The sequence below is a fragment of the Drosophila montana genome, unplaced genomic scaffold, assembly GCF_035044405.1.
Source record: "Drosophila montana isolate Dmon_TW-CO22-7 unplaced genomic scaffold, ASM3504440v1 contig_3257_1, whole genome shotgun sequence".
NCBI lineage: Eukaryota > Metazoa > Arthropoda > Insecta > Diptera > Drosophilidae > Drosophila > Drosophila montana.
This window is the reverse complement of record NW_026998140.1, coordinates 165,344-237,432: the sequence shown is the minus strand read 5'-3', so window position 1 is coordinate 237,432 and position 72,089 is coordinate 165,344. Positions and strand designations below refer to the sequence as shown.

The following is a 72,089-nucleotide window of genomic DNA, read 5'->3' as shown; positions in this document are numbered from 1 at the left end:
CCAGCCTCAATAATCATCCCACAAAGACGCCGCATGAGAATCTAACTGAGATAATACTTAATCCCACCTTCGACATACCCAAGCACTGTGAGTATAAACCAACTAATGCTCAGATTAAGCAAAAAATCTGCTAAAATCTCATCACAAAGTTCCTATTTGAAACACTTTCTAAAAGCTCAAAATTTCTATATTCTCAGAATTAAGATCTGATTTCAAATCTAAGAGTGTAGCTTAATCTATGAAATTTGGTTCTCCGATCAAGAAAGTTTTAGGTCATTCCAGTTTTTAAATTCTAGTTTTAAGAACTTTCTATTAAGTTCAAGTCGATTTTATACTCTGTTCACTCAGTGAAATAGAGTATATTTATGTTGTGGAATTCATGTCGTGTTTATCTGTTGGAACGCAATTTCTTTTTTACGCCTTTAAAGCTAGAGTACTTGAAACATTAAACGTATCCACATAAAAAACTGTATGCAGTTTTGTGCCACGGCCGTAACTAGGTCGAGGTTTAATTCCTAGGTCATAAGGTTTAATTCCTTGCTAAAGAATTGGCCTCTAACTCCATTTGGCATCTTATTGTGGCAACATTATTAGCTGTCAAAATTCATGTGTAAATGGTAGCATCAAATCTACGATATATTGGATTACCTCGGCCAAAAATTGTCAGATTTTGGAGTGGTATACCATAATCAAAAATCGATGGATTAAAACAACTTGTGGACCAAAAAACTATTCGTTGTGAATTTTATCCCATTTTGGACTCGTAAGGATCAGTATTGTCAAATGGCGGTTCGAAAATCAAAGGTTTTTTGAGGATTTTTATTGAATATCTCGGGTAAATACTGTCAGATTTTGAAATATTATACCTTTTTGAATTCGTAGGGATCCCTACTATCAATCTGCATTCAAACATTTTAAAAATCGATGGGTTAAAAAAAGTGGTTGACCAAAAACCGATTCGTTTGTAAAGTCAACCTTTTCTGATGATTTTTTGAAATATCTCAGCCAAATACTGTCCGATTTGGGAATTTTATACCATTTTGGACTCGTAAGGATTAGTATTATCGATTGGCATCAAAAAAAGAAAAATCTAAATTTTGGCCAAAATCAACAAAATGGCAAGGGGTTACATCACGTTTTTTCTCAAATTCGGGGTCGGTTCGAAAATCAGAAGTTTTTCGATGATTTTTATTGAATATCTCGGGTAAATACTGTCAGATTTTGAAATGTTATACCTTTTTGAATTCGTAGAGATCCCTACTAACAATCTGCATTCAAACATTTTAAAAATCGATGGGTTAAAAAAAGTGGTTGACCAAAAACCGATTCGTTTGTAAAGTCAACCTTTTCTGATGATTTTTTGAAATATCTCAGCCAAATACTGTCCGATTTGGGAATTTTATACCATTTTGGACTCGTAAGGATTAGTATTATCGATTGGCATCAAAAAAAGAAAAATCTAAATTTTGGCCAAAATCAACAAAATGGCAAGGGGTTACATCACGTTTTTTCTCAAATTCGGGGTCGGTTCGAAAATCAGAAGTTTTTCGATGATTTTTATTGAATATCTCGGGTAAATACTGTCAGATTTTGAAATGTTATACCTTTTTGAATTCGTAGGGATCCCTACTATCAATCTGCATTCAAACATTTTAAAAATCGATGGGTTAAAAAAAGTGGTTGACCAAAAACCGATTCGTTTTTAGAGTCAACCTTTTCTGATGATTTTTTGTAATATCTCGGCTAAATACTGTCCGATTTGGGAATTTTATACCATTTTGGACTCGTAAGGATCAGTATTATCGATTGGCATCAAAAAAAGAAAAATCTAAATTTTGGCCAAAATCAACAAAATGGCAAGGGGTTACATCACGTTTTTTCTCAAATTCGGGGTCGGTTCGAAAATCAGAAGTTTTTTGAGGATTTTTATTGAATATCTCGGGTAAATACTGTCAGATTTTGAAATGTTATACCTTTTTGAATTCGTAGAGATCCCTACTAACAATCTGCATTCAAACATTTTAAAAATCGATGGGTTAAAAAAAGTGGTTGACCAAAAACCGATTAGTTTGTAAAGTCAACCTTTTCTGATGATTTTTTGTAATATATCGGCCAAATACTGTCCGATTTGGGAATTTTATACCATTTTGGACTCGTAAGGATCAGTATTATCGATTGGCATCAAAAAAAGAAAAATCTAAATTTTGGCCAAAATCAACAAAATGGCAAGGGGTTACATCACGTTTTTTCTCAAATTCGGGGTCGGTTCGAAAATCAGAAGTTTTTTGAGGATTTTTATTGAATATCTCGGGTAAATACTGTCCGATTTGGGAATTTTATACCATTTTGGACTCGTAAGGATCAGTATTATCGATTGGCATCAAAAAAAGAAAAATCTAAATTTTGGCCAAAATCAACAAAATGGCAAGGGGTTACATCACGTTTTTTCTCAAATTCGGGGTCGGTTCGAAAATCAGAAGTTTTTGAGGATTTTTATTGAATATCTCGGGTAAATACTGTCAGATTTTGAAATATTATACCTTTTTGAGTTCGTAGAGATCCCTACTATCAATCTGCATTCAAACATTTTAAAAATCGATGGGTTAAAAAAAGTGGTTGACCAAAAACCGATTCGTTTGTAAAGTCAACCTTTTCTGATGATTTTTTCTAATATCTCGGCCAAATACTGTCGGATTTGGGAATTTTATACCATTTTGGACTCGTAAGGATCACTATTATCGATTGGCATCAAAAAAATTAAAATCTAAATTTTAGCCAAAATCAACAAAATGGCAAGGGGTTACATCACGTTTTTTCTCAAATTCGGGGTCGGTTCGAAAATCAGAAGTTTTTTGAGGATTTTTATTGAATATCTCGGGTAAATACTGTCAGATTTTGAAATGTTATACCTTTTTGAATTCGTAGGGATCCCTACTAACAATCTGCATTCAAACATTTCAAAAATCGATGGGTTAAAAAAAGTGGTTGACCAAAAACCGATTCGTTTGTAAAGTCAACCTTTTCTGATGATTTTTTGTAATATCTCGGCCAAATACTGTCCGATTTGGGAATTTTATACCATTTTGGGCTCGTAAGGATCAGTATTATCGATTGGCATCAAAAAAAGAAAAATCAAAATTTTGGCCAAAATCAACAAAATGGCAAGGGGTTACATCACGTTTTTTCTCAAATTCGGGGTCGGTTCGAAAATCAGAAGTTTTTGAGGATTTTTATTGAATATCTCGGGTAAATACTGTCAGATTTTGAAATGTTATACCTTTTTGAATTCGTAGGGATCCCTACTATCAATCTGCATTCAAACATTTTAAAAATCGATGGGTTAAAAAAAGTGGTTGACCAAAAACCGATTCGTTTGTAAAGTCAACCTTTTCTGATGATTTTTTCTAATATCTCGGCCAAATACTGTCCGATTTGGGAATTTTATACCATTTTGGACTCGTAAGGATCAGTATTATCGATTGGCATCAAAAAAAGAAAAATCTAAATTTTGGCCAAAATCAACAAAATGGCAAGGGGTTACATCACGTTTTTTCTCAAATTCGGGGTCGGTTCGAAAATCAGAAGTTTTTGAGGATTTTTATTGAATATCTCGGGTAAATACTGTCAGATTTTGAAATATTATACCTTTTTGAGTTCGTAGAGATCCCTACTATCAATCTGCATTCAAACATTTTAAAAATCGATGGGTTAAAAAAAGTGGTTGACCAAAAACCGATTCGTTTGTAAAGTCAACCTTTTCTGATGATTTTTATTGAATATCTCGGCCAAATACTGTCCGATTTGGGAATTTTATACCATTTTGGACTCGTAAGGATCAGTACTTTCGATTGGCATCAAAAAAAGAAAAATCTAAATTTTGACCAAAATCAACAAAATGGCAAGGGGTTACATCACGTTTTTTCTCAAATTCGGGGTCGGTTCGAAAATCAGAAGTTTTTTGAGGATTTTTATTGAATATCTCGGGTAAATACTGTCAGATTTTGAAATGTTATACCTTTTTGAATTCGTAGAGATCCCTACTAACAATCTGCATTCAAACATTTTAAAAATCGATGGGTTAAAAAAAGTGGTTGACCAAAAACCGATTCGTTTGTAAAGTCAACCTTTTCTGATGATTTTTATTGAATATCTCGGCCAAATACGGTCCGATTTGGGAATTTTATACCATTTTGGACTCGTAAGGATCAGTACTTTCGATTGGCATCAAAAAAAGAAAAATCTAAATTTTGACCAAAATCAACAAAATGGCAAGGGGTTACATCACGTTTTTTCTCAAATTCGGGGTCGGTTCGAAAATCAGAAGTTTTTTGAGGATTTTTATTGAATATCTCGGGTAAATACTGTCAGATTTTGAAATGTTATACCTTTTTGAATTCGTAGAGATCCCTACTAACAATCTGCATTCAAACATTTTAAAAATCGATGGGTTAAAAAAAGTGGTTGACCAAAAACCGATTCGTTTGTAAAGTCAACCTTTTCTGATGATTTTTATTGAATATCTCGGCCAAATACGGTCCGATTTGGGAATTTTATACCATTTTGGACTCGTAAGGATCAGTACTTTCGATTGGCATCAAAAAAAGAAAAATCTAAATTTTGACCAAAATCAACAAAATGGCAAGGGGTTACATCACGTTTTTTCTCAAATTCGGGGTCGGTTCGAAAATCAGAAGTTTTTTGAGGATTTTTATTGAATATCTCGGGTAAATACTGTCAGATTTTGAAATGTTATACCTTTTTGAATTCGTAGGGATCCCTACTATCAATCTGCATTCAAAAACATGAAAAATCTAAATTTTGGCCAAAATTAACAAAATGGCAATGGGTTACATCACGTTTTTTCTCAAATTTGGGGACATTTCGAAAATCAAAAGTTTTTTGATGATTGTTACTGAATATCTCGGGTAAATACTGTCAGATTTTGAAATGTTATACCTTTTTGAATTCGTAGGGATCCCTACTATCAATCTGCATTCAAACATTTCAAAAATCGATGCGTAAAAAAAAGTGGTTGACCAAAAACCGATTCGTTTGTAAAGTCAACCTTTTCTGATGATTTTTTGTAATATCTCGGCCAAATACTGTCCGATTTGGGAATTTTATACCATTTTGGACTCGTAAGGATCAGTATTATCGATTGGCATCAAAAGAGGAAAAATCTAAATTTTGGCCAAAATCAACAAAATGGCAAGGGGTTACATCACGTTTTTTCACAAATTCTGGGCCGGTTCGAAAATCAAAAGTTTTTTGATGATTGTTACTGAATATCTCGGGTAAATACTGTCAGATTTTGAAATGTTATACCTTTTTGAATTCGTAGGGATCCCTACTATCAATCTGCATTCAAACATTTCAAAAATCGATGGGTTAAAAAAAGTGGTTGACCAAAAACCGATTCGTTTGTAAAGTCAACCTTTTCTGATGATTTTTTGTAATATCTCGGCCAAATACTGTCCGATTTGGGAATTTTATACCATTTTGGACTCGTAAGGATCAGTATTATCGATTGGCATCAAAAAAAGAAAAATCTAAATTTTGGCCAAAATCAACAAAATGGCAAGGGGTTACATCACGTTTTTTCTCAAATTCGGGGTCGGTTCGAAAATCAGAAGTTTTTGAGGATTTTTATTGAATATCTCGGGTAAATACTGTCAGATTTTGAAATGTTATACCTTTTTGAATTCGTAGGGATCCCTACTATCAATCTGCATTCAAACATTTTAAAAATCGATGGGTTAAAAAAAGTGGTTGACCAAAAACCGATTCGTTTGTAAAGTCAACCTTTTCTGATGATTTTTTCTAATATCTCGGCCAAATACTGTCCGATTTGGGAATTTTATACCATTTTGGACTCGTAAGGATCAGTATTATCGATTGGCATCAAAAAAAGAAAAATCTAAATTTTGGCCAAAATCAACAAAATGGCAAGGGGTTACATCACGTTTTTTCTCAAATTCGGGGTCGGTTCGAAAATCAGAAGTTTTTTGAGGATTTTTATTGAATATCTCGGGTAAATACTGTCAGATTTTGAAATGTTATACCTTTTTGAATTCGTAGGGATCCCTACTATCAATCTGCATTCAAACATTTTAAAAATCGATGGGTTAAAAAAAGTGGTTGACCAAAAACCGATTCGTTTGTAAAGTCAACCTTTTCTGATGATTTTTTGAAATATCTCGGCCAATTACTGTCCGATTTGGGAATTTTATACCATTTTGGACTCGTAAGGATCAGTATTATCGATTGGCATCAAAAAAAGAAAAATCTAAATTTTGACCAAAATCAACAAAATGGCAAGGGGTTACATCACGTTTTTTCACAAATTCGGGGCCGGTACGAAAATCAAAAGTTGTTTGATGATTGTTACTGAATATCTCGGGTAAATACTGTCAGATTTTGAAATGTTATACCTTTTTGAATTCGTAGGGATCCCTACTATCAATCTGCATTCAAACATTTCAATAATCGATGGGTTAAAAAAAGTGGTTGACCAAAAACCGATTCGTTTGTAAAGTCAACCTTTTCTGATGATTTTTTGTAATATCTCGGCCAAATACTGTCCGATTAGGGAATTTTATACCATTTTGGACTCGTAAGGATCAGTACTTTCGATTGGCATCAAAAAAATAAAAATCTAAATTTTGGCCAAAATCAACAAAATGGCAAGGGGTTACATCACGTTTTTTCTCAAATTTGGGGACATTTCGAAAATAAAAAGCTTTTTGAAGGTTTTTTTTTGAATATCTCGGGTAAATACTGTCAGATTTTTAAATGTTATACCTTTTTGAATTCGTAGGGATCCCTACTATCAATCTGCATTCAAACATTTCAATAATCGATGGGTTAAAAAAAGTGGTTGACCAAAAACCGATTCGTTTGTAAAGTCAACCTTTTCTGATGATTTTTTGAAATATCTCGGCCAATTACTGTCCGATTTGGGAATTTTATACCATTTTGGACTCGTAAGGATCAGTATTATCGATTGGCATCAAAAGAGGAAAAATCTAAATTTTGGCCAAAATCAACAAAATGGCAAGGGGTTACATCACGTTTTTTCACAAATTCGGGGCCGGTTCGAAAATCAAAAGTTTTTTGATGATTGTTACTGAATATCTCGGGTAAATACTGTCAGATTTTGAAATGTTATACCTTTTTGAATTCGTAGGGATCCCTACTATCAATCTGCATTCAAACATTTCAATAATCGATGGGTTAAAAAAAGTGGTTGACCAAAAACCGATTCGTTTGTAAAGTCAACCTTTTCTGATGATTTTTTCTAATATCTCGGCCAAATACTGTCCGATTAGGGAATTTTATACCATTTTGGACTCGTAAGGATCAGTACTTTTGATTGGCATCAAAAAAATAAAAATCTAAATTTTGGCCAAAATCAACAAAATGGCAAGGGGTTACATCACGTTTTTTCACAAATTCGGGGCCGGTTCGAAAATCAAAAGTTTTTTGATGATTGTTACTGAATATTTCGGGTAAATACTGTCAGATTTTGAAATGTTATACCTTTTTGAATTCGTAGGGATCCCTACTATCAATCTGCATTCAAACATTTCAATAATCGATGGGTTAAAAAAAGTGGTTGACCAAAAACCGATTCGTTTGTAAAGTCAACCTTTTCTGATGATTTTTATTGAATATCTCGGCCAAATACTGTCCGATTTGGGAATTTTATACCATTTTGGACTCGTAAAGATCAGTATTATCGATTGGCATCAAAAAAAGAAAAATTTAAATTTTGACCAAAATCAACAAAATGGCAAGGGGTTACATCACGTTTTTTCTCAAATTTGGGGACATTTCGAAAATAAAAAGCTTTTTGATGATTTTTATTGAATATCTCGGGTAAATACTGTCAGATTTTTAAATGTTATACCTTTTTGAATTCGTAGGGATCCCTAATATCAATCTGCATTCAAACATTTCAAAAATCGATGGGTTAAAAAAAGTGGTTGACCAAAAACCGATTCGTTTGTAAAGTCAACCTTTTCTGATGATTTTTTCTAATATCTCGGCCAAATACTGTCCGATTTGGGAATTTTATACCATTTTGGACTCGTAAGGATCAGTATTATCGATTGGCATCAAAAGAGGAAAAATCTAAATTTTGGCCAAAATCAACAATATGGCAAGGGGTTACATCACGTTTTTTCACAAATTCGGGGCCGGTTCGAAAATCAAAAGTTTTTTGATGACTGTTACTGAATATCTCGGGTAAATACTGTCAGATTTTGAAATGTTATACCTTTTTGAATTCGTAGGGATCCCTACTATCAATCTGCATTCAAACATTTTAAAAATCGATGGGTTAAAAAAAGTGGTTGACCAAAAACCGATTCGTTTGTAAAGTCAACCTTTTCTGATGATTTTTTCTAATATCTCGGCCAAATACTGTCCGATTTGGGAATTTTATACCATTTTGGACTCGTAAGGATCAGTATTATCGATTGGCATCAAAAGAGGAAAAATCTAAATTTTGGCCAAAATCAACAAAATGGCAAGGGGTTACATCACGTTTTTTCACAAATTCGGGGCCGGTTCTAAAATCAGAAGTTTTTCGATGATTTTTATTGAATATCTCGGGTAAATACTGTTAGATTTTGAAATGTTATACCTTTTTGAATTCGTAGGGATCCCTACTATCAATCTGCATTCAAACATTTCAATAATCGATGGGTTAAAAAAAGTGGTTGACCAAAAACCGATTCGTTTGTAAAGTCAACCTTTTCTGATGATTTTTATTGAATATCTCGGCCAAATACTGTCCGATTTGGGAATTTTATACCATTTTGGACTCGTAAGGATCAGTATTATCGATTGGCATCAAAAAAAGAAAAATCTAAATTTTGGCCAAAATCAACAAAATGGCGTTTTTTCACAAATTCGGGGCCGGTTCGAAAATCAAAAGTTGTTTGATGATTGTTACTGAATATCTCGGGTAAATACTGTCAGATTTTGAAATGTTATACCTTTTTGAATTCGTAGGGATCCCTACTATCAATCTGCATTCAAACATTTCAATAATCGATGGGTTAAAAAAAGTGGTTGACCAAAAACCGATTCGTTTGTAAAGTCAACCTTTTCTGATGATTTTTTGTAATATCTCGGTCAAATACTGTCCGATTAGGGAATTTTATACCATTTTGGACTCGTAAGGATCAGTATTATCGATTGGCATCAAAAAAAGAAAAATCTAAATTTTGGCCAAAATCAACAAAATGGCAAGGGGTTACATCACGTTTTTTCACAAATTCGGGGCCGGTTCGAAAATCAAAAGTTGTTTGATGATTGTTACTGAATATCTCGGGTAAATACTGTCAGATTTTGAAATGTTATACCTTTTTGAATTCGTAGGGATCCCTACTATCAATCTGCATTCAAACATTTTAAAAATCGATGGGTTAAAAAAAGTGGTTGACCAAAAACCGATTCGTTTGTAAAGTCAACCTTTTCTGATGATTTTTATTGAATATCTCGGCCAAATACTGTCCGATTTGGGAATTTTATACCATTTTGGACTCGTAAAGATCAGTATTATCGATTGGCATCAAAAAAAGAAAAATCTAAATTTTGACCAAAATCAACAAAATGGCAAGGGGTTACATCACGTTTTTTCACAAATTCGGGGCCGGTTCGAAAATCAAAAGTTTTTTGATGATTGTTACTGAATATCTCGGGTAAATACTGTCAGATTTTGAAATGTTATACCTTTTTGAATTCGTAGGGATCCCTACTATCAATCTGCATTCAAACATTTCAAAAATCGATGGGTTAAAAAAAGTGGTTGACCAAAAACCGATTCGTTTGTAAAGTCAACTTTTTCTGATGATTTTTTCTAATATCTCGGCCAAATACTGTCCGATTTGGGAATTTTATACCATTTTGGACTCGTAAGGATCAGTATTATCGATTGGCATCAAAAGAGGAAAAATCTAAATTTTGACCAAAATCAACAAAATGGCAAGGGGTTACATCACGTTTTTTCACAAATTCGGGGCCGGTTCGAAAATCAAAAGTTTTTTGATGATTGTTACTGAATATCTCGGGTAAATACTGTCAGATTTTGAAATGTTATACCTTTTTGAATTCGTAGGGATCCCTACTATCAATCTGCATTCAAACATTTTAAAAATCGATGGGTTAAAAAAAGTGGTTGACCAAAAACCGATTCGTTTGTAAAGTCAACCTTTTCTGATGATTTTTTCTAATATCTCGGCCAAATACTGTCCGATTTGGGAATTTTATACCATTTTGGACTCGTAAGGATCAGTATTATCGATTGGCATCAAAAGAGGAAAAATCTAAATTTTGGCCAAAATCAACAAAATGGCAAGGGGTTACATCACGTTTTTTCACAAATTCGGGGCCGGTTCGAAAATCAAAAGTTTTTTGATGATTGTTACTGAATATCTCGGGTAAATACTGTCAGATTTTGAAATGTTATACCTTTTTGAATTCGTAGGGATCCCTACTATCAATCTGCATTCAAACATTTCAATAATCGATGGGTTAAAAAAAGTGGTTGACCAAAAACCGATTCGTTTGTAAAGTCAACCTTTTCTGATGATTTTTATTGAATATCTCGGCCAAATACTGTCCGATTTGGGAATTTTATACCATTTTGGACTCGTAAGGATCAGTATTATGGATTGGCATCAAAAAAAGAAAAATCTAAATTTTGGCCAAAATCAACAATATGGCAAGGGGTTACATCACGTTTTTTCACAAATTCGGGGCCGGTTCGAAAATCAAAAGTTTTTTGATGACTGTTACTGAATATCTCGGGTAAATACTGTCAGATTTTGAAATGTTATACCTTTTTGAATTCGTAGGGATCCCTACTATCAATCTGCATTCAAACATTTTAAAAATCGATGGGTTAAAAAAAGTGGTTGACCAAAAACCGATTCGTTTGTAAAGTCAACCTTTTCTGATGATTTTTTCTAATATCTCGGCCAAATACTGTCCGATTTGGGAATTTTATACCATTTTGGACTCGTAAGGATCAGTATTATCGATTGGCATCAAAAGAGGAAAAATCTAAATTTTGGCCAAAATCAACAAAATGGCAAGGGGTTACATCACGTTTTTTCACAAATTCGGGGCCGGTTCTAAAATCAGAAGTTTTTCGATGATTTTTATTGAATATCTCGGGTAAATACTGTTAGATTTTGAAATGTTATACCTTTTTGAATTCGTAGGGATCCCTACTATCAATCTGCATTCAAACATTTTAAAAATCGATGGGTTAAAAAAAGTGGTTGACCAAAAACCGATTCGTTTGTAAAGTCAACCTTTTCTGATGATTTTTTCTAATATCTCGGCCAAATACTGTCCGATTTGGGAATTTTATACCATTTTGGACTCGTAAGGATCAGTACTTTCGACTGGTATCAAAAAAAGAAAAATCTAAATTTTGGCCAAAATCAACAAAATGGCAAGGGGTTAAATCTGACAATAGGAATTCTAGTCAAAAGTCACGTAAAAAAGTAGCCTCATTTTATACGAAATGTTTTGTGAGAGAGTATGCATGCTTGCTAGGTCTAAAGTGTAAGCACAAGTAATTATGATGACTTTATTCGACTGCTTTAAGCTGTTGCCATGCCGTGGACAGAGTATTGCGAGGTCGGTGGCAACCGACTGCAACGTTATTTTCTGGTTCAAATGCAAAGCGCAGCGCCATAATTCTGCCGACATATCTCATTCTCTGAGTGTATTTTATAATTCCTGCTGCAGTTGCTCATCCATGTGAATGATGATTTCTTCCTTTTACAGTTCCCAAGAAGAACATCTTCAGCATGCGTTTCGCCAGCGATTTTCAGAATCTGCAATTGTGGTGGCAAATTGGGCAGATGACCACGGAGCATGCGCTGCAGGATGCGCAGGTGAGGCGACTGATCGATAGCCAGGACGAGCACTACGATGTTGTCATATTGGAGCAGTTCTTTCACGAGGCATTCCTCATGTTTGGCCACAAGTTCAAGTGTCCGGTGATCACCATTGGCAGCATGGGCTACGCGGACAATATGGATCATGCCATGGGCATACTGACGCCCTGGTCGGTCATACCCCACCTGCTGCTGCCACACACGGATCAGATGACATTCGTGCAACGTGCCTACAACACGTACTTGTCCCTGTACGATGCAGTCATGAGGCGTTGGTACTACTTGCCACGCATGCAGCAGCTGGCGGAGAAGTATTTTGGAGCTGCCATCAAAGGTGGGTGCGAGATCTCTTAGACTCCTTTACAGCTAATTACCTCTTTCTCTTTCAGGTGAACTGCCCCATGTGCATGACTTGGAGCGCAACATTTCGCTGATGCTCATCAACAGCCATCGCAGCATCGATCTGCCACGACCCAGCATGCCGGGTCTCGTCAATGTGGGCGGCGCGCATATAAAGCCCGCCAAGAAGCTGCCAGCCGATATGCAAAGCTTTATGGACAATGCCACACATGGCGTGGTCTACTTCAGTCTGGGCTCGTATATGAAAAGCACGGATATGCCGCCGGAGAAGACGGCCCAGTTACTCCAAGCCTTTGGCAAGCTCAAGCAGCATGTGCTGTGGAAATATGAGAATGCATCGATTGGCCAATTGCCTGAGAATGTGATGATAAGCAAGTGGATGCCACAGAATGACATTTTGGCACATCCGAATGTCAAAGTTTTCATCACACACGGCGGCATCTTTGGCACCCAGGAGGGCATCTACTGGGGCGTGCCCATGCTGTGCATTCCACTGTATGGGGATCAGCACAGGAATACCATAAAATCCGTGCGCGAGGGCTATGCGCGTAGCCTGGTCTTCTCCCAGTTGACTGTCGACGACTTGGTGCATAATATTGAGGCTCTGATCTATGAGCCGCAGTACAAGCGCAGCGCCTTGGAGGTCTCTCAACGTTTCCGTGATAATCCGATGCATCCGCTGGAGGAGGCCAGCTACTGGATTGAGTATATCATCCGGCATCGTGGCGCGCGTCATTTAAAATCACAGGGTGCCTTCATGCCACTGTATCAGTATCTGCTGCTCGATGTGATTGGCTGTGTGCTGATCGCCCTGTGGCTGACCGTCTGGCTGCCCTGGCGCCTGCTCCGCATGCTGAACAAATGGTGGGCAGCGGCAGCGGCGACTGCCAAGGCGCAGCAGGTCAAAAAAGGTTTGTGAGTAGTTAAATATATTTGTTAAATCTGTATGTGTTACAGTCACAAGCAATAAATGGTGATATAATTTTAGACAGTTTTGAAAGCAATATTTCCTTACGACCAATTAATTTCCCCGAAAAATGGTACCTGAAGACAGTGTGAATGTGTATGTATGTAAATGGATCTGGTGTGTGGATAGAGATTATAAGAGCATAAAACCAACATAGTTCAATTGTGTGGTGAAGAACAAAAATGTCCAAGTGCATGTTGTGGCAATAAAGTATAAGACATTTTTGATGAGGATCTTATAAGCTTGGATAACTATCCCAGAAGTGCATACCCAGAAAGCGGATATTGATTATAGGAGTAAGCTGTATGTGACTGTATAAGTGTGTGGCACTTGTATAAGATAAGCACATATGCAGAGCGCGCAAACTGTTGCTGCAGTGATTGCTGCTCTTGATTCCCTCTCTTAAGTTGCGTACTCAAAGTTCTTATTGCAGTCGCATGCATATTCTGACACTTAGCGCGAGTTTCAGTCTGTGGATTGCCCCGGTGAGCGCAAGTCTATTTAATCGGCAGATTCCTCCGCGCGCGGGTAAATAGAACAGTTATACTAGAGAAAGGCAATATTTTGAATTCCGATTGTACAATAGCGTTGCCTACTTTTAGGCCGCAATTAAAGTGAATATAGACGAATAAGAAAATATGTTACATAATGTTGCATACTTTTCTGCGGCAGCAAGTAAAAAACATGTCTTTAAATAAAGTTATAAACAATTAAATAAAATATGAAATAAATAAATAATTAAAAATACATCCATTTTCTTAGGCTCTACAGCTAACAAATTACAATTAAAATTTATAAATTCAAATAAACACAACAACTTGGCAAGTGGTAATTCTTAACGATTGTCTACTGTACTTGTGCAGTCTCTTAGAGTTCTCACTCACACACTCACACACACACACACGCACCGGCACTTCAACATTTAAAGGTAAGTGGCAAAGCTGTTGCCCAGCATTATCTATATTTATTTTTGTTTTTCTATTTCTATGAATAATTTATGTCCCAATTAATTAAATCGAAATAGGCAAACAGAAAAACTTAAAGAAAATATATCCAAATCACATGGCATATTTTGTGCGCAGTGTTTTTTGTTGATCGTTTTTTTTTCGTTTTTTTTCTGTTTCTGTTTCTGAGTTGTTTTTGTTGTCACGAACTGCCAGACAATGCGAAGCTCATAAAACGCCCCCGCACTGCACGTTCTTTTTTGCCAGTCAAGACTGTTGCGAATTGTCGCGCACCGCCTATAGAAAATCTTGAGCTATGCTTTAAACGGAACTACAAGGCAACTGACTGACTTGGCTGACTATCAAAATAAAGGGCTGATTACCGGCTGGCAATTTTAAGAGCAACCGGAAGAGAACGCCAAAAATTATTACACTGACTTACATAGCACTAAATATATTTTAATGAGCATATTAAACATTTTAATGTTTAGTAATATATAGCTTATATTTTATATATAACTTGGTTTGGTTCTGATATTGTCTTTGATCTATTTTGTATACCCTGTATGCAGTCAATTTAGCTAAACGGGGCTTAATGTGTGCATGCAAAGTTAAGTAACAGGCAGAATAAAGCTTTTCCCACCCTATAAAGTGTATATATATTCTAGATCAAAATCAATAGTCGATCAAAAACCATGTCTGTCGTTAAGTCCGTGTTTCTATCAAGTATCCTGTTTTCTGACCACATCTCGGAACGGAATATTTCACTTTTAGAATACCTTCCCCGCCTCCACACAAAATTGAATGTATAGGAGTTAAAGCCTTGGGCTTAAGTATGCGCCTACTTTTGCATGCAGAGATCGGACTGTGGGCACCGAAGTTAATCAAGCATGAATTTCCTCTAGTATATAGCTAAAGGGACAGCCGCTGCATAACTTTATTCCCTGCAATCTGTAAGGACAGAAGAAGCACATTCGTTGTATCAACCTATCAACCGCATCTGTGAGTTTTTAAATTGGAATTTAATTAACAGAAACAGACAATTGAACTTCGTTTTCTTATCTTTAGCTTCGTTTTCTTGCCTTGCAACACATTTATCTCGTTTTAAGAGTTTTGCTCACTGCGAAATCTGAACGCATGTCCTTGTGGTCGCCAACCAAGTGGAAAGTTTCAGGCTTTTGTCTTATTGATGTTGTAGTTCTTCTGTCAACATGATGTCTGCCCCTTACATTAGCTACATTTGGCTATCTCTCTCTCTCTCTCTATCTCTCTCGCTCCCTCTCTCTCTCTCTCTCTCTCGCTCTCTCTCATTTTTCTCAGTAACAGTCGTTGCTTGGTACGAGACTTTCTCTGCCTTATCTTCTGTTTTTTGGCAATCAATCCATCAATCATTTCAAAATTACTCGTTATAGTTTCGCAAGTATTTCTTCAGCTACTTAGCCAGGCATTTCTTATATATTTTTGACTGATTCTATATGTTATATATGTTAAGGCCAACGTTTTGAGTACCCTCCCCCCCCCCTCCCCGTGTCCCCTTCCTTTTGTCTGCCACTCACAAAAATTCGCTGTGGCTTTGGATTTATGTCACATGCATCTCATCCACTTTCACTGCGGTCACCTTGTGAAGGTTCAAGTGCGACTCCATTGTTGTTCGCCTCGTCTTTGTTGCTGTTGTTGTTGCTGTTGTTGTTGTTGTTGTTGCTGTTGTTGCGGTTACGAACTGTCCACTCTGTCTGTGGGCCCTGTACCGGCCGCACCGGTTAAGCTGAGTGGCAACAAAACTGACAACAACAACAATTAAAACGAGTAAGAGGGCTCTAGTCTGGAAATGCCCGACAGGGAGATACCCTGTACCAAGCGCCGAGCTGCCATTACAATCATTCGAACTTCTATGCATACAAAGACAAATGCTGTGCTTCTTTCTTCCTTAACTCTAAACTATTCTAAATGCGTTCTTGAAGAACTTTCGTCTTTTTTATTTCACGATCTTTATCATGTTTTCAATGCATATGTATCCCTGACAAAAGTGTGTAAATACCAAAGCTCAAGGCTTTAGCACTAAAATTGCGTGTTTTATAAGTATGTGCGGAACCAGGTTTTACATGTGCACAAACAAAAACATGCTGGACCTGTATATACTACTAAACGAGAGTCAACATAATAAATAAAGTCTCGCTGGCTCTCTTCAGCTACTAGATATTATCTAATAATTGTAAAAACGATTTCGATTCTTATCGATTTGAAGCCAATGCGGCAATTAATCGAAGATTTGAATCAAACTTGAGCTGTGCGCCAACAGGAAGTTACGTTCAAAATGTCAAATCTATAGCTCTAAAAGTTCCCTTGACTCGGCTGTGAATTCGAAGATGTATTCTTCTGTCTGTAACAAATAATTACCCATAACCAATATACCCACCTTTACGCAGCTTCGTTCGAGAAGAGACTTTATGCATATTTGGCGCATCTTTAGCACATTTTTCGTGATTGTCTTAATGACGTTTATGTTGTCCGATTATAAATTGCAAATTTAATTAGGCATGTGATTTAATTATCAACCCCCTTGTCAAGAGTTCGCAAAGTTTTTGACATAATAGCTGCAAACACTGTCAAATGCAAAATATTGAATATTCAACACTTGACTGACTTTTCGGAGGCAGCTTTTTGCTTTTATTTACGAATTCGGCGAATTTGGCGTCTAACTGTATTTAATCACCTGTGAGTGCGTGTGTGCGCATATTTGCTTCAAATATCATTTAAAAATGTTATTTGAATATTTACGTAATCGACACAAACCGGACCTCTCCGACAACACGACGTGGCAGGCACAAACCTCCGCAGTTCCGAGAGCGCCGCTGAATGATGGTATCAGTGCCAGGCACGCCGCCAAATTCAATTCTTAATGGGCCACTTCACAGCTACGAAGAACTGGCCACGAAAAAGTGACGAAGGCAACAAGCTGAGCGCGACTACGAATACCCTGTATAGTCGAAATAGTTATCAATTCTATTCTACTCTGCCCGGCCCAACTCTTTGGCAAGTTGTTTCTCAACTAATCGTTGACTTTAGTCCTTAGTTTTATCTTCTTTCAGCGTCTAAAGTTGCTATTCAATTGTGTTCGTATACCAAATATCTAGAAAATACTTCTAATAATGAACTTGCAGGTGGGTTAAATATATCTATACCATAATCTTAATATCAATTTGCTGTCTCTAAAGCGTATTACCTCCGAGCTATGCTTTAAATGCGCTGCTTTAAAACTATATATCGGTTGATATATATACTACAAATATTCAGCCCTGTTATTGTCATAGTCAACCAGCTGGTAATTAAAGATAGGGTTCAAATCTTCTAGCCTTATATCTTCTTATATCTGGCAAATACCTGTTTATTATTTCCGGTCAGGAAGCCAAGGAACATCTCCCGACTCATCCTGATTGACTGTCTGGCTGAGTGAATAATTGACTGACTCAAGGAGTAGAATCATAGCAGCTGTCATCTGAAAGAAATAACTAGAGAAGTTATTTTATGGATATTAATTCATGTTGAGACAAGGTTTTTGGAAAAGACGTGTTTCAACCCTTCGTGGTGGAATAGGGGTTTAAAATTAGAACCAGAGATCTCCATTAAAACTCACTTTAGATTCTTAGCTTCAGCTTCAGGATTAGGCGGACGAAGCTTGAGGTTCCAACTCATTACCAAAGATGCTTATGAAAATTCATAATGAAATTAAATGAATTGGGAGAAGAAACAATTAAAAAAAAGGGTTAATAAATAAATTAACTAGATGAAGATAACCATCTGAAGATAATATAAAATATGGCTAATATAAAATATGGAATAATAATAATATAAAATATGAAATTAAGAAAATAAATACTTAGATGAAGATAACCATCTGAAGATAACATAAAATATGGAATACAAATCGAGTAAGGGAAATTAAAAATAATAATTTAAAATTATATAAAATTAAAAATGAACAACCAAGGGTAGCGGAAAGTAATGACTGGCATGAATATACCCGCTTGTAAGCATTTTTCAATGGGTACAAGCTGCACAAAAAAACGCGAAAAAGAACCGCCATCAAGTTCAAATTATATAATCTTGGGCGCCAGGCCAGGCAAAACCGGCAAAACTATTCTTGAAATATGTAAATTTCAACTAGATGACGAGATGTCGCTGGGCGCTGGGCCATAAAATATTTTAGCGCTGCGAATGAAATTAGTTGGCAAATGAAATAAAATCGAATCAAGGCGAATTTCCATTTCATATAGTATATATTTGGCAAAACGCGTTGTGAGATCCGTCAGCCCAAATACGGACGTCTTCATATCCGTATTGATAATTAGCAAGTGCTCAAATAATTTATGACAATTCAGTGCATTTATAATATTTACGTAGATGGATTTGGTAACAGAAAAAAAATAATAATATAAATTGGGGGACAGCCAACAAACAGCCAACAAAAAAAGAGAAACAAGTCGCCAGTTGGTCACATGAGTCCAATCAGAGCCATAAACAATAACAAAAAGCAAACGAACAGCTTTTGTGGCTGCTGCTGCTGCTGCTGCTGCTTCTTATGTTTTTTATGGCTTAGAGCCACAATTTTGTTGGGTTCCTGCTGCTAAAGCCGCAACGCTTTAAGCCAAAATCCAACAGAAACAAAGAAACACCAAAAAAAGACAATCAGAAAATAAAACACACACAAAATGAAGACGAGCGTCGAGAGCACGTGATGAGCTGCCACAGCTCATGGTTGGTATTTGTATGCCCCGCACCTGAAAGGGTATATTAGTTTTGTGCCAATGTCTGCAACAGGCAGCAGGTGACAGCTGTCCCTCTCTATGAACCCAACGATCTCGGATACTACAAAAGCCTTAAATTTTGATATAACATTTATAATTTTGCATATCATATCCTGGAAGAGATTATGAAATAGTTCTATATCTATATCATTTTTGTAGTATCAATAAATATCGATTTTTAGACAGATACATATATACTATATACAATACTATACTAGACATATACTATATACTTATTTAGCATACTTGTTATGTAGGTTCTTGTACAGAGATAGTATTTTGGGACTAAATATACTTCACTTTTTGAATGCCTTTCCCCATTCTATCCAAGCTAATCCTCCTATGCACATTTGTATATATAACTTTTACGCTTCTAAATTTCATAAAGATCGGACTTTAAGCACCGAGTTAATCAGGAATCAGGGTAGAAGAAGCAGAGCCGCAGCATAAAGTAGACAGTTTTCGGCATGTGTGTGTATGTGTATGCGCATGTGTATATAGATTATAGCTAGATTGCTTGTAAGGGAAAGGGTATCTCCTGGTCGGGTACTCCCGACTAGTGCACTCTTACTTGTTTTTATTTTATATATTTTTAACATTTTTTTAATACTTGCATGTGTATCTATTTGGTTGTAACGTCTGTAATTAAACGAGCGCGGCAGAAATGCTCATTTAAATGTAATTTGAAATCTGTCGTGTTTTTTTTTGTATTTTCGGCCAGGTGAGGTGACAAATTAAGGCCCCGGCAAGGTCATGTGAGGGGCGTCCATTAGCCATGAAGCAGGCGCCTCTTCACATTGTGCATCTTGTCTCATTTTCAGACTCTCAACTGTCTGTCTGTCTGTGTGTCTGTCTCACTGTCAGTCGGTTTGTTTATTTGTTATTTGATTGGAAAGTTGAGGCTTTGTGTGGCTGAGCGCCCTTAAAAAAAGCATTAAATGATGCAAAACATAATTTGAACAAAATGCGGCATTATGCAAAATTATCATAAATACATTGACCTGCATTGATGCCAAATATTTGCCTATGTTGACGATACAAATATTAAAATTTGTTTATCTTATTGTTAGGGAAGCTGTAAGTTTTGATCAGTTTGTTAAAAGTTAACTCGATCTTTACGACAAGCCTGTTTAACTTTATGACGATTTGAACTACTTTTGAACTGACTTGAAAACTTCGTCGAGCTGGTTCACAAATCAGTTCAGTAGCTTAATTTCGAAAGAAACAGTTAAACATACAGATTTTAGTTTATATATAACAAATTTTCTCGCATAAAAATTAATTCTGGGTATTTGTATAACACTGTTGAGAACTAACTTACTCTGATGACCGTTAATCAACACTGTTCTTTATGTATATAATTAATAATAACAATATTTATTAAAATTTTAAGATTAATATTAATTGTTATACAACACTGTTGAAGACTAGCTAAAACTGATCGATATTAATCAACACTGATCAAAAGGTGGGAATTCGTAATAATTCTAATAATATTTAATTTATAATAATTTTTTATTTTTATAAAACTCTGCAAAAAACTAGCTAACCAATACTTAACTTTTTTGTATTGTTTAACTTATGGTTTTTATTTATTATATTAATATTTAATTAATAATAATACTACATATTTATACAACTCTGTTGAACACTAGATAACATTGATCGATATTATTCAACACTAATCAAACGATGGGATTTTGTTTATTTTTTGTATTATTATTGTTTCTGTTAGCTTGTCTAGGATTCGAGTCCAGATTCGCGTTGCTAAGGTATTTAATAAAATATGCTATATCAGAGCCCGCATACCAAATATTCTGTGACAAGCTCTTCCAAATAGATAGCTTTAAAAACAAATACACATGAGGAACTGTTTCTTTTTAGTTTTGCTACAACGCAAATAAAATAGTTTGGATTTCTATAGAGTTTCCTGATGTTAAATCAAAGCTGAACTGTGCCAAGGCTAAACTATAAATGCAGTTTTATTTTTTTTAACATATTTAAAAGGTATTTTGTTTATCTATGTGAATACTAAAACGTTGAATTCAAGTTGTGGCCAAAACAAGCTGTTGGTTTGTTTCTAAATGAACAGCAAGTTCTGTGCACTTTATGAAAACCAGATTAATATTTAAGATACGAGTCGAGCTATAGAATAATATATGCAGATGTGCTACGGCTAGATAGGCTTTTTCTCGGAATCTTCTGACGCGTTCAGTATTCATATGGGAGTGGGGTCTTTTACGTAGCTATGCTGTAATTGGCAGACGGAGTTGGGCTGTGCCTGTAAACTGCACAAACACGTCCAAGCTCTAAACGAATTTGGCTGATTTTAATTAGCCAAGTTTACTTCGATGACACTTTGGGCAAACCCTAATCAATTTTATGATTAGCTCTTGCCACTTGCCGCCAAATGTTTGCCCAAGACGTTAGCATTCGAGCACTAAGCGAAGTGTTTGAGCTGCCGATTAGCAGTTGTCTATGAGGCGCACTTTCAATTATGCCACATCTGTTGGGGGATGTCCGGCTGCAGACTTTATAGAGACATTCAAATTGGATTGGCTGGCTGACGCCCACCCAAAGCCAAATGATGAGAAATATGTATAAATGTAAATACCAGCTAGACATTGCCCAACACTGGCGAGCGAGACCTTTGCCAAGCTTACATCACACAGCAGGAGTCGTTACCAAGTCCAACCCCAGCTTCAGCTCCAGCTCCAGCTTCAGCTACAAAACCTAAGCTCAGACGTTGGCGAATAACTCGTTTGACAGCAATAAATATTTGCCTCTTCACTCAGGTTTTATTTTGTTGCCGCTGTTCATCTTCTTCTTCTTGTTCATCTTTTTTTTTTTCTTGTGCAAATTACAAAAATAATAATAAGCGACACAAAGCGCGTGACTCCTTTCACAAGCCCGAAAAAGTGCACACAAAAGGTGTTAAAATCTGTGCATGTATATGGGCATTAAATTGCACACACATATATGTGTGTGTATGTGTGTGCATATATATATTTAGATGGAAAATATGTGTGCCGACAATATGACTAAAAATTGGCCAAAAATTGAGCGCAAACAAAAAAATGAAAACAAAAGCGCGCCCCATGTGATTTTGTGAATTGGCCTGATTTTGCTTTCGTTTGGGTCCGCATGCTGTGTTGTCGAGTGTTGGGCGCATCATTTTTTACTTTCTCCATAGCACGACACACACACACACACACACACACACACGCACACTCTCACACACACAGCTGGCTGTTGTGTCCGTGAGAGCTGCCTGGGCTGTGCCGGCAGTAGCAAAAGCTCACTTCTCACCGCCAGCTGCGCTCTCCGAACGCTTCTCTCTCTCTCTCTCGCTCTCTCTCTCTCTGCTGCTCTGGGTACTTCTACCGGTTTGTGTGCGCAAGCTCAGAGTCGCGCATCCGTTTTGGGCTCGTGTGCTTTGCCTTTTAAGCCCGAGCAGCAGCTCAGCCAGCTTTCAGATACGTTTTTGCTGTGCCAGCGTGCAATTGTGGGCTCCGTCTGGCCCAGCGATCCTATAAGCAGTGTGTTTGAGTCTAACATATAAGGTTTTTGGAACGGTATCGGGTTTTCGGCATTTCGGCATTTCGGTTAGTTCGTTGGCGCCGTCGCCCCAGAGTTGCGCCGCGTTCGGTTCCGTTTGAAGCTAATTATTGAAATCGATCCCAAAATAGGCTCGTTCTCGCTTTGGTTCTCTCAATGTTGTGCTCCGTATTGCCTGCGTTATGCTAATTACCGAAAGGATTCAAATCGTTGCGTACATTATCGGTTACAATCTCTTTGGCAAGACATCGTCTGACGTTTGTTGAATTTTCCTTCAACTTCAACTACTCGAAATTTATCCTCAGCGCACAAGTGTTAATTTAATAGAAATTCAATTTCCAATTGAACGCGCCTTCACACACACACACGCCACAAACACACACACACACACGCATCATATTTATTGTTTATCAATTTGCAAAACGTGCCAAATATAATTTAATATACCTAATCTATTTATTCTGATTAACAAAGAGCTAATAAGTTTAACTATAAATTATTAAGTCGTAATATTAAATACAAACAAACGCGTTGTGTCTATCGCAAAAGACAGGGAGATCCAACCAGAGAAAGAGAGAGAGAGAAAGAGAGAAAGAGAGAGAGAAAGAGAGAGAGCAGTAGTTTGCTTCAAAATGAACAAGCAACGTCTGCTGCTTAGCTTAATTTTATGGTGAGTTAACAAATTGTTTAAAAGGATTTTTTGAATGAAATATTAAAAAATAAATTGTATAAAAATTCAAGAATTTTTGGATATAAAAAATAAATAAATATATATATAGCTTTGTGCATAAATAAACATCTTAATTTAAAACTGTATACGAAAAATTATACATATTTAATACTGATTTACTCTGAAAACTGAAAATATATATATAAATATATTGACAGCTTTTTGTGTACAAATTAAATTTGTGAAAAGAAAAATATTTACTTTCAATATTGATTTATTTTTCATAAATCATAAATTTAATTGCTTTGAATAATATTGAGTTAAATAAACAAAAAGAAAGAGTAAAAAAAAAGATGCTTAAAGAAAAATATATATATTTATATAAATTTAGGCTTTAAAAAATATATAAACATATTAACATGAAGAGTAAAAATGCAAATCTGTGAAAGAAAATGGGAATAAATTAAAATGCATTTAATTGCTTTAACGAAATGTATTGTTTTGCAAACAATTTTTCGTGTACGCTTATCTGAGTGCACAAAAAAGAGTATAAATTAAAATCGGTTTAAAGTTAAAATTTAACTTTGTTATAGGAGAATAATATAATTTTAATATGGCTTTACTTTGCATATATTACAACTCAGAGCAAAACAAACCTGACAAAAAATTATCTGATAAACATCCAATCACATATTTAAGCCCAAATATCATACTGCATGTCAGCATCATTCGAATCCAACCAATATCTTCTATATAAATGCCGCTGCTCGACCTGGCTTCATACTCATAGTTCACCTTGGGCAGGCATTCCTCAGGCATTCCACAAATGCAGCCGCATATGCGGCCTGGCCTTGTTGCCGACCAAGTTCGTTGCCTAAGTCTTTCGTTTTGCTCCTACGCAACTGCTCCATTTTGCATGCAATATGCAAAATTTACATAAAATATCATATTTAAAGCTCATCTGTGCGCCGGCTAAGCCTTGACAAAGTCAATAAACAAATGTCAAGCAGCAGCAACAACAACAACAATGAAAAATGTTTAAAAATTTTGTACATATTATTTTTTTTTTGGGCTGTAAAGCACTCGACAAAACTTTTAGCAAGAATTCTACAACAACGCGTCGTCGTAATAAGTGACTTAAGTGTGTCAACTAGACAATGTCAGTGGCTCGGCAGCGACGTCGACGTCGACGCCGACGTCAGCAGAGGCAGCGGCAGCGGCAGCACAACTTGTGCTTAATTTGCCAGCGTTTTACAAGTTGCTTGGCTGCATTCTGTGCGCCGCCGGATGACTAAGCCAAAGAAGTTACATGCAGCCGGCCAAGGCTGCATAGCCCACCCCACAATGTCGTGCAGATCTAGCATGAATATATATCTATATGCTGTGTGCACCTGCATTGTATATCATAGAGATAAGAGTTGCGTAAGAGCCGCGCAAATTGTGCTGCGATTTGCATAGATTTCAGCATTGATTAACAGCAAATCGCGAAAAACTTTCTAATGTTTGCAGCTGGCTGTGAATTGAGCCGTTAATTAAATGTAGGCCGAAGATCTATAAATTAGCTGCACTCTCTCGGGCCAAATTATGTAAACCATGGCAATCAAATTATGTCAATGCGGTTGCCGCTTTGTGTTAACATTAACATAAAAAGAAAACCAAAGCGAGGCACACAGAAACAAAAAATCAAGTCATGATTAGGTAATCGTTCCAAAACCTACCTGGCACGACACACAAACATCAAATACTATAGTACAACAACAAATGAACAACAAATGGACAACAACAACAAGAGAAACAACCTCTTAAAGGTCTTTCGTTGTGTTAACAACTTTTTCTCTTGGGCATCTTCGACGAACGCGTGCAGCGCGAAATGAAAGTGAAACTTTTGTTTCTTTCAGTTTTGTCAGACGCTCGAAAATTGAGTTTTCATCACAAAGAAATTCAAATTGAGCTCGATTATATGATCGCATGCTGCTCTTTTCCAATAGCCTATAAATAAATGTGATTCGATTAACATGCTCATGAATATTAAAAAAAAGAAGAAAAAGCAAACAGGTAAACTGACATAGACTGAGCTGAGAGGAATTTCAGCCCTGTCTCAATGCAAATTCTAATGCTTTGCATAATTATGCATGCCGTCCCAAGGATTGTCGAGCCGAGCAGCAGTTGGCCAGCTGCTGGGCCAGTTGACATGGCTGATAGGCAGCGGATTTGCGCTTCCGTTGGCACGTTTTCAGAGTCTCTCTTTAAAAAACTATGATTAATGATGAGCGCTCGGCTACTTGCAGACTTGCTGCTCAGCTGCCATGTTATGCTAATGCTCACGAGTCTGAAACGCACTCGAAAATTGCCTAAGCTAAATTTGTGCGTGTAAGGTCAGCTACAGAGATGAGGAATTTGAGATTAGCTAAATTAACGGTTAAGACAACATTTTTCTAGCAGTCAAAAGGTAAACTGTAGAAAATATAATGATTATATATAATTATATTAGCAAATATAATATAATTATAGCTACAATGTATAAAAATAACTATAAATATCTAAAGATATTTACATAGTTATTTTGTATACGTTTGTTTATATATTTATTATATGGTAATTTTATATTATATTATTATTATAAAATATATAAAATAATAGAATATAAATATTGATATAATATAAAAAAATCAATACAAATATTATCTAAACATATTGACATAGTTTTTTTTATCCATTTATATATATTAATGTTGGATTTGGCGACCTTTTCATTTTATAATTAATTATTTATATTATTTATATTGTTTTCATATTTAAAATTGCTTAATTTTGTATTTAAGTATATACTAAAAGAATCGTTTTATAACTTAATTTAATTTGAAAGCTGAAAACCTTTTTTACAGCTAAAAGAAGGCTTAAAGCATTCTTTTATCAAATATTAGAACAAATTTTAGGCATATAATATTTGTTTATTTTAAAACTATTTAAAAAAAAGACTCTAAATTGCAAAACAGAAATAAAATTATTATTCTATTTGCATATTTGTGGTCGTTTATTCTGATAATTATTTGTTATAAATTATTACAAATTACTAAAGTATTATATATAAATTAATGCAGGTTCAAATGAATGAAAATTATGCAATGAACAAAAACTTTGAAATATGTTTGGAAAAAATGTCTCCTAAAATAACTTCAGCTTAAAGTTCTTGCTGCCAAATAATAATTAATCTTCGACTTGATTCAGGAAGCTCTCTCATGCCAAGTTTGTTTTAGCTGCCATTTGGCTATTTCGGCTAGGAATTGATTAGCAACCAAATGAATTCAATAATTAGCTGCAAACATCGATTGCGTCCGATAGCAAGTAAAACAAACAACTAACAAAAACTCGAAATACCAAATTGAATCGAAAGCCGAAGAGGCTGCGGCAAGAACGGCTTTCAAATCAATTCAAAAACGCATAAAAATAAAATCAATTAAGCGAGCAAACAGCAAAGCGAGTTCAAGGTTAAATTACTTGAATGCCCCCCTCGCCGGCTAACTGGAAAAGAAGTTTGCCACAAGTTTGTTGTTGTTCAGTTTTATGTTCATTTGAAATGTGAGCTTATAAAGTAATATTATATGGACTGATCCGCCCGTCGAAATGGGATGATTATACTTGGTAATTTAATTTGCTCACTTCTCAAGCATTGAAAGTTTTGCTCACAAAGTTGAATGGACTTTTGTCTAGGGTATCAGCTGGGAAGAAAACTGTTAAGCTGAACAATTGACAGACAGGCATATTGTTCCCGAATGCGTTTCCTGGTGCAAAGTGAAAGGCGCTATCAAGTAGCTGACCCTGAGCCAGACTGAAACTGTTCACAGGTTATGAAAATAAATCAAGAAGCCAGCAAGTTCGTTGCCTAAGTCTTTCGTTAAAGGCGACCAACCAGTTTTCTAAACAGAATATATATGTTATTATTGTGCTCGAGCACACATTGATATAGTATATGCATATATATAGATCCAACTGACGCTGGTCCGACCACGATTCAGTTTGTCGGGTTAACCCAAATAGCATAAAATATGCACACACACCCAACACACACACAACAGGCGAGTTGACGCCCCCAAAAAATGTGTGTGTTATGTTGTGCTGTGTGTGTGTGTTGTGATTTTCTGTTGCCGATCTCTCGCTACATGCAGTTTAGAGTGTTTGCATGGCACTTGGACTGGGTCTCTGACACAATCAGCCACCCGAAAAAATACCAACAAATACAACATACATATAAATACAGGCAATCTGTATCGAGACACAAAAATCTTGTTTCGCCCAACTGGCAACTGGTTTATTTGGGTTAAAAAGAAATTTAACTGCGATGCGACTTTTGCAGCCGCAGCCGCAGCAGCAGCTGCCTGGTCAGAGATAACGGTACCGTGTCTCTGTAAAGACGAAAGTGAAATTTTTTTGCTTTTTAGTAAAAACAAAAAAACCAAAATACAAACAAAAAAAAACAAAAAAAAAACACCAAAAAATACACAAAATATGACAGCAGCAGCGACAGCGACAAAGACGTAATCAACTTCAGGATGAAGTAGACCTCCCCCCCCCCCTCCTCCCCCCTCAACAGGCTTGACTGGGCATTTTTTCGTAGTTTTAGTTGTTGCTGTTGTTGTTGTTGTTGTTGTAGCTGCTGCGGTTGTTCAACAACGGCACCAAATGGTGGCAAAGGTTTGCCTAGCTCTTCATAAAAACGCCAAGTTTATTTTACAAATTTGTTGATGTTTTTTTTTGTTTGGTTTTTTGGTATTTCTTTGAGTTGATTTGTAGTGTTTTTCTGCTTCTTCTTCATTTTTTTTTTTTTGGCAGTCAATGCAGTTAGGCTTCCGTCATTTTAAAGCCACCTTGGGCCGTCTTTTTTGAACGAAAAATGAAACTGTCTGCTGAAGATGCCAGCAGCGGGAAGCTGTTGCCCCAAAGTGGAAATGTTGTATTTAAAATTTAAATGTTTGGCTTTCGTTTAACTCCGGCTGGCGCGTAAATTAAGTGCTTTTCGAGTTGCTGCCAAATATGTAACAGCTTTACTATGCTCCTAATATGCCTGACAGACAGCCTTGTTACATGGAAATATACAGCAAGGCAGATGTAGTGAGTCTCTGGTTAGAGTTGAGAAGCAAAACTCGAGCCTGTTCCGCTTGTCCTGTGACAAATATCAATTACGTGCAATTTACTCCGACTGTTCCGCTTCAAGCCGAAGCATAGGTAAAAGTAAATAAATATTCATAGACAAATACAGAAGTATGTGAAAGTACAAACTTTTAAAAAAATATATAGATATTTATAAAGAGCTGGATTTGGCAACCTTTCCGTATTGTAAATATTTATGATATTTACAAAGATTAAGATAGTTTTTCTCTTATTGTTAAGTAAATTCTATAAACATAAAATAGTCCTGTTATTTTCGTACCAGGTAATAATATCGGGATCAATGGATATTTCGAGATCAAGCAAAAAATGCGACCATCCCGCATATTAGTAGATCCCTTGTCGTGCCGCAGCTCTTTATGGGACTCACGGGAATCTCCTCCCAAATGAACAAATAAATCAATGTTAGCATGTGCCTTAAGTGCTTAAATGTGTTAAATATATATGTATATGCATATTTACTTAAATTAATATTTATACTTAAATATCTATATATAGCTACCGCCAGCTGTATTCCAGCATAATATCAGATGATCTTTCAGCTTTTCACTTTTGCACATTTCACCACCAAAAAAAATTTGTCAAAATTGCTCAGCCTCGAACTGAGTTTTCACAAAAGGTGCGTCAATAATTGAAGACACTTTGTTTTAACGAGTGTGTGTGTGTGCGTGTTCGAATAAATTCAGCGATTACAAGTACTTAAATGTTGTCACTCGAGTGCGCCAGTTTATGGAGCAGGCAACAAATTTCAATGCTGAGCAGCACTTGGGCCACTTTGGCCCTGTTTGGCCACTTGCACAACAGCGAAATGTGGAAGAGGCGACCTTGATGCGCGGCAGACGGCAATCAGCTGTGGCATATTGAACACACTCCTCCTGTAGTAGCCATAAATTTCACAGAAAATTGTAGTGCTCGCAGTGCCATTAGCATGCAGCACAGTGTTTAGGCCAGAAAACAAACAAAATACAAAACCGAAACTGAAACCGAAACAGAAACAGGCCAACAAAGTGGACGGGCCAAGTTGAGAGCTATTGCTGTGGCGGCCGCCTGTTGCCTACCAATATCCAACTTGTATGCACTTTCGCAATGAAAACGAAAGTTATATGTGACGTCAACTGTGTGATTGTGTGCGTGTGTGTATGTGTGTGTGTGTGTGCGTAAGGCAGGCGCGTGACTTTGCCAACAGATTCACAGTCTCTGGCCAAATGAGCACACTTGTATGCATAGAATTATGATCTTCACGCCAGTTGGCTTCGTTTTGCATCAGCAATAAAAATAAAACAACATTTGCAACTGTTGGCAATGTAACAAATAGTTTGAAGCCGCATTCGATGAACGGGCACTCGAATTGCATCACACATATGGATATGGATTATAATCATGTATGCAGGCCACTGTCATAATTTGTTTTCCATTTCATTTGCATGTTAATGAGGCGCACTTGAAACTTTACCGCTGTATACCCTTACAAGGGGGTATTATAATTATGTCGTGACATAGCATAGCAGCTGATCCAGCAAAGAGTATATATATATATATATTCTTGAGCAGTATCAACAGCCGGAACGATATAGCCATGTCCTCCTCTCCGTCTTTCAATATTCATTCGAACTAGTCCCTTAGCTTTAAAGCTGCCCTCATAAAACGAAGCATACATCGAAAGTAGCCGGATCGGACCACTATATTATAGATATCTCATAGGCATGTTTGGTAAAAAGTTCTGGTTTCGTATGAATAACTTTTTGGTTCAACAAGATATCTTGACCAAACTTGCCATTTTTAAGACTCACTGTGCTTTTTCCTTCCATATCCTCTCTTCTTCCCCATATAACTTCTATATCCCTATATAACTTTATAGAAAGTATGACAAGATTCTTTACAAGCTTCACAGCTCTCCACACAAATCTGGCGATAATTCCAAAAGAGTATCCAAACTTCGGCGTGCTGAAGAAAGCCTTCTGTTGTCTTGTTTTCTTTGCGGTTTGAGTTGAGTTTCCTACAGCAAACTAGAAGCGTCTGCTGAGCACATGACCATAATCAGGCACAGCCTTAAAGTACAGGTAAAGCTTGTTGTTGTTGTTGGCGTTGCATCTGCATTTTTGTTGTTGTTTTGTTTCTTAAGCTGGCTTATTGTGTAATGGCAGCCAAGAAACTCACTTGTAACACAAAAAACAATAAAAAACAACAACAACAACAACAACGAGTCGTGAAAAGAGTCTTGTGACTTGCTTTGACTGTGTGCCTGTGTGTGTGTGTGTGTGTGTGTTGTTTTTTATGCTGTAAAGAAAACATGTTTGTATTTTTGTTGTTGTTGTTGTTGTTGTTTGCTGCCTGTGTTTGTGTTGGTGGTAGGAAATCATGTGCAAAGTCATATGACGCTCCGGCTACGTGCTTTGGAGTAATTGCAGCGAGTCATGGCTTATGGATGCCAATGAGAGAGTGTTGCCCATGTTTGGGTGTGTGTGCTCCGTTGTTGTTGTTGTTGTTGCTGGCAGTCATGTGGCTACAGTCTGATGCAAGCGCGCATGCCCGCATATTTGGCCAGGCAGCATTCGCTGTTGATAATGAAAACGTTGCCTTTAGTTAGCCAGCGGCATGCACGCCTCGAAACTCCCAACTGTTTGCCTGACTAATGTGCGCATACCAAAGCACCCACTCACTCAAATTTAGCCAGACCTCAAGCGAACCGCTTCCGCTAACTTTAAGTTTAATAGCGGCGCCCCTAGGGCGCACAGTATGTAATCGCTAATTAGCTATTAGCCTGCCGCTGCAAGGTAAAAACTACTTGAGAGATACCACTGCTCTGGCTGCTAGCCATTTAAATAGCGCACTCAGCCAGATAAATTTGAACAGCTAGATTCAAAACTTCAGCAGACAAAAGACAACAGCTTAAAAATCTATATAGCTTACTGCAGGACTCTGCACTTAAACTGCTTGAGAATTATAAGTCGTTAGCTTGAACTAGCTACTTCTTATCTCTACTTTAATAGATAAAATACAACTTAAATATCTATAAATAATACAGCTATTGCAGTGGGCAAGGAAAGTTTACAGAATGTGCGCTTGAACTGCTTGAGAATTATAAGCCAAAGACAGCAGGTGAATGCTTAGAAAGTCGAGTAGCTTGAATTAGCTTCTCCTTCTTATCTCTACTTTAATAGATAAAAGAGAACAGCTTATAAATATATAAATAACACAGCTATTGCAGTGCTCAAGAAATGTTTAACAGGTGTGTACTTTAACTGCTTGAGAATTATAAGCCAAATAAAGCAGTTAACTGCTTAGAGAGTCGTTTGTTTGATTTATGTCTTAGTTAGCCATATGTTAGAACTTAATCCATTAGGTATATAGATATAGCATCTGTGCACAATCTTTATAATATACAACTTTTCTTATAATTATCATTTCTGCTGCGGCTTCTTACCGCTTTCCATTCCCGTCCAGCTCTCCAAACGTGGAATTCCTCGCCTCGTTAAACCTTTTAGTTATTAGCACTATCTTCAGTTAGCATTTGGGTTTCAACATGGCCATTAATTATTTTTCATTTCTATAGTTTTTATAGCTTTAGTCCATTTACACATTTGCAAAACATTTGCCACGCCCATTTATCATTTAGTTAGGGCCTGCTGGTTTTTTGCTGTTGTGCCTATTTTTTGCAATTGTTTATGCCCGCTTTAAAGGTATTGCCATTGTTTTTTTGCTATTGCCGTTGCTGTTGTTGCTGTTGCATGATAGTTGCCAACTGGCGCCAAGTTTGTTGCCTAAGTCTTTTGTATATGTTGCGCAAAAGGTTCGCTAGGGAAACGAACAACTGTTAGCTGCACCATTGCCTTACACAAGTTCCGTTGTTCCCGCTTGGCTCATGTTATTTATTTATTTATTTATTATTTTTTTTATAAATATTTGCAATTAATTCGTGATTAAATTTGCGGCTACCGAACTATCAACACTTGCAAATGAAGCATAAATTGTCTAACTCAACTTAATTAATTTTTTATATACCCTGAACCCATTGAAAATGGGTAAAAAGGGGTATAATGTATTTGTGCAAATGTATGTAACAGGCTGAAGGAAGCATCTCCGACCCCATAAAGTATATATATTCTTGATCAGCATCAACAGCCAAGTCGATCTAGCCATGTCCGTCTGTCCGTCTGTATGTCTGTCCGTCCGTCCGTATGTATGAACGCAAGGATCTCAGAACATATAAGTATCTTTCATTTTATAGCTATCGCCACCTGCCCGTTACCACCAAAAAGCTATAAATCATGTTAGTTAACCAATTTGTATTGCCTAACTAATTAAGCCACAATCTAAATGCAATTGTCATTTCGATAATATACGAATATTTTATAGTACAATAAGATCTACTATGATAATTCCATCAAGATCGGTTAAGAAACACAGAAGTTATTAAATAAAGCATGTTATTGCTGGCCTCGAGTTTAGGGCAGCAAGCGCAAATTCAAATAACCTTTGTTTGGCTTGCATCCTTGTTAGATCTTTAGCTAAAATCAAGGTGGGCCAGAAAATGTGTAGGATATGTGGAAGATAATGGGTTAAGCTGAGCGGATGTGGCTTATAAATGAGACGGGTAGAGCGTTGATTCTCGTAGACTTTACGCATTTACGCAGTCAAAACGTAGTGGAATAAACAACTATATATTTTTGGGCTGTCAAAGATAAGGAACACTTGCAGATAGATGCAAGTTATTTTCTTTGAAATCAAGCTATTCGACGCCGATAACTAAAATCTTTAAAAATTGTAAGGCGTGGCTAAGTTGACGATTAAGAAAAATATTTATTTTATGACTAATCCGCTTAATAAAATAATTCTCCTGTGGCCGCAACGACCCTTGGACAATGTTGCGCCGCCCACTGCATATAGGCGGATTTTGAGTCAATCTTAAGTGGCCAAATCGTGACTATGTGATTCCATATATGCACCATTCGCGACTCCTTAGTGCGTGCCAGCGTTTCAGTCGCATTCTCTGCATCGAAAAACAGCGTCCACTGCTTCCATGGGACCTCGTAGAATGAGCTAACATCGAACACTCTAAAGCCCTTGCAGAGATCGCGATTATTCACCATGAGCGTAACATTTGTCGTACCGCAAACCTCTGACAATACGCGCACTAAGCCCATGGGTCCATTGTGGGCCCACGCGTCGCCCTGATAATTCACCTGGAAGTCCTGCAGAAATAATTCGCCAAGCTGATGGCCAAATCCGTTGGGCTCCAAACTGATAACACTATTGCCAATGCTATCTGCTCTCTCAGCACCTGCATAGTTTAGTGGCTCGTCCTCCAAGCTGTGGAGCTGCAGGACGTCCATATCCAGGTAGACGCCGCCAAAGCGATATAGTGTAATTAATCGGAGTAGGTCGGATAGGTGAAACATCAGATATCTAAATGGATAGATAACACGTAAGTCTTGGTGGAAGCTAAATTATGAGATGGAAAATAATTTCAAACCTTGACTTAAATAGATCACCTTTCTTGAGCCAATCCGCAATGGGCGTATCCTGTGCATATCGATCCAAATTAAGCGACCGAAATTGCACATTCTTGTAGCTTAGAAGGGCATCAATGATGGGCGCTGATTCGTTACGGTGGGTGGGGCAGGCAAACAAAACATATACTTGGAAATTTGGATTATGGAAGGCGGCAGATTCAATGGGACAAGCCTGATGCGCCTTAATAATACGCATATCGTACTGGGATCCTGAACGGTAGCAACTACTCTCAATAAAAAATATTGTTCGTCCTGGCGCAGGTTTTGAGCTGGACATTAGAATATCCTCTATAAGTGTAGGCGCCGTTTCCTCCGCATGCTGAGGCTTTGAGTCCAATATTTTGAAAGAAAAACTTTTCCCTCATTTAAGATCAAGATTACTGAGCTGTAAACGAACAGAACAGCAACCACGAGCACTAATACCAGATGTCGTTTATTGATCAGATAGGGCGACAGCCTACTTTTAAGACTCAAAAACATCTCGATGCTGAGCGAAGGTAAAGACAAGACTAACTAACCATTGAATCGGTTGGAAAAATTATGGTCCGTGTGACGATCAAAGCAGCTTTTTCAGCTGGGTCAATTTAAACATTTTCTTGGTCTGCTATTTTTTTATACCCTGAACCCATTGAAAATGGGTTAAAAGGGTATAATGTATTTGTGCAAATGTATGTAACAGGCAGAATCAAGCATCTCCGACCCCATAAACTATATATATTCTCGATCAGCATCAACAGCCGAGCGAGTTTGTTTCCGATACTCGATAACTTGCCTCGTTTTCAAGTAATCGATCAAAATCGATATCGAAATCCTGTTTTTTGAGCAATTTTGGGCTAGAATCACCAAACTTGACATGTAGCTTCTAGAATAGTATATACATATGTATATCAAGTATCTTTCATTTTATACCTATCGCCTGTTGGAAGAAGAGGGTTCAGGGTATCCCCTAGTCGGGAGCTCCCGACTAGAACGTCTTACTTGTTTATACGTATATGTTTATGAGTTGCAAACATAATTGGCCCAGACACAATACGTTGCGAATGCACAACATTCGTTAAGTGCGCTAACAATAACGCAATTAGCCATGATATATTATTAACTCAATCCAAACAAATGATGACGATGCTAATGCTAATGCTGATGCTAAAGCTGATGCTGATGCTGTCTGCTGCTTATGCAATTGTTGGCTATCCGCATGCAATTAATATTATTCACAACTCAACTTTAGTTGTGTGTTGAAGAACACGGCACGCGTTCAAACACATTGTAAATAGAACTTGAGTACGTGTTGGGGGATAATCTTCCTAGGAGTTGACTTGTTTGACTTGTTACATGGGCCATTTGGTATTTGAGAAACTCACGTGTTTTTCCAATTGCCAGCGTCGACTGCGTGATTGAAAGACGAACTGAGCTTTTGCAAAAAATGCAAAAATAAAATGCAAATATGCTGCTCGTTTGAACTTCAAGTCAATACACTTGCAGAAATGCCAATAAAACGATTTGTTCAATATTAAAAATGTGTTCAATTTATTAAAATATGCCCCAAACTGAACTCAGTTTGTGGATCGGTTAACTCGTTATCATCGGCCATTTGCAGCTGTATCATATTTCTTTCAATCGGCTTGATTTTTTTCATAACATTTCAATTGAAATTTGAGCACAGCATCCGCTTGACAATCCGGTCACATGATGTATTCAAAAGTCATCAATATATTTAACTTTTTAAATTAATATATAAAAAATTATAAGTAATAGCGAACTGTAGTTCAAAAAGTTCAAGCGCCTGCGCGATGGCACGATGACGAAATCCTTAAAACAGAAATTCCCGCTATAAAAATGAAATGTTGCAAACAGCAAAAAGAAAAAAAACCCCCAAGTTTAGCTGATAATACAGCTTGGGTTCCGTTTGCCTAGCGATGGCAACACAAACACATAATACTTTCATTTTTCAACAATTTATGGCGCAGCTCTCAATCGGTTTATTTAATTATCAAATAAGTTGTGCTCACAATTTATAAAAAAAAACTAACAACTAACAACGGTGTCATAAGCGCCAGCAAAATGTTAAATAACGCATACGCCGCGTGTGATGCGCATTTCTATTTGCCTAGGCATAGTTGTTGTAGTTGCTGTTGTTGTAGTTGATTGGTGCCATCAAAGTCAGGTGTGACACAGTTTTTGGCATACTTAAATTCAAAATACCCCATCAGCCGCTGCACACACACACACACACACACAAACACACACACACACAGACAAACAAAGATATACACGCATAAAACAAATGTTCAGCGACACGTCTGTCGCCCTGTCGCTGTCTGTTTGTTTTTACTGTAGCTTTCGCTTTCAGCTAATGCGACGTGACTGCCTTAACGTTAATATCCATTTGTTTGCTCATGTTCTGCGCCAATGCAGCAAGTATATAAACATACATATTCACATATAAAGAAATAAACACAAAATAAAGTGCTGTTCGTGCTGTGCAAAATATTTTGTGCCAATTGCATTGGCTGCGGCACCTGATTCAATACAATTGCTCAGCCATCGAAATTGGCGTTGGAGTTGCATAAAGCAACATTATCGTGGCAATTGGCTTCATTTTATTATTTCTGGCATTTCTTTCAACAAGAATTGTGTTGCGTATTGCAGCCTAACGAAACTCTTTAACAAATACACGAGCAGCAATATAAAAAATGCGCTTAGCGGATCTTAGAAGTTTCTGTTGAATCACGTAAGGCGCTAAGTGTAAAAACAAACAAGTTAGTCACCAAAATATGCCAGCGAGTATTTAAATTTTCGGAAGAATAATATTTTATGCAGCAAAAATATCACTCCTGCTCAAATATTTCGGTAATTATTTCGAGTGCCGAAAATCAAAAGACTGAGGAAACAAACTTGCTCTGTGTACACACAACTCAGCACACTTAGCCGCAAACGAGATTAACTCAAAGAAATCAACCTTGAATACGCTGTCTAAATGTACAACAGATATAAAGAAAACAATAGCAGCAACAACAACAACAGCAAAAATTGTACACAAAAACTAATTAAAGCGCACGGAATACTTGAGGAAAACCAGAAAACAAACGAAACCGAAAACGATAACGAATACGAATATAATAATTATAATGCCTAATCTTATTATATGGAGCCACGTATCGAGTGGTAAACGTCATAATGCTCATTATTGTTAATGTGCCGGATAAGCAGATTGTAGAGGAAGTGCGTCATTTAACAATGGATAGATGGGCATAGGAATGAGCTCATTAGACGCTACGATTGACAGCTCCTCGGTTGAGTGGGACGCCCACAATAAGTTGCAATTTTTTAAACGTTGCACAATTTAGCGTAGAAAACCGCTCAAGTATGTCGAATTGCCAAATTGATGTTTGTCACAACAAAAGACCAGCAAAAAGCCAAGCAAAAAAATTTAAAACAAAAGCTTCAATATTAATGTCAAAGACAACAACAGAAACCGCATCACGTGAGGGGCAGCCGAAAAAAAAGAAACTATTGAGAAGAACCTAATGACATACACAATAAAAAAAAAACAAAATAATAATAATAGCTACCACGGCGAATTCTCGTTTGCTCGTTTCTCGTTGACTGATCAGCCTTATTCTTTGGGGCAGCCCCAGAGTCGTAGCATTCATTCATAATTTGAAATTGATGAGATTGAGGGTTATACTGCATCCGGTTGGGCTGAGATGCTCAATCTTTAGTTATTCGCTTCATGCATGCTGCTTGTCTAATTGGCCATGTGAGCAAACGGTGTCGATGTGAAAAGCTGCGCTCAATTAAAAAAGCTGGAAAACACAGCCGGAAAATGCCAGTCCAGCGACGTGAAGGCACAAAAATGGGGCTAGCCTGAAATTAATAGCTCGTGCGGAGGCAGAAGTTCGATTAAATTTGAATGACTCAAACATGTTGCATATTGGAGATAATCGAATAAATTTGATAAGCGTAATTCCCTCCGGAATTTCTTAAATACTTTTGCTGCAAAACTGTTAACTTAACATTGAGCTTTAATGTTAATTACAGCGTGCATCAGTGCACCAATTATTTTGTTTGTATTGGCAACTCCTTTAATACTTATGTTATCCCTGGTTGATTGAAAGAAATTTCAGGTAGTCAAGTTTGGCCACACTTAGAAAGAAAAATGGCGTCTTTGCGAAGCGAGGCTTTCAAATTGGCGAAAAAAGTTAAAATAAAAGTGAATTTGTGTACTTCCTAATTGAAAACAACTTAACTAATCAGCCTTAATTCTCTTACACTTACAGGTGCCTTTGCGCTCCCAGCTTCTCGCTACGCATACCGGAGGATCTCGAGAATAGCGCCGTCAATGCGCTGCGCTCGGAACGCGCACGATCTGTGCACCCCTGCGGCCAGGTTGGCGAGGCCAGCGCCGCCGATGATTATGATGTTTGCCCGCCGAGCAAGTACCGCCAGCCCACCGCCGAGTGCAACAATGTGTCGCACCGCAAGTGGGGCGCACGCGGCGATGTCTTCCAGCGTCTGCTTCAGGCGGACTATGCCGATGGCGTTAGCCAGCCACGCAGCTCGCGTGGCACACACGCCCTGCCCGACGCCGAGCTGGTGATCGAGCAGCTGCAGCGTCATGTGGAGAGTGAGCTGCGCCACGATCACATCACTGCCATGCTTCCCGCCTGGGGCCAGCTGCTGGCCAACGATCTGTTCGAGGTGGGTCAGCTGCCCATAAGCGGCAAGTGCTGTCAGCGTGAGGCCGGCGGCATCAAGGATCCCAGCGAGCTCCAGCAGTGCTTTGTGCGCGCCGGTGCCGACTGCAAGGAGTACAAGCGCTCCGCTCCCGGTTTTGATGCGGAGGTGTGCCAGAAACGTAAGTGCCTTCCACTAAACACAATCTTTCCCATTTAATAATCCACATTTTCCGTCTCATTCAAAAGATGTGCGCGAGCAGATGAACATTGCCTCGGCTTATATTGATGGTTCCGGCTTGTACGGCTCCACCCGCCATGAATTCGACCAGCTGCGTACATATATCAGCGGCGGTGTCAAGGTCGAGTCCTGTCGCTATTGTCAAGTGTCTGGTGCGACGGGTGCACTGCATCGTGCCCTGCTGCAGCAGCACAACAACATTGGCGAGCAGTTGGCGCACATCAATCCAGACTGGTCCGAGGAGGATGTCTTCCTGGAGTCTAGGCGCATTATAACCGCCACCATACAGCATATTACCTACAACGAATTCTTGCCATTGGTATTGGGTCAAGAGACAACGGCAAAGGAATCGCTAAGACTGACCGCCGAGAAGCATTCCTCCAACTACTCCAGCTCCATACGCGCAGGCATTTACAATGAATTTGCGACCAGCGCCATGCCCGCCTTCTGGAGCATGTATCCGCCCGAGATGCTTTCCCAAAAGAGTTCCGCCCATGAGCTGCTCTCGATAGCAGCGCTGCAAAAGTCTCTGGTGCCCAGTCAGACAAACGATGAGGGCTGGTCCGAGCTGGCACTGGCCGTGCATCGTGGACGCGATCATGGCATTGCCTCCTACGTACATGCCCTGGACATTTGTGCACGTCGTTTCGACCAGAACGGCGCTGCAGCCAATGTTACCTTCGATAATCTGGGACAGTTCACCAACATTCCCGACGAGCATGTGACCAGTTTGCGTGACATCTATCAGTGAGTTTTTGCATAATCAGCAATTCGCGAAGCTAATCCCTACTCTTATAGAAACGCTGAGGATATTGATTTGCTGGTGGGCGCCATGCTGGAGGATCCAGCTGTGGGCGCTTTGTTTGGACCCACCATCACCTGTCTGCTAACCACGCAGTTTGAGCTGCTGAAGCAAACCGATCGCTTCTGGTATGAGAACGAGATACCGCCCTCATCCTTCAGTCTGGAGCAGCTGAAGAGCATACGCCAGACAACGCTGTCGGGTCTGCTCTGCGGCTCGCATCAGGTCGACACAGCTCAGTCCAAGGCTTTCATACGCGAGGATAACTATCTGTAAGTGCAAGCAACATATGCATCAGCTTTAGCTCTAACACATTCTCCCCAGCAACTCCGTTTTGGACTGTACACAGCTGCCCAAGTTTGATTTGCGCCCCTGGAAAGTGAATACCGACGAGGAGATACACTTGGAGCACGTCGAAGTCGAGCCCGACACCAAGGAGGCCATTAAAGAGCTTAGCCCCGAACTGATCGAGGCAGCTGTAGAGCGCGCTAAACAGGAACTGGACGAGCGCAAGCGTTTCGAATACGAAGTGTGGCGTTCACGTAAGCTGAGCCGACATATGACAGCTATAAGACCGCTTTTGAACATTTCTCCATCTTTGCAGAGGGCGGCATTAGCGCACGTTCCCCCGATGGCACCGCTGCCTCCTTCAGCAAGGCCAACCTGGCTGCCCTGAGCCTGGCCAACTCGTCGCTGATCTTTGAGCTGGCCTCCAATGAGATTGTCAAGTCGCTCAATAGCATTACGCGTCGCAAGCGTCAGATCTTCAATCCCAATCAAAATGCCTTCAATCGCAACGAGCTGACAGATACCCTGCAAACCGTGGATATTAGCGCTTTAATTGGTGGTAGTCAGCAGCCCCTGGAGCAGTGCCCGGAGCCAACACAGCAATGTGATGCCAACTCGCCATTCCGTACGCTCTCCGGACGTTGCAATAATCTGCGCAATCCGAACTGGGGCAAATCGTTGACCACTTTCTCGCGTCTGTTGCCCGCCCAGTATGAGGACGGTATCTCAGCACCGAGGGTAACTGGTGTCACTGGCACACCGCTGCCCAATCCGCGCACCATTTCGACCACGATTCATCCGGATATCTCCAATTTGCACACACGCTACTCGCTGATGGTGATGCAGTTTGCACAGTTTGTGGATCACGATTTGACATTGACGCCCATTCACAAGGGATTCCATGAGTCCATACCTAGCTGTCGTCCCTGCAACTCACGCCAGACCGTGCATCCCGAGTGCAATCCGTTCCCGGTGCCCGCGGGCGATTTCTTCTATCCCGAGGTGAATGTGACAAGCGGCGATCGTTTGTGCTTCCCCTCGATGAGATCGCTGCCTGGCCAGCAGTCGCTTGGCCCACGTGATCAGATCAATCAGAACACTCACTTCCTGGATGCCTCGATGGTGTACGGTGAGAACGTCTGCCTGTCGAATAAGCTGCGTGGCTTCTCGGGCCGCATGAACAGCACTGTGCATCCCGTGCGCGGCAAGGAGCTGCTGCCTTTGAGTGCCACCCATCCCGAGTGCAAATCTCGCAACGGACTCTGCTTCATTGCCGGCGATGATCGCGCCTCCGAGCAGCCAGGTTTGACTGCCATTCACACGGCCTTCCTGCGCGAACATAATCGTTTGGTTGAGGGTCTGCGCGGTGTCAATCCCCACTGGAATGGCGAGCAGCTGTACCATCATGCCCGTCGCATTGTCAGCGCCCAGGTGCAGCATACCGTCTTCAATGAGTTCCTGCCCCGCATTCTCAGCTGGAACGCTGTCAATCTGTATGGCCTGAAGCTGCTGCCACAGGGCTACTACAAGGACTACAATCCGTCCTGCAGTCCAATTGTGTTCAATGAATTCGCTGCCGCTGCCTTCCGCATTGGCCACTCGCTACTGCGTCCACATATTCCACGTCTGAGCATTCAGCATCAGCCCGTGGATCCGCCACTGCTGCTGCGCGATGGCTTCTTCCGCATGGATGTGCTGCTCCAGCCTGGTATTATTGATGAGATTCTGCGTGGTCTGGTGGCTACGCCCATGGAAACTCTAGATCAGTTCATCACGGGCGAGGTGACGAATCATTTGTTTGAGGATCGCAAGATACCCTTCTCCGGCATTGATCTGATTGCTCTGAACATCCAGCGTGGTAAGTTGATGGCTTTTAACCGACTTTTATAGCCGCCTCTAATGTCCTTTTTACCTTTGACAGCTCGTGATCATGGCATTCCTTCGTACAACAACTATCGCGCTCTGTGCAACCTGAAGCGTGCCAGCACCTGGAGCGATCTGAGCCGCGAAATACCCACCGAAGTAATTAATCGCTTCCAGAAGGTCTATGCCAGCGTTGATGACATTGATCTATTCCCCGGCGCCATGACGGAGCGTCCGCTGCAAGGCGGCCTCGTCGGACCCACGCTGGCCTGCATCATTGGCATTCAGTTCAGGCAACTGCGCAAATGCGATCGCTTCTGGTATGAGAATCAGAATCCCGAGATTAAATTCACTGAGGCTCAGCTGGCTGAGTTGCGCAAGGTAACGCTCGCCAAGATTGTCTGTGAGAATCTGGAGATTCAGGGTGACATGCAGCGTGCCGCCTTCGATTTGCCCAGCAACTTCCTGTAAGCCGTACAGTAAATAATCCATTGATAGTCAATGCTAATTTCATTGTTTCCACAGTAATCCCCGTGTGCCCTGCCAGTCCATGCCACAAATCGATTTGAATGCCTGGCGCGAGAATGTTCAGGGCTGTCAAATTGGCAATCGCAATGTGCGTGTTGGCGAATCCGCCTTCCCGTCGCCCTGCACCAGTTGCGTGTGCTCTGCCGAAGGCGTAAGTTCTAAAAATAACCTACACAATAGACTATATGCTAAATATTTGCCCTCTTTCTTAATTACAGCCCCAGTGCGCTTCATTGCGCATCACCGACTGCGGCCAGCTGATTCGCCAGTGGCCCAAGGAGGCCATTTTGCGGGATGAGGTGTGCAACTCGCAGTGCGGCATCTATTTGACCGGCCAGCAGGCAGCAGGCTTCAGTCCACAGCAGCGCCAGGGTCATGCCCCCTCGCGTGTCACTCGTTCGCGCAATCAGAACCTATTCAAGTTCCCCGACTTGACGCCGTTCATCGCATCCCTGTAGAAAGGGCAACCCGAGAAAGCAGGCTTTCGTACATGTTTTGTAAATAACTATTGCGTTCTTTACATTAGTTACTTATTTTGTTCGCTTATCTGAAGACTTTTCCAATGCATCTACCCCTAAACTATACTTACTTTAACTGTTCTATGCGGCATTAACTCGTAGTGCCCATCAAACTAGGAAAAAACCAACAAACTGCGTTACTCGCGTATCTTCGCGGATAAAAATTCTTGTTTCGGCACCACCAAAATAAGTGATTCTATTGTTAGTTAAGCGACAACTAATTAATTAGCATTTTTATATATGTATGTAATGTATTTTTTACCTAAAACCCTATGAATGTCAATTATATGTACCTAATAAACAAACAAAAATTAAAACAAAACAAAATTTAAGTGAATCTCAATTTCGGCCGTCTCTGATTGTTGCTTTCCTGTTAGTTTAGCAACAACAAAGTAAAACTGAAAATGGCTGGCAACAAATAAAAATTTCAACGAAAAAGGTAAACGGCTGTATTACCAGGCGAACAGAAATCACAGAAGGTGTCTATTTAATTGTACGCAACGACATTTTCTTTAAGCAAGCAGCAGCTGCGAATTCACAAATCAACACAATGTGCAATATGTATACAGACAAAGTAATAGGCGAACAGAATGCATAGCAAGTTGACATGTTAAAAATTATAGATAAAGCAGCGGGGACGGCGGGGACAAACGTCGGTCACTGTTTGGGTAGGCCGCAGCAGATGAGCAGGTAGCAAATCGCAATATGTAAACAGACGAAATACCAGGCGAACAGAATTTTAAGGCAGCTGACAGAAGTGAATTTAAGCTGGCAATGTTGTTGCTGTCAACAGTCGAATGCTATTGGATGACGCCCTTATTAGCGTCTGTCTCCCTCACACTGCAGTTCTGCCACTCATCAGAATGAGATCGCGTAAATGCAGTTATCAAAGTATATTTGGCAAGCTGCGTGTGCAGAGCAGCAGCCATCATTAATGTGCCGTAACAAAAAGTTGGAGGGAGACAGTAGCGTCCGTTATGATAGTCATGCCGACGTTCTGCTTCAGCACTGTCAGGTGGACAAAAATAGAAGCAATAAATTAATTTTTGTTTTAGTTTGTGTTAATTCCTGTTTGTTTAGATAACACTTAGGTGAAGTCTTAAATATTTTTCTATTGTTTATAATGTAGTGGAACAGTGTCACCTTTTTGAGCAGGCCGCGCCAGACAAGCAGGCAGACGAAATACCAGGCAAACAGAATTCTAAGGCAGCTGATAGATTGCATTAAAGCTGGTATTGTAGTTGTTGAACCCCATCGCGTGCGGTTGGAAGAATCGCAAGCGAAAGCAAAGCATGTGAACAAGTAAACAGAATGGGAAGTAGGTGCCCGAACTACTTGAGTAAACGAAAGTAAACAAAAGCATGTGTTGTCAAAATACTTATGCCGTTATTAGCGTCTGTCTCTCTCCCGCTGCAGTTGTGCCTACCTCCAGAAAGAGAGCGCGTAAATGCAGTTATCAAAATACATTTTGCATGTTGTGCGTGCAGAGCAGCCATAATTAATGTGCCGTTGCGTGAAGTTGGGAATTAGCGTACAGTGGCGTCCGTTGTCATAGTCATACCGGAGTTCTGCTTGAGCACTGTCTTGAACTGAAACAGAAGCAAAAGTTAAAGATTTGTTACAATTTATAGTCATAGAATATTATCAACATTTTCTAGTTTGAGTTTTTTGAATAAACATTTAAGTGAAGTCTCTTGTTATTTTTTTTAACGTTGTCATAAATTGTTTAATTAATTGTTTACTTTATTTAGTTTTGCTCTTTGAACGTGGTTCCATTACAGCAAATATAATTTGTGTATTTTAGATAAGATCTCTATAATGCCGACAATAAATAACAAAACTCACAAAGTACGATTAAATCTACAGAGGGGTTTACTATGCATATATGTATGTACTTTATAATATATATATATGTATTTATCTTTAATTTAACACATAACTACGTTAGACACAGACCGTTAGACGTGCTCTAAGTTTAACGCAGGTGTTTAATGCTTTTATTAAGCGAAAATGAACAAAACTTTAAATTTTCTTTAACTTTTGCCATTTTGTGGTCTTTAGTCAGAAACATATATATACATATATATGTGTGTATGAATGGTATATATTATATATATATTATTATCGCATATCGTTTATAATAGTTTAATTACATTTATTTAAATTCGAATAGAGCGCACAGAGAGAAAAAATACATAGCGCTTAGTATTTTTATTTATTTCTTCTTGTTTAGGTTATGCTTTAGCTTTTAAATGTTGTTTTTTTTTGTTTATTGTTTAATAGGTTTAAGCTGTTGTGCTACTTGTGCTAACCACAGATAATTCAACTAACTGCCGCGAAGTGCATCTGACAAATAGGCATGCAAAATACAATACTTTTCATGTGTTCTTGCTGCTGTTGTTGCAGTTCTTGTTGTTGTATTGCCACAAAAACAACAACAACAACAACAACAGCGAGCAGCACATAGAACAATTAACTAATTTGCCCTTGCCTTTGTTTAATCTTTTTGTATTTTTGGTACATATTGTGCTTAAGTTTCTAGAGAATTTGACTTCTTTGCTTTTAGGTTCTCTTAATATTTTTCATATTTATCATATTTATATATAGTGTATATGTATATAGCATATGTTTGCACTAAACTAAAATTGAAGTTAAACACACAGCGTAGAGTGTCAATTATACATAAGCATAAAGTTTACACACTCGTATATTTATATATATATATATATATAGTATATAGTATATAGTTGTTTATATAGTTTATAGGAATCGGAATCTGGCTAATTTAGTTTTATGTTCAAATTGCCTGTGCCACAATTTGCTTATGCGTATGGTATGAGGTTTTATGTTTTAATCTTTCTATTAATTGTATTATTATTGTTATGTTTACGATAGATACTGTTGCTCAAATGTTGCGATTACAATTTGTTTGCTATATACAGAAAATGGGCGTGCGAAATGTCGTCTCCTATGTACAAATAATAATTGTTTTGAATGACAGTCAAAGTGTTTATTTATCCGCTGCCAAAGCGGCGGGCAACCCACAATTCTGGGTCTCCGAGTGGCGACGCGTCAGCAATGGATGCTGCTGCTGCTGCTGCTGCTGCTGGGGTGGCAACTGCTGCTGTGGATAGCTGTGGGGCAGCCCGTGACCATTGATGTACGGCAGAGCGTCGAGTTGGCCAAGTTTGCCCACAATTTTTGGTATTTTATCACTGTCCGTGCCAATTAGGCCAATTAGGCCGCTGCCGCCGATGCTGGCGCTGCCAATGCCGCCGCCAATAATAAGCTGCTGATGATTCTGATGATGATGATGATGATGGTGATGTTGGTGATGATGTTGATGCTGGTGATGTTGTTGATGATTGTGATTATGCTGATGGCTGATGGCCGGCGTGCTTTTGCATAGCGCCACATCCCTGTTGCAATTGCCGCCGTTCAGCTCCTGTGCGCCCTTCAGCGAGCTCGTCTTGCGGACGATGCGCTTCTGGTCGCAGCTTTTGCAGCGCGGCTTTGCCGTTGCCTTGCCCTGGCTGAGCGCCTGCAGATTGGCGGCGACCAGTTGTGCCTGCAGCGTCTTGGATGGCGAAACGGGCGTGCTGTCGTCCTCGCCAGTTGGTGGCGGCGTCGAGAGGCGGCTCGAGACGGTCGAGGAGCTGCTCGAGGAGAGGCAGCTGCTGCTGCGACTGCTGCTGCTGCTGCGGCTGCTGCTGCTGTTGGCGGCGACATAGCCATTATTCGTTGCAGTGCCATCATCATCATCATCATCATCATCATCTGCATCACTGGGCGGGTTGCTGCTGGGACGAGAAGCGATGGCAATGTCGTTAATAGTTGCGCTGCTTTTGGCCACATTCAGCCCATTTACGCTTGCTTCAGCTACAGCTACATCGGCCACATCCGCATCATCCGCAGCCAGCTTATCCTCAGTTAACGCCAGCTGGCTGTCGCTGTCACCATTCGCTATCACAATTTGCTCCCGCTGCTGCTCTTGTTCCTGACTAGTTTTGGTTTTCACATCGTCGGCCATGTCAATCCAATGGCCGCGATTATCACGCACGCCCTCAACGAGCGGCTCCAGCTTTTCCGAGAGCGTTGCAAAAGCCTAACGATTTGTAATTAATTAATTAATTATTTGTAATTAAACGAATGTAAGGCTGACAACTCACCTCATAGATGGGCAGGCATATGGAATCAATAAAGTTCACCTGCATCATGGGCAGCTCATCCTCCTTCTCGCGATTCATGATATCCTGTGAAAGATGGAGAGCATAATAATAGTTAGAACATATCTCAGTTGGTATAAATTAAATTTTAAGACCGCAAAAGGAAAGCGTCGAGCGTCGGACTGACAGGCGAGAAGTCGCCAAATCGACTCGAGAATCTTTAAGAAGTTTTGCAGTTTCAAACATTTCTAAAGTAGCACTCACAATGGGCGTTATGTTGAGCTCCTGTTTCTCCATGTCGCCCTGTTCGAAGAACTCGGAGCTAACCAAATCGGCGACACGCTTCTCAATCTCCCACGGCTTTGTAATGGCCGACAAATCACAGACAGTCATGCTCATGGCACGCAGCAAGGCGCGCGGCTCCTCGTCAACCCAATAGCTCAATGGCTCCTGCACGCTCTCCAGGAACGGGCCACGTTTTCTGCTCAAAATGAACGAGAGCAATCAGTAAAGAGCAAGGCAACTGAGTTGGGTTGAACTCACTTGAAATAGACAGCTAGATCCGTGGACAAAATGGCATCCTCGAGCACGCGTATAACCCGACAATAGTCATCTGACGACAGATTGGCCAGAATTTGATTGCCGGGACTGTTGAGTATCATCAAGCACTGATCGAAATGATGATGCTCCATGGTGGATGTGGAGTAGAGCTGCGCCAGCGGCGACGAGGCTCTGCAATAGATTAATTAAAAGCGAGCATTAAAAAGGGGTTCGCTTTGTAGCTCGCATAACAAGGACGACTCACTTGATCTGGAAGGAGTTGTTGGTCCCCCGATGATCGAGATCGTGGCACAGGCAGCCAATAATCAAGGCCAGGCATTCGATTTCGCCAAAGATCTTCCACCATTGCGTGGTCTAGATATAATTAACAATTGATTAGTTTAATTCTTGATAAACAGCCTCTCTTTGCGATTCTCACACTCACGGTTAAAATGGCAAACATCATTTGAGCCACATTGAAGGCGTGCCGCCAATTGTGATAGGTTACATTGCGATAGTTCTTCTTGACGCTCAGCAGCCAACGGCAGAGCACCTCGTAATCGATATGAAAACGCTCCACAAAATCGAGATCCAGAAACATGCGTAAACAGGCCTACAAATTGGAGAGGGCATTAAATAAGTTTATAGGATTTTGAGTGAGCTAAAAGGTTTACCTTTAGCGTATCATCGTCCTCGAAGTGTATGTCATCAAATTTAAAATCATGCAGACGAAAATGTACAGCAGAGGGCACACGCAGGCGCTGTAAAGAGATTTGACAATAGAAACGATTAAATTGATATTCGGTAGTTATCGATAGGTTTATCGTTGGGCTAGAGTGCTAGAGGAAAGTAGGCTTAAGCTGCTTTTCGAGAATTAATCTAGCCTCTAAGCTGACGTAGAGTGTGGAGTCGAAACAACTATACACATGCTCTGTTAATGTCCAGCTATTACTTGAGTTAGCAGGAAGAATTGAGTTTATCCTCGCAGCCCAGATCGGGGCTTATTCAGCAAGAGTACTCCTCTACCTAATCCTTCTCGCTGGTCGAACAACTCTAGCTTACATAGGCCCCAGGCACAGAAAAATCTGCCGATAGTTATGCCGCCTATCTCAATTTTGTGAGACTCTTCTTACATTACTTTTCCCTTAGGGAAAGGTTGAGTTCTACTAAATCTTCTACTTTTCTTCCAACTATGAAGTCCAGTCTGGGTTCATAGATGTGGAAAACAGGTAGAACGTACGAGCCTTATGAAGAGGCATTGCTGCACGTCATGAATCGAAGCACCTCAAGTTTTAATAGGGCTTGCAGGCTTTTTTAGTTATTTTGAATTTGTGCAAAATTTATTTAAAATCTTTAAGCCCTTCTTTCGTATATTAAAACTCCCTTAAAGCCTTTCTTTATCCAAGGGATAAGTTCAACTTATATTATCAAGTCCGTTCTGCGATCTGCTTCTATTGATTCCAATTGTTCTTTTATGTTCTACAATTTTGCTACTATTCTCTTTTTATTAAATTACTAAATTTTATTTTTTCTACGCCTTAATCCTAAAAACCTTAACTTTTAGTTGGAGCAAACGGAAGTTGAGGGAAATAAAACACACATGGGACTGTCCAGCCAGCTGCTGTCAGGAAATATTAATTGATGTCCGCACACAGCAGCTCATGATATACTCCCGGTTAGGCAAACACGCTTTGCCGGAACTGACAAAGAAGCTGCAAAAAGGGTTTTTTTTTTTGCTTCTGCTTCTTGCGTAATGTCATAATCGCCGGGTCTCTTCGGTAGAAGCAACGCGCAAAGAATGGCATAATTTTAATTAAAATTAATAACCCCCAGCATCAGCGTCGTCCACGTGCACGTCGGCGGTTGACAAGGCGACAGGCGGCCATAATTTTAGCCAGCATAATTACAGAAAGTGTGTGAAGGGGGGGGGGGGGAGAGGGAGTGGAGCGTCACAGCGGCAACAGGCAAGCGACAAGAGACAATACACAAAGACAAACAGAGAGACAGATGCGAAAACTTGAACCAGACCCAAGTCTATGGGCTTATAGATAAAGGAGAGTATGGTGGCTGGCAGAGGGAGGGGGGAGGGGGGGGGGTGGCTGCACGGGTAGCGGGTGTTAAAGTAGGGACTAGTATAACAAATGCTCTTAGCCAGTGTGCGAAAGTTTCTTTTTGTCATACTTGTGCGAACAAACTAATTACAACTGTCAACACGTTGGGCCCCAAACGGGTACGCCAAGGGGTGAGTGTGAGAAGGGGCAGAGGGGGAGGGGGGGGGGAGAGTAGAGGGACGACTAAGTGAGTGACTGCGGGGACAGGTTGTTCTTGCTGCTGCTGCTGCTGCTGCTGTTTCTGCTGCTGTTTCTGCTGCTGTCACGCAGAAATAATAAAAACATGGAAGCAGAAAAACAGACGGGCCAAAAGCAACAAGAATTTATGGAGTGGCATAAAACTGAGTCCAATAAATGGAGCCGAGAGAGTCCTAGGCCGTGGCCCAGACCATTTCTACCATACAAATTAAGCGTGCACGCAAATAAAATTAAGCATTTAAATGCAGTCCACCCCTCCCCCCTCCCCACTCCCCACTACCCTACGATAAAGCGTACGACACCCAGGGGTGCCATTTGAATTGTCAGCATTTAACTTACCCGCAGACGATGTGCCTCATCCATGGTGGCAGATGCATGATAGCTGAGCACCTCCAGGGTCACACTCTGCTTGGCCATGGCCACAATCGCCTTCTCGTACATGTGCGTATTGTGTATGCCCATGCCGCAGAATATGGCAAATGCCTCCACGAAGTTCTCATCGTTCTTGGTGAAGTCCTAAACAAACATAAAATAAATGAGATATTAAAAATATATTCCATATATACCCTAGATACATTAGGTACTAAAAATAAATTACTATTTTGAATTTATTTTAAATATTAAACAAATGAACCTTTTCTGAATAACGTATGCCTTACTTATAAATATTAAACTGTTTGTCCTGACTGACTGACCAAACCTTTAGAGCTACGAAGCTGAAATTTTCACTGTAGTTACCTTATGTAATGAACGTGCACGGGGTTTCGAGGTTGAAAAACAATTTCAAAAAAATCTTTGTTCAACTTGAGTTGAGGGGTGTTTAAACCTCTCGAAAAATGCATTCCTTTAAAGTTTGCAAATATTTGTATGCCTGTTTGTACATACATATGTACATACATGCATATGTATATACATACATACACACACACACACACACAAACACACACACACATATACATACATACATACATACATACATACATACATACATATATACACACATACATACATGCATACATGCATACATAAATACATACATACATGCATACATACATACATGCATACATACATACATACATACATACATACATACATACATACATACATACATACATATATACATACAGACATACAGACATACAGACATACAGACATACAGACATACAGACATACAGACATACATACATATGTACACTACTGTACATATGTACATACATACATACATATGTACATACATACATACATACATATGTACATACATACATATGTACATACATACATAACAACAACAAAATAACAACAAAAAACTAACAACAAAAAAGTCACTACACTACTAGCTTAGCATGAAAAGCAGCAGAGCCTACTTGAATTCTTGAGAATCGAGGAGGAGAGCACTTGGTAGAAATTCGTTTTATTTAAATTTGCAGCACAGCGCCAAATAAGCTTGGTCTGCGTTTGGTATTAGAAACCAAACATACGTGCATACATATATACATAAATGCATGCATACACACACACACACAAACAATCATACAAACACGCAAACAATTATACAAACACCCAGCCGTAAGGCAAAGCGGTCTATAGATAATTTCCCATATTAGAGCTCATTTTTGACCCAAAAGAAAGTTTCAGCATAAATTTCTATTTTGTCACGAATCAGTCAGGACAAGCTCTTCAATATTTATATAATTTATAAGTAGAATTCATTTATACTTAACAAGCTAGTTCTACTTCAACCTAAAGCCATGTTCCTAGTCAACAAAAGTTCTACTTTAGTCTATAATCAAGTTCATAGTCAATAATAGAATATTTTTTTCAGTGTATGCTCAAAGACTTACCAGCTCATTAAACTTATTTATTAGCTGTATGACGCCAATGATCTGACCCAGCGAGTTCTTAATGGCCATGCAGAGTATGGAGCGATGCTTGAAGCTGGAGTTCTCATCGACGCTCGCATCGAAGCGATCGTCCTCGTAGGCGTTGGGCACATTGACCGTCTCGCCGGTGGTGGCCACATGGCCGGTGATGCCAATGTTGATCGGGAATCGGGACTCGTAGGGGCTGGTGCGTGAGTTGGCCTCCTCCTCGCTCAGATCGTTCGCCTCAAAGTCAAAGACACGCGAGAAGCTGCCCTTGTCCGCCTCGTGGACGAGCAGAATCTGGACGCGCTGGCACTGGATGAGACTCTGCATGTGGGTGAGTATGCGGAAGACCATGTGCTCAATGGTGCTCTGCTCCTCGAAGATCATGCGCGCCAAATCGAGCAGCACCTGATTCCGTTTGATTTCCAGCTGAGATTTCTCAAATAATTGCGCATTGCGCAAGCCAATGCCACAGAACTGCAGATACGAGGCGAAGACCTGTGTGCAAAGAAAGGAATTAGTTTTTTCGGGCAACAAGGATTATTATTATAATCAGACATTCATCACGAGCTGTTGTTGTTGTTGCTGTCAGCACACCACATGGCAATAATAGACATGGGTGCGTAGTCGGGCCTGCCAGACTAGCAGATACCTCAAGCCCCAAACACACGATTATATAGACAGAAGGGCATTCTGAAATAACTTCGGTGTTCATAGTCCGATCTTAATGAAACTTCGAGGGAATACAAATTGCATTTAAATGTGTGTAAATACTAAAGGGCAAGCCTCTAGCTTTAATTTCGTTCTTTGGGGTATATGGGGGAAGGTATCCAAAAAAATAACATGTCTTTAATCTGTGTATACTATATCTATATGCCAAGTTTGGGCGCATAAAGATTTTATAATCAGTGCGATTTGCTTTAAAAACCTTCTTTCGAAATCGATATTTATCTATACTATGAAAATGGAAGAAGATATCGAAATATATGATAAACTATTGCTATATTTAAAGTGAGAGAATATATATTTCTAATATTTTTCGAGATAGACGTATGATCACAGAGAAACGGACATAGCTCGATCCATCCGATCAAGAATGTATGTAAATTATGCCTGTTACAAAAAGTTGCCCAAAAATATAATACCGCTTTTGACTATTTGATATTGGGTATAGAAGCACGAGCACAGCGCGTGGATGCCCGGGATAATCCCATGTGCTGACATTTCGCCAAAGCTTTTGTACAACAACTTTTGCTCTTTGTTAAATAATAAATGCAATTTACGTACGTCAGGCACTGTGTCAGCAGCGGCCACTTTGCTGCCACACTTTTGCCATTTTTGCTGTGCTGAAACAAAGAACCCGCTGCATTTGGCAGCCAACTCACCTTTTCATCGATTTCCGAAAAGCATTCGCCATTCATTTTATTAATCACCTGCGCCACGCCAATCACATCGCCACCCGAATCCTTGATGGGCATACAGAGCAGCGCCTTGGTCCGATAGCCGGTCTGCGAATCAATCTCACAATTGAAACGCTCATCCTGAAAAGGAAATGCATGTTTAATATATGTGGGATCTGGGTTAAGTGATTTATATGGTATGAAGAGAGTTTAAGAGTTGAAAGGATCTGCAGCAAAAGGGTTTATAAGTAATTCTCCAAGCTAAGGAATTAGAACATTTAAGGAACAAGTCTTAAAATCCTTTTAAGAAAAAATATTCTATAAATAATGTTCGAAATAATTGATAAATATTCTAGACAAGTTTCCATACAAAGCTGGTCTATTTGAAATTACACTTTCCAGTTATGAAAGTAACGAATTTTGGAAGTGAATGCTTCTCAAATAAAGAAGTTACCTTTTAAGATTCTTTTGACAGACACCTGTGAAAGGTGAGGTGTAACAGTAGAAGACGCCTTTCTAAATATAGATTTATTTGGACAAATGTCTTTATTTATACACACGTCTAGACTAGTCATAAGAGACATTCTGCTGTCAGACTGGGAAGTATTTCATGTATGCTTCTCTCTTCTTTCGGCTACTCCCATTTTGAGCTGTTAATTCTGGTGTTTGTGTAGGTCATCATGTTTCTGGTCATGTTATTGTCGCTGACTTGCATTTTTGTGTGATCTTTTATTTCGTGCTCGTACAAATGGTGTCATGCCCACAGTCCAAATAACTCGTGCTAACTTCTCTCTTCCATAGTTTCGCCCTGCCCCTTGGAATCTGTGCCCTCCTATACACACCGAATTGCGCAGAGTTATCAGCTTCTACTGTCCGTCTATCTGTCTGCCAAATTCACTTAATTGTGCTAAAATGTTTTGATAAAAGAACTAACACACCCCGCATCCCCAACAGCCCAGGAGGGGAGATGGGTGCGTGCGTCATATTTAGGTGCCAACTGTTTGTTGTAGACGATTGTTGGCCCGGCCTTAAGTTGACTTTAACAGCACAGATAAACGACACGAGCCAACTCAGGGGGCACTTTTTATTTTTTATTGTTTGGCCCCGCAGCTTAAAGCCTTTAAAAACGGGGGGCGCTCACTTCTATCAGCAATGATATAATAAAACATTGCCCAACACCCGTAGCATTGGCTAAAAATGTTGCCTTCAACTAGTCGTTGGCCGCAAGATTAATTACGGCCCAATTGGCTCTGAGCGGCTGAGAAAAATGCACACACAATTCGTTTTTCTTTCAGTGGGCAATATTGAAACTTCTTAAAAAAATGTATATAGCTTTTCAATTGGGTGTGCTTGACTAGGAGATACGCTTTAGCTCAGGTTATAAAGTATATTCAAGTTTCTCCCTGCTAGCTATGACAAATAGTTATCCAAGGTAAATGTTATGCTTATTATGTAATAGTTATTTAATTTGAGCGGGAAATAGAAGAATTGTGTATATAGTTTCTCTCTGCTTTTGACTACAGAAGAGTAAAACAATTTGTATGAAAATTGAAGGATATAGATGATATCTATACTATACCAAATCTGATATATATACTATACCAAATGTGCGCTTAAAGTTTCTCTCTCTATAAGAAAAATTTTCAAGTAAGTTGTAAACTAACGAAGGAATTAGTATACAATTTTGTAGATATAAATTTACCAAAGATAACGACATATATTATAAAAATATACAAGGCCTAAAGCTGTCAAGTGCGCACTTCAAGTTTCTCTCTCCACAAAAAAGTTAACTAAGCGATTATTATACAAAATGGCGGATAAAGGGGTACCAAAGATGAAGACATATAAATATACTAAGCTTGACGCCATTATCTGCGCACTTCAAGTTTCTCTCTGCTCCAGACTGCAGTATAAAGATTCTTGAACAATTTTGGAGTTTATCAATTGATAATTATGAAATTTTTAGGATATATACCAGATGAGCTGCTAAAACTTATCTAGATGAAATACATGTTCCATAAATGAAGAAACAAAAACTTCTTCTGCCTGTTGCGCTTGCCCAATATACTGCTCATGATTTGAGCACGCTTACAGGGTATTTACAAAACCAATATCCGGCACTTGAAACACTATCTCCAATGTGGCATGTGTATAGGTTTTTGGACTGAATCCTGCGACCGCCTGGCACCATAAATCTTGCGAGTCTCGAATTTGCCACAGCTCTCGAGTGTTTGTTGCGCTTGATTTATGGTCAACGAGAGAATGGCATTCAAATTTGTCAATTCGATGCTAGCTGACGATGAGACCGAGCTGAAAACTTTCCATTTGGTTAGCTTGCGTTGAACACTGACCTGGTAAGCATCTGGTATATTGACCGGCTCGCCGCTCTCTGCCACGTGACCGGCAATGCCTGTGCCCCATGCAACGCGCACTTCCTCCTGCTGTTCCATTTCCTCGACTGTGCTGCGTGGGCAGACATCGAACAGCTTCGATACGAGGCATCTGCGAATATTTAAAGAACTATTTAATATACTTTTCGTTAATTAAATAATTTAAGTAGATATTTATTTAATTTATACATATACATAAACACAGAGGTCTTGCTCCTGGCGTGAATTTACCGAAAAATGTTGCAATTAGTTGAGACTACAAAATGGCGCCACAGAGCACAAAATGGCCCCCTGCGGACCGTGCGTGTGTGTGTGTGTGTGTGTGTGTGAATTACAGTTATGAAGCCAAAACTGCAGCAGAGAAATCATAAAATGCCAAAAATAAATGCCATCAAAAATGTTGCACAGACAAAGTTGAAGCTGCTGCTGCGCAAAAAGTTGGCAGCTAAATGGCTCTGGGCCAATGAAGTCATCGCCGCTTTGGCAGCAGTAGAAGTAGCAGTAGCTATAACAGTAGCAATAGCAGTAGCAGTAACCGTAGCAGTAGCAGTAGCAGCACGGGCCAAAGCACTTGCCTGATTACCAAATTCAATTTGCACAGCTATTAGTGTTAAATTTCGTGTAGCCCTTAGACGCAGACGCAATGGGGCTAAATTGTAGTCTAACTGCAAGTAAAACAAGTTTTTATAGCCGCCTCTTTTTATGACTTTAGTTTACTTGTTTGAAAATTTGCTTCATATTATTTTAAACTAACTCAGTTAGAGGGCCAGTTAAGCTCAAACATAATTAATCGACAAGCTTTGTCTGCAACTTGGACTTAAGCAAGCAAATGCTTAAACTGTTTGAGAATTATAAGCAAGCAAGCTGTATTTATAGCTAATTGTGTTTCAGCGTTTGCGTTGCTTGTGCTTATTATAGGATAGTGCTATAAAAAGCATATTTGCAACACTGTTTAACACTGCTCAATTTCAACAGTTACCAACACTGTTAAATGCTTATAGTTAATTAGATAATTATTACAGTAATATATTGAATTCGAGAAGAAAAACTTTAAAGGAGATTAAGACTTACATACATAAATCTCAAAAAAATATTAAAAATATTTTTAAAATTTTAAATATTTTGAAAATATTAAAAATAGTTTTTGCTATTTAATATTTGGACTATAGGTATCTAAATAGGATACATTATTTTTACTGTATATTTTTATACATATATATTCATCTTCTAGATCCGTACACCCATTCAAGATAAAAGAGATTAAATATCTTTATATTTTATTTGTTTTCTACTCACTTTTTGAGTCCATCGGCGCCATTGCAGCGACCCTGCACCAGAAAGAGTGAGCCGCGATCCGCATTCAACAATATGGACACATTCTGCAGGATCTTGTGACACAAGGTGCGCACCTCCAGCTCGTTGCAAATGTCCTTCACCTGCAACAATGTTGGCAATCGAAAAAAGTCACAAAACGTTTTCAACTAATTTACGGAATTATGGGCAAAGTGTCGCATTAAAGTTAAAGTTCTCAATAAGTGGGGGCCATAACGAGTGCACTTAATGTGGTTTCTGGTTAAACAAACAAGCCAATCAGCCGCACACAATGGCTGAGTGGGTGATTGATTGACTGACTGAGTGATTGACTGATTGACTGACTGATTGCGTGAATGACGTCTGCGACAATTTAGCACAGCGATGTTTGTTTGGGAATATGCCTCTATGCCTCTATGCCTCTTAACTGTTTGCTGATAAAAACGTCAGCAGCTGCGGCAAATACGCGCATGTGTGCAAAATCAATTGGAACAACATGAAGAAATTATCGAACAGCAATTGACTGACTAGAAGTTACCCTGCAGGCAGGGTATATGAGAGCTAATGTGGCAAGTTATATGTCTACAGCTATAATAAGCGGACTGACTAGAAGTTACCCTGCGGGAAATATGGCGCTAATAGGGAGAAGGAGAGGGATGAGGCAATAAATTTGATGTCCATAAAGTGATAGACTAGCAGTTACCCTGCTGACAATATGACGCAAAATTTTCATAGGGTATATGACAGCCAATCAGGTATATGTAATTTTATAAAGTGATTGACTAGTAGTTATCCTGCAGGCCAAAACTATAATAAATTGATTGACTAGCAGTTACCCTGTTTCTATAATAGTTTCTGAGTTTATACAGAAAATGACTAATAAGAGAGGGGTATTCCGCCTTTGTTCTACACAAACCCACGTTGAGCGCCATTTATAATATAGTCCGTTTCTTGTGGAATAAAACATTAGTAGAACACTTCTTTTACAAAGCTATGGCTCTAAGATATCAGAAAATCACAAAATACATAATATGAAATCATATTAGAAAGCTAGATAAATATAAACCAACGGGAGGTCAGATAAGTTCCCGAAAATGCAATTGTACTCCTTACCCTAACTTTTAATACGATGTTATCTATAAAAAATGCTACCTCACAGTGATTATTATATTGTTTTCAAATATATTCCTAAGCGTGACGCAAATTTCCCAAATAATTTCAACCAGATTTGTTTGGTTTACATTCATTTATATGAGCATCAAAATGAGCGCAGGTCGAATCTTTGGGTCTCATGTCTATCAAACAGCTTTTGCCAAGTCAAAGGTTACAGGGTATAAGAAGTCGTGCGTGTTAAGCTATTTCTATAGGATCTAAGCAATTACAGGGTGTCAAACTACGTGCAGCGTATAGAAGATGTTTATAGTGAAATGACGCACAGGCGTTTTAACGACGCGAAATTGAAATTCGTAGGAAAATTGCATTAGGCGAGGCGTCGGTCATAAAGAAAAATTCGCGGTACAACGGGGCGTATGACGCATGTTAATTGAGAAATGTACAGAATTTGATGCATGTGTGTTTAACAATAACATTAATAATAATAACAATAATTGGGAATTGGGAAGTGAGTATAAACAATTTGATTAAAACAATACGAACCAGCTCGAAAATCAGCTCCTTCTCGTCCAGCTGCTTGAGCTCGTTGCGGGAGAGACGCTGCGGCCGTTGATGGCAATGATGATAGGGATACCATTGCGGATTTCCGCCGGGACTTGTGGCACCAATTGTTGCTGTTGTGGCATTGCAATTGCTGCTGCTGCTGCCGACAGCGCCGCCAGCCTGATAATGGCTGTGCTGATAATGCTGATGATTGTTGTGATGATGATGATGGTTGTGATTATGATGATGCTGCGGCTGATACTGATATTGCCCGGACATAACGCCGCCAACGTTCTGCAAATTGCTGCAACTGCCGCTCGTATTATCCAGCTGCGGTCCAATGCTCAGAAATGTGAGCGTACCGTCAATCGTATTCACAATCGGCTTGAGCAGGCCGCCGCGTTCAAACTCGTGCGCCGATATTTTGCTGCAAAGGGAAAGGCATGGCTGGATTAAGCGAAATCTGGTCTGTTGCAGGACTTTCTGTTGCACTTACCGCACGGGCGTTGTGGCGCCGGAGCCGCCACGTGAGCTGCTCGTCTGGCCATTGGGATGCGTGGGTGAGCTGCTGCTGATGACATCGTTGCCAGCGCTGGTGGCATGCGACACCAGCCAGGCGTCCACGGTCTGACGCGTCGCCTTCCTATCAAAGAGAGAGGGAGAGAGAGAGCGTGAGTGAGTTTTGCTGTCACAGTGCAAACATATTAAAATGCTATTAAGAATTAAGAGACTTTACCGCCACATGCGCGAGATTGTCTAATAAAATGCCAGCTCATAAATATTCAGCATGCGAAATATTTTTGCACTAGCTGACTTTTTTGAAAGGACACACATGCGGCGGGCAACACGCGCTGGCGGCATAAAAATTCGAGCAATCACAGCTCCACAACTCTTTACAGCATGAACTCAACTGAAAGACTGGACTGCACCATGGGTCAAATTGCAAATTTTTTGGACATAATTAAATAGAGCAAAGTGAGCACGAAGTTAAAGAACCCATCCCCAGTGAAAGCAAACTATTTTGTATTGGGAATCTGCCTAAGGGTACCACATGCAATTGATGAGCATTATTCATTTGAGCTGTGCAATGCCGGGTAATTTCCTACAGTATAACAATAAAATATTAGAACAGCTGCTCTGTTTAACGGCTGTTATCCTAACAGTTGCTGCACATGTTACCTTAACAGTTGCTCCCGATGTTATCTTAACAGCTGTTGTTGATGTTAACAATACAATTTATTATTTAACATACTTTTAAGAAATGAGTTTCTGTCAGAAAAACCATTTTCTTATCTTATAGTAGATCGGTTGCTGTTTATGTTATCTTAACAGCTGTAGCTGATGTTATCTTAACAGCTGCTTTCGATGTTATCTTAACAGCTGTTGGTGATGTTAACATAACAGTTTATTATTTAATGAACTTTTAAGAAATGAGTTTCTGTCCGAAAAACGTCCTCTTTATCCCATCGTTGGCTCGTCCAGTAAGCGGACCTTCAAAGAGCTAGAAAACTAGTTGGGAGCAGGAGCAGCGGGGGAAACGGGGACTGCGAGTCCATGTGCCTGACATATTCTTATGCAAAGTACACAAAATGAAGCCTTTTTCTGCCTCGTTTAATGCTGGCCACACGCCCAACGGCGGCGGCGGCCAACAAACTGTGAGCTGTGACCGAGGCGAGCCACGTCTGTTGGCCATGAAAATAAAGCCCAATTTATGTTTTTAGTTGTTAGTGATTTTTATTATATGTCATAGCCAAAGGCCGACAAACAGAATGTGCCTGCCAAACACACACACACACACACACACAACCATTTGTCTAGGACCTTATCTCTGCCGCCCTTCCTTCCGCTCTGTGTGTGTGTGTGTGAAAGTCAATTTCCGGTTTACGGCGGAAAGGCCGGCCAGCCGCATGGCTGCGCACAAATATGGCACAAAGTATGACATTGGCACATGACAATGCAGTTTAAACAATCCTTTGTGAGGGTCCTAAGCCAAACAAAGTATCATAACTTTAGATTTTCACATAATATTTGTTATAATAAAGTTGTCGCTTGCCCAGAATTATAAAAAAATTCGATTAAACGGGTTTAATGCGCAAGGCGTTGAGCGGTTTTATCGATACGATACTTTATTCGTGCTTTAGTAAAACTTTAGCTGCGGTAAAGTATCGAAATCGATAAAAAATTCGATTGGTTTATCGATTACTTTGTATCGTATTCAGTTTAACATCAATCGTTTATCGATGGTTATTCAAATAACCAGCATTTCGTTCGTATATTAAAAAGAAACGACCAAAAGACTTACATCATCTGAATAATATCGATCAGTTTTTGATAACATACGCTTTTAATCGACTTCATTTCAAGTTCATTTGAATGAAATACATTGAACGATTCATTAAATTCCTAAACTGCTGAATTTTATAAGGAATAATTGAAATATATATGAAAATGCATATATACATATATCGAAATATCGAGTAATCGTAAATATCAAGTAATCGATAACATGAGTATTGCATCGACTCAACTTTCATTGTATTCAAAGCAAATATTTTGGCGACCCATTCAATTCATAAGCAGTAATGTGCCCTTAAATATATATATAAATATCGATAAATTATCGATAACAGGGGTATTTTATCTAGCTTAAGGCTGAATCTTCATAGCTTACCTTATGAAATAATCCTGTACAAACTCCTGATTCTCATCCAGCCACGCCTCCATGCGCGCATGCTCCGGATCATAGGGCCGGCTTAGCTGTGGCGACGACGTCTGATGATAGGGATGCGAATAGCTCTGATATAGTTGCTGCTGCTGGTGATAGAACGGCTGCTGTTGGTGCTGCTGCTGCTGCGGCTGATAGACAGCCGCTGTGCTGGCAACATAGCTGCCGCCGCCGCCGGTGCCGCCGCCGTTGATATTGCTGGTGCTGCCGTTGCCGTTGATGTTGATGTTGCTGTTGCCGGTGCCGCTGCTGCTGCTGTTGTTGTACTGATAGTGGGCGGGTTGTGGCTGTTGCTGTGATAGCGGCAGGGGGACACCGGTGCGTTGTGTGGCAATCAGCAGGCTATGCTCGCCCATACCGTACCCTGTGCCCCCCTGCTCCGCGGGCTGTCGTGCCGCTAGCTGCAGCGGCGTCGATGCTGGCTCCTCAATGCTGCGCAAATGCAGGCCTGCAAAACGAACAAAAAACACAAACAACACAATCAACATTTAATGTCAAGCTTTAAATATTACGTTTTAAATTGTATTTGTTTTTTCATTTATATTTTCATTTCAATTTTTTTTGTATTTAAACTTTTGCCCGTGCTGACAGCTTTTATGTGCGCGCGTCCCAATTCGATTGCACGACATTTGCATTGCAAATGGCCAACATATCCTTTAAACCCGCTGCAAAGTCACGCGCCGCCAACCACGCGACCCCCAGCGCTGGCAGAGGGGTTGGGGAGGGGAGGGGTAGGGTGGGGAGTGGGCACAACCATGCCCCTCTGCACTCTGTATACAGCTACAACCCCTTTTCCCCTATAGACTATATGCAAATTGCTGTTGCTTTCTGTTGAAAATTTATAATTTTAGTAGAGCGAAAAAAAAGACGAGAAGAAAATTGTTGAAGAAAATATTCTTTTTGTACATAAATTCCGGTTAAATTGCTTTTCCAGCTCATCAATTTTGGCCGACTGTCTGGCACGTCTGTGCGACAATTAAGGGCATTTAATGCGCTTGCCACACGCTGCGTATACGTAATGGCCATAAATATCTCCGCGGCTCAGACGGTTCAAATCGCGACACAAACTGTGCCAAGAGCTCACATTTACCGGAAATATTGGCAATTTTCTGTGAAATATTGACACAGTGCTCAAGGCAGCCCGCCCCCTCCGGCCACGCCCACATCTGGTAGTCTGGCGCCCATTTGTATGCCGCCTGATTAAGTGCTAAAAATAGATATAAATACTTGTATCGCTGTGATGGATGTCTAAGGATATCAGCCCTCGAGTTATTATTATTATTCAACTGGAAATTGTGACTTCTCAACAACTGAGTGTGCGTGTGTGTGTGTGTGCGGCTGGGTGTATAAATTTGATTTATGATCTACTTTTTGACGCTTAGCAACAAAATAAGTCAAACAACACAGGCCAAAACCCCCTTATACACACACACACACACACCCTCTACACACACAATCAAATATAAAACGAGTTGCTCCTGTCAACTGATAATTTGACTCTCGGAGTCAAACTGACAAACTGTAGCATTTACAAATTGTTGTCGTTGCCTGTGCAAACATTCTGGCTAAATTTATGAGCTTGACGATTTTCATTCAATTGCAGCCAAAAATGGGTCACGCAACGCCAGCTGTGCACTTGAATGGACTTTGAAGACTCGCAAAACCAACCAAAAGTTGTCTGCTGTAATAAAAAGTAAATTAGCAATAATAATAATTAAAAATAATTATATTAATCTTAATTAGAAGATAAGTAATGCTGCTTTTTACGCCCATTAACAAACTCTTTAACAACATAAAGCTGTTAGGCTGTACATTAACAGCCTCTGTTGCTGCTAACAACATAAAGCTGTTGAGCTGTACATTAACAGACTCTGTTGCTGTCAACAACATATTGCTGTTAGCATTTAAATTTTGTGTGTGAAACGAAGAATTTAGCTTGAATTTAATATATATGGCATTTGTTCAAATATATATAACTCTTTAATACAGACTTTATTTGAATATTTGCAACATAAATATATTTGATTTGTATTTATTGTATCAACAATTTCTTCTGTTGCTTGTTTTCATGGAAATTACAATAATTACAATATTTCTGGGAATAAAATCATTTTGAATTTTCCACACAAATAAAATATTGTATATTTGCATTTTGCCATAATTTAAGCATAAATATGAAATTTTTTGAGAACATTTAATTGCATGTTATCTGGAATTTTGTAGAGCTGGTAAATTGTGAATTTTACGTATTTTTGCTTCTGCTGCACTCGAGCGCACTTCAAATGATATTTTGTCTTTTGTGAATGCTTCAAATTGAAGCTTATCTGATGAATTTCCTTTGCCATTTAATTTTCTTTTATATTTTGGTAAATTTCCTCCTTTCTCTTTCTTTTTTTTGGTTTCTTTGCAGCTTAAGCTACATATAGAAGCTTAAAGTCGGCCACTTAATGTTGAGAAATTTATGAGCAGCCACTGGAGGGTGAAGGGGGCGGGCGAGGGGCGGGGGCGGGGTTGTGAATAAAGAGAGACGAAAGCAAGTGCTGCACTTACATGCCACATGAGCGCACCCCTCCCATTGCTGCTGCTGCTGCTGCTGCTGCTGCTGCTTCTCATCTCATGCCACATTTAATCTTTTAAGCTGCATTTGCCTTGCGCAGGCAACATGCAACATGCTTAAGCTGCTGCAAAACATTTGGCAGCAGCAACACTCGAACCCCACGTGTCTCGCCCCCGTCGACAGCTGCTACATCTTTGCCCACTCAAAGTCAAATGACAGCGTCATGGTGCACGAGTGGGCGCTGCCACGCCCCCAGCAGCAGCAGCAGAGGCAGAGGCAACACAAACACCAGCACTCTCCTGGCATTGGCACTCTTTGCTGCGGTTTGACGATGCGTCAGCTTTATGTAAGACACATCCATCCCAGACCCCATGTCCCCCCTCAGACCACGCTCCGCCCAGCGTCTTGCATTGGCAAATTTTTACACAGCATTGCAAGGGAATTTCACTTTTAGCAGCAGCAAAAAAAAATATATACACATATATCTCTAGGTATTTATTTATGGGAGTTGCTCGACTCGCAGATACATGTGGCAATGCATTGTAGATTACCAGAGGAAAGTCATTTTTGGATAGCTTGAACCGTGTTGTAAATACTAAATGAATGTCAAGAAACTTGGTGTAAGCTGTAGTCAAATATAAGATTGAATCTCAGGAACGAAAGATGCTGCTTTTATCATCGAATATATTTTATATATGTAATATAATATACTTATATTATATAATAACATTATCAATAGATTTGCTTTTTAAATTAAATTTTTAACTCTTTTAATCTATACAAAACTTAGACTAACTAGAAAATATAAGCTTTTCTTCTAACTAAAATACTTGACTTTTATATAGATTAACTAATAAAATTTTGGAGATACTATGTTGAACTGAAATCGATTTAGATATTCGATATGAAAAATAAAATAAAAACATATTTATATTAAATTCACAATAAAATAAGAAATTGATGTAAAAAAATTAAGAAGTATTCGCTTAAATATTTATTTATTTAATTTTCCAGAACGAGGGCAAAAATCAAACAATTAAATGCTGGCTAAAAAACTCATTGCTGCTCCCTTTGATCTTTACCCATATTCAGATATTATCCCGCCCCAAAACTTATTTTTGGACTTCCAAAAAGAAATCCCCTAATTTCAAATTTAAATAAGAACAAAACTGTTTTTAGGATCAACAAAATAATGGGAAATTAAAAAAAAAAATGATAATACAAAGTGTTTTATTTCTTTATATTATTATTAAATATTTATTTCTGCCATTTTTAAGTTTTAATAAACTATTTCTTGGGAAGCTTTAAAAACGATGTTTTTTTTTAAATTTTATTTGTCGGCAATAAATTTGGGAATTGTGAAAATTGCATAAATAAATAAACCACATTTTTGTTACAATAAAATTCACATATGTCACGAAAAGTCTTACATAAATAAACTATTGTTTATTTTCAAATAAGAATTAGGTATAGGGCATCGAATACCCTCTGCGTTATATAGAGATTGTAGGGTATATGTGATATACGGACAAATATACACATGTTAAGTGTTGGTTTCTTGTAGTTGAAGCCAAATGCAAATTGAAAGTTGGCAAATGTGCAAAAGAGAAGCATTTTTTGTTGCTTCCTCTTTGCTAGACCCTCCCCCAACCCCCCCAACCCCCAACCCCCAACCGTTGCATTCTAGATGTTTAGATGCTGGGAGGGCAATGGATTGTTGGGGTTAGAGCTCGACAGACAAGTTTTGGCTTTGTTATTTTTGTTGTCACTTTTTGTTGTTGCTGGTTTTCTTGTGTGTGACAAAATATTTTGTGAAAATTGTAACGCAGTCAAGTTTTTGCCAAGTCATCTTGAGATGACTTTTCTCACCTGTTGTCTCCAGTTGCGGACTTTGAGTCGGAGTCAGTTGTTGTTGTTGTTGTTGCTGCTGCTGCTGCTGTTGTTGTTGTTGTTTGGAGTTCTTGTTCTTGTTTTTGTAGCGACAACCACGAAATCGACACATACTTGCCGCTTGGCCCATGGGGCCCGCCAGCAATGCGAATGTTAGACCCTCCGTCTTAATGAATTTAATTTTGTCAACTTTGAGCAGTTCCGCCGCGTAACGTAAGTTATATTTGGTGTTGTTGCTGTTGTTGTTGTTGTTGTTGTTGTTGTTAGTTGTTGCAGTTGTTGTCTTTGTTGAGGACTCAATTTTGTTGGCTTTATTGTGGCCAAATGGCCGCTGAATGGCAACACGAAAGTCTTGAAGAGTTTCGTTGTATTTTGTTGACTTTGGTATTGTTTATTGTTGTTGTTTTTTGGCCTAACAGCACTTTGTTGCATTTGCATAATAACTGTTGTTGTTTTTTGTACAGCTTGTCAATTGTTTAAATTATATTTATTTTAGTTTTTACAAGTATCAAAGTTCAGAGTTTGAGCTGTTGCTTGCCTTTGCGAACACTCTCACGACCTGTTGGGTAATTTACATTTTTTACTTCGTTTTCTATGCATCGATATTTTTGTGTTTGTTTTTATTTTTGTGCACATTTTCTTGCTGCATTTTCCATTTTGCAGCTTTAAGCTGCGGCTTTTGCCACGGGGCAATTCAATTAACACTTAAGCCGCAGCCCAAATGCATTGCAGACAGACGCCAATTGATAAACAAACAAAAGCCAAAAAGGTCCCTAACAACAAGCTAAGAGTGGACGCCAAAAGGGGCGGTTGAGGAGTGGTTGGACGAGGGGCAGAGTGGGGGGGGGGGGGGGGGCATGAGGGGGGTTAGATGTAGCTAGTTAGCGTGGGCGGCCACACGACTGGCAGACAATGCAGCCCACGTAGGCAGGCACCGAAATGTCAGTTAAATAAAATCAACATGGCCAACAACAAATGGCTCGAACCGAACGACCAAATACACGTGCACACATATGTAAGCCGAAAAGCAAACAGCGAAGAGAACAAGGACACGACTTGGAGATACCCAGTAGAGTGCACAAATGTTTGCAGATTAGAAAATGAAATTAGCTTAGAAACAACAAAGACCCTGCTTCAATTTGTGAGAAGAGCAAAAAGAGAATAATGTCAAGAAACAAGCAAGAGTCAGGCATACCCGACTAGATGATACCCTGTACTCGGCACTATGCAGCCTTAATCAAGATTTTAGCTTGCTTCTATACTCCCTCTCTCTCTCTCTTTCTCTCTTTCTCTCTCTCTTTCTTTCTCTCTCTCTCTCTCTCTCTCTTTCTCTCTCTCTCTCACACACACTCACACGCAAGCACGTCAGCTGCGCACTTTATGCAGCAACTGTGCCTTCTTCATCTTCTTCTTTACTTTGCGGCGCATGAAGCTAGCTTTACAAATGAGTTTGACTTACAATTTGGCAGCAATGGGTTCAGATATTCAAAAAAAGGATATAATTACGTATATACTGTCAGAGAAGCCACATACCAAGTTTGGTGTACCTAGCTTCTATAGTTCTCGAGTTATGCTAAAAAAAAAGCATACCTTAAAATCAATATAGTAGCTGATCATCAGACAGACATTTTTTACACTTTTATGAAAATTTTTCTACAAGCACTTCTTATACGCTCTATTTACAGATTGACAGAGGTGAAAATTGGTTCGCTTTGAGTTCGGTTTGGTTGGGTTAGTTCTGGTTCGGTTTGGAAACTGTTTGCATTTGACAGGAGGGAAAAAAATATAAAGCAAGTTGCCAGCCACTCGTAAGGGCAGACATACTCTCACACTCAGTCGCACTTTTGCACTCACTCAATCAGTCTGTCAGTTAGTCCGTCAGTCAGTTAGTCAGTCAGTCAGTTAGCCAATATGGCCGTGTGTATATTGAGAATTGTGTATTGAATTAACGGCAAGCATTGGCTGGCACACTTCAAGTGAAGAGATCTTCAGTGCTGTGATTTAATTTCAGCTGTTGCCAGCTGTTGCATCACTTGTTGGCAGCCCGTTGCACGTTGACAGCGGAAATGATTTAATTTCCGTTTTGAAGCACCAGCAGCAGCAGCAGCATCAGCAGTCAACTACAATAGAAATCAGGCATGTGGCATGCGGCAAGTGGCAGGCAAAGGGATTGTTGCAACTGCATTTCGCCATTGTTAGCCGCATTGGCCAAAGTATTGATGTTGATTCTGGCTGATTGCTAAATTGCAATGAGCAGCACATTGCTCCATTCTGTAATCCGAGTTGATTGTCAGAATTTGAAATGCGGTCTGAAATGCTGCTGATGCTGCCGGCGAGCTGCGAGCTGCTGACACAAGCAGCGCAAGAGTAAATAGTTTTTATTTAATTCTGTTTAGGGAATCAAATTTGGGAGAACATTTAAGGCCATTTAAAATAACAACTTTTTATGTGGCAACGAAAGAACAGCAACGACCTAATGTAGGTAACGAGTAATTAAAGTAGCGAGTAAACAGGATAACGAGTAGGATAAAAGGGAGCCCAACAATAACGAGTAGTTAACGAGCGAGCCGGAAATCCATGAGTAGGAAAACAGCGAGCTTTTTAGATGACAACTTGCATAATAAGGAGTTCAAAAGCAGCTAGCTTTTTAGATAGCGAGCTGCACAATAACGAGTACGAAAACAGCGAGCTCTCTAGATGAAAAGATGATTAATGATGAGTACGTAAGCAGTTAGCTTTATATATTGTGCACAATAAAGAGTACGAAAGCAGCGATTTTTTTTAAGTAACGAGTAAGAAAACTGCGAGTTTGGCGGTAGGCCTGACTATAACGAGTAAAAAGTAGCGAAATGTTAATTAGAAATGTAATTAAAACTAATTAAGTAGACGAAAGGAGAACTGGAAAAAGGCAAGTGAGAATGCAGCGAGTTTGAAGACAGTCTTAACCATTTCGAGTAGAAAAGCTCGAACCGATATACGTAACGAGTAGAAAAGTGACGAGCTTGGAGTTTGTAGCGTGTAGTAGAGCTGCGACAGTGCACCTTAAAACTTACAAATATCTTCTCATTAGACGAGAGAAACTCAGAACTAATTAATAGTATATATATATATATAACGAGTAGAAAAGAAACGAGTTTCAGAGATCGTGCACCTTGAAACTAACTAGTGCCGTCCCATAAGACCAGTGAAAGTTAGAAATAAAATAAAATATATTATATTTTAATGTTTTAAAATTGCAATTTCCTCAATTTCGCAGAGTGCCCTCCTTCCAAAGTTCTTAAAGTCATGGGGAAAAAAAAAAGAAAAACCCACAACAAATTTTACAAAATAGTTTTCAAATGCGCTAAATAGCTTTAGGCAGCAAAAAGTTTCGCAGCGAACTATTCACGAACGAAGAAACTCTAAAAATATTTAATGTGGCCCACGCAGAGCCACTAGAGGCTATCAAGCATATATTATTCTGCAGTAAAAGGTTGTAAATTAAGTAAAGCACAAGAGCTAAACTAACCTAAACTGCGCTCTATATATGTGTGGACGAGGTCTCTGTTAACTATGACTACATATCATTAGTGAGTGTGTTTTCCTGGAAATTCGCAGCTTGCAGCAATTTGCAATTTGCAGTTTGCAATTTGTTGCCACATTGCTCATACGCACCGCAGTCGCAGACTATTAAAAATGTGCTCAGTCCTAAATGATTTGCATCAAGCTTGTTGTTGCTGCTCTCTGCTCTCTGCTCTCTATTCTGGGTACTCGTATGTACCCCTAGCAACCGGTGGATAACCACAAAAAGCAAAAAAAAAAAAAAAAAAAAGAAGCAAACCACAAAAACTATTTTTATGCCAATGGCGACAACCGCAGAACCTCACACAGACACTCAAATACATAAAAGCACACGCATACATAACAAATACTGAGAATAGAAGGGGGGGGGGGGGGGTAGTTTTAGAGGTAGGGGTAGGCGGTTGGCGGTCGCTTACATTATGTCAATAGCATAGGTAAAAATAATAGTGGGCAGTCGAGGGAGCACGGGCTACGTCAAACTGTCCGACTGTCCGGCTGTCCGACTGTCCATGTCTGGCTAAGCAAACGATGTTCATTAATGGCGCACGCCAGAGTTTTGCAAGCGTCAAGCTAAGATAACAGATAACAAAAGCTACACTGAGCGAAAAATTGAGCAAAAACTAATGATAGCGCACATAAAAGTTGAATGAGAAACAAGTATATAAGGAAAACCAAAACAACACTGAGAACAAATTAAAACAAATAGCAACAGGCAGACGGACAGGCTTACAGACGGAAATATCTGATCTAGAATATGTATATATATATGTATATACTATATGATGGGGTCCTTCTATGATTAACACACTCCATGATAGAATTAGCATATCCTCTACAAGGGTTCAAAAACATCAATAATAAAGCATATGTTTCCGTGTGCATCAAAGCGTCGAACTAGCAAGCGGCAGTTCGCCGGTTCAAATTCAATAATGACTAACCTTTATATAATGATGTTTTTGGCGACCTTTCCAAAATTAATTGCCCTATAGACGGTTGCCGAGGTGCAACCGATATATATCGGCAGAAATATATTAAAACACTATTTCTATTATTTATCTACATTTTTGATTTAAATAAATTAAATCCAAAACCTCGAGCCAGCAAACTAAATATTTGATTAATCTCTATATTGTGCTCATTTAATTTGCAATTATTTGATCGATTGCCAACAAATATGGACTAGTTTAGTTGTCATTTCTCGCAGTGTATAGATAGTAACTAGAGCTTGTATATGCCATTCAATGGGTCGACCTTTTCATTTTCTTTATTCATTCATTTCACTTCATTTTTCTACTCGTTTTTCTGTCGTAATGCAAACAGACAACAGTGTCTACACACGTACACTGTGCGAAAGTGTGTGTGTGTGCGTGTGTGTGTGTGCGTAAGTGTCATTAGGCGGCGGCGACAAACGCGTCACGAACTTGAGCATCGATTAGTGAAGGACGGACAAGAAGCCAGAAGCCGCTGGACAGGGAGAACAACATTAGAGGACCTGGCCAAAAGCATTTGCATTTGAAATGCTCGATTGTTGGATCAATAACCTGTTGCCCAGTTGTACAGTTGGCTAAAACAACGTTCGCTCGCTTCTTTTTTTTCTAGCTTAAGCATATATTTCTATTGAGCGGCGGCAACGCGGCGTATGCGTGATACACATCAGCGAGCCATTGCGTGGATTTTTAGCGCCAACTTGTGAAATATCAATTCGAAGCGAAGCATAATAAATTTAAAAAATAAATATATACATTAAAATATTAAACGCAGCACGCGTTGCTGCCATTGTGCGCATGTAACACATCAGAAAATGGGGAGAGAAAAAAAAAAACGAAGAGCAGCAAGAAATATATTAAGCAGCTGGCAGACAATCGGCGGGGGAGTCTGTTTAAGCAGCATCCAAATTGAGCTGCTGCCTTTAATATTAATAATTGTGTAAATAAACAATAAATCTCATTATCACATCGGCTGCTCGTGCATTCAATTATTATCGCACAACAAGCGAAGCCACAATACAGATTCCCATTCTTAACACGAGAGCAAAACTGTCTGGCAAATGACAATGCGACATAATACTTGTAAATAATCAAAATAAACGAAAAATAATGAAACAAGAGAGGGAGGGGGCGAGAGAGAGAGGCGGAGAGAGAGAGAGAGAGAGAGAGAGAGAGAAGTGCTGCCGAAGTTCACATACTCTAACTTAATCTGGAATAGGCTCCAAAAATTTCAAGTTCATAAGTGAAACCAATTTTCGACCGACTCGTTGGGATATCTTTAAATCAGATCTTTAAACTAATTGAATTCTTTAAACAATAAACTTATTTTTAACCGATTGTACCAATTTATAATATAATAATAATATAGTAATCCGACGTAGATAAAACTCTGATATTATTTTAATAGAGTTTTGGTTCTCGTAATTAGATTGTTTGTTCAAGAAAATATTTAATTATATATATTAAACATATATTAATTTTTATTTTAGATTATATTTTCTTTAAACCTTTATTTAAGTGTATTTTGTTCTCATCAACAAAACCTTTTTTAATTCAAAAAAATTTTACTTTAAATTATTTCGACTCAATGTCGATTATCTAAAATTTAGGAAATCAAATAATTGATTGTATTTTTATTTTATTTATTTTTAATTTTTTTATTTACTTTTTTTTCTTTTTGTTTCTTTTTTTTCTTATTTATTTTTATTTAAATTCTTAAAATTCTTTTATTTACAGCTAATCTTCTGTTAATCTTTCTTAGCAACTTTTATCAGCGTGAGTTTTACAGGCTACCCTTTGTTATGTGTTACACACGCCTTGACATATTCGTTATACTCTTAGCAAGTGTATATAGACACGTTAAGGGCTATGGGAAAAACACAAAGCCAAAAGGCAGACAATCAAAGGCAGAC

At 39.1% G+C, this 72,089-nt stretch overlaps 3 protein-coding genes across 3 annotated transcripts in view; 2 read left to right on the top strand and 1 right to left on the bottom strand.

The window, feature by feature from the left end:
* Positions 1 to 13,268, top strand: part of Ugt301D1 (UDP-glycosyltransferase family 301 member D1) — a 16,470-nt gene extending 3,202 nt beyond the window's left edge. Inside the window, exons 2-4 of the mRNA XM_064690373.1 lie at positions 1 to 87; positions 11,809 to 12,255; positions 12,311 to 13,268. The exon at positions 1 to 87 is cut by the window's left edge and continues 166 nt beyond it. Coding sequence (XP_064546443.1) covers positions 1 to 87; positions 11,809 to 12,255; positions 12,311 to 13,200 — 1,424 coding nt within the window. The 3' untranslated portion in view covers positions 13,201 to 13,268. The remainder of the gene's footprint in view (positions 88 to 11,808; positions 12,256 to 12,310) is intronic.
* A 9,313-nt stretch (positions 13,269 to 22,581) lies between these two features.
* LOC135433986 (peroxidasin homolog pxn-2) lies at positions 22,582 to 43,147 on the top strand. The gene is made up of 9 exons (XM_064690308.1): positions 22,582 to 23,225; positions 38,185 to 38,762; positions 38,830 to 39,568; positions 39,620 to 39,895; positions 39,948 to 40,165; positions 40,228 to 41,769; positions 41,833 to 42,241; positions 42,300 to 42,453; positions 42,521 to 43,147. Exons 1-9 carry the CDS (start codon positions 23,188 to 23,190, stop codon positions 42,758 to 42,760), a joined length of 4,194 nt encoding a protein of 1,397 aa, XP_064546378.1. The 5' UTR covers positions 22,582 to 23,187; the 3' UTR covers positions 42,761 to 43,147.
* A 1,391-nt stretch (positions 43,148 to 44,538) lies between these two features.
* Pde11 (Phosphodiesterase 11) lies at positions 44,539 to 65,854 on the bottom strand. The gene is made up of 17 exons (XM_064690302.1): positions 65,609 to 65,854; positions 61,450 to 61,630; positions 61,129 to 61,413; positions 58,954 to 59,100; positions 58,458 to 58,884; positions 56,787 to 56,926; positions 55,452 to 55,602; positions 53,086 to 53,241; positions 51,677 to 52,198; positions 50,175 to 50,351; positions 48,201 to 48,287; positions 47,972 to 48,139; positions 47,792 to 47,901; positions 47,530 to 47,718; positions 47,251 to 47,467; positions 46,990 to 47,073; positions 44,539 to 46,925 (listed from the first exon to the last, which is right to left on the bottom strand). The coding sequence occupies exons 1-17, from the start codon at positions 65,757 to 65,759 to the stop codon at positions 45,831 to 45,833; spliced, it is 4,287 nt and encodes a 1,428-aa protein (XP_064546372.1). The 5' UTR covers positions 65,760 to 65,854; the 3' UTR covers positions 44,539 to 45,830.
* Positions 65,855 to 72,089: the final 6,235 nt, after the last annotated feature.

Excerpts from the sequence above, each read along its gene's own strand:
- LOC135433986 (XM_064690308.1), top strand. The coding sequence starts at position 23,188 with ATGAACAAGCAACGTCTGCTGCTTAGCTTAATTTTATG. Across the intron at positions 39,569-39,619 it reads AGTTTGCGTGACATCTATCA|AAACGCTGAGGATATTGATT; the intron begins GTGAGTTTTTGC and ends CTACTCTTATAG. Across the intron at positions 41,770-41,832 it reads TGCTCTGAACATCCAGCGTG|CTCGTGATCATGGCATTCCT; the intron begins GTAAGTTGATGG and ends TACCTTTGACAG.
- Pde11 (XM_064690302.1), bottom strand. The coding sequence starts at position 65,759 with ATGGGCCAAGCGGCAAGTATGTGTCGATTTCGTGGTTGTCGCTACAAA. Across the intron at positions 55,603-56,786 it reads GGCGCCGATGGACTCAAAAA|ATGCCTCGTATCGAAGCTGT; the intron begins GTGAGTAGAAAA and ends AAATATTCGCAG. Across the intron at positions 53,242-55,451 it reads ATATACCAGATGCTTACCAG|GATGAGCGTTTCAATTGTGA; the intron begins GTCAGTGTTCAA and ends TTTCCTTTTCAG.